Source organism: Aythya fuligula, chromosome 31, assembly GCF_009819795.1.
Source record: "Aythya fuligula isolate bAytFul2 chromosome 31, bAytFul2.pri, whole genome shotgun sequence".
Lineage (NCBI taxonomy): Eukaryota > Metazoa > Chordata > Aves > Anseriformes > Anatidae > Aythya > Aythya fuligula.
Window position 1 is genome coordinate 609,488 of NC_045589.1, and position 70,761 is coordinate 680,248.

Consider the following 70,761-nt stretch of genomic DNA (forward strand, 5'->3'; position numbering starts at 1 on the left):
TTAGGGATCTGGGGCTGGTTCACAAGTTCCCTGTTAGTTGCTAGTGGCCATGAAGCTGATGAATATTTCTAATTCCTAGACACTCGGGCTCCACAGAACATGATGGCACTGATGGCAGATGAGATTCCTTTCCTTTCCTTTCCTTTCCTTTCCTTTCCTTTCCTTTCCTTTCCTTTCCTTTCCTTTCCTTTCCTTTCCTTTCCTTTCCTTTCCTTTCCTTTCCTTTCCTTTCCTTTCCTTTCCTTTCCTTTCCTTTCCTTTCCTTTCCTTTCCTTTCCTTTCCTTTCCTTTCCTTTCCTTTCCTTTCCTTTCCTTTCCTTTCCTTTCCTTTCCTTTCCTTTCCTTTCCTTTCCTTTCCTTTCCTTTCCTTTCCTTTCCTTCTTTCTTTCTTTTTTTTTCTCTCTCTCTCTCTCTCTTTTTTTTTTTTTTTTTTTTTTTTTCTTGCCAGGAGCTTCCAGGAGACCCTGGTGATCTGCAGGGGCAATATGAGCCTGGAAGACAACCGCAGAGCATGAGCCTGTCCAAGGTGGACTGACCAACTGACTAGAGCTCAAGCGCTCAATCTGGTGTGAGCAGACAGAAAAGAGCTCTGCAGCCACATGGCATGTAAAGGAGGCTGACAAGTGACTTGTTGCAGCCCTGGGGCAATGGCAGTGACCCCCTGAGCTGGGTCTACCAGCCGGTACAGCATGGCCTGCAGAGTGCCCCCATGCCTTGGGCACCACAGCCCCCTCACTCTGCAGAGCAGCACCGCCAGCTGGGGCTGAGGTACGAGCTGGGGCTGGGAGGGCGCTTCCCCTGGGTGTCTTCTAGGACAGCTTCAGGCACATGGCTTCTGGACATGAGCGTGATCTTCACTGTGCACAAGGAGCTGAGAGACTGCCAACAGGCACAGGGCTGGAACTTTGCCTGCAAGGTCCCTCCTGCCCAAGTACCACACAGGAGTAGCATGGAACTGGCTCCTGTGCGTCAGAGAGGCTGGAAGTCCAGCAGCAGTGCCATGGGCTGGAAGGATCACAACCAGCTCACTTCAGCTTGGGCAGATTCTTGCCCAAGAAGGGGGTATTTTGTAGCTATGGTATTAAAAGGGCACGTGCCACAGAAGCTCTAAGTTCAGTAGGAAGCAAATGGCTGTTAAACAGCCTCAGAGTTGACTTCTTTCTGAAGCAGCTGACAGGTCATCCCTTGACTCCTGGCTGGGATCTGTGCCTTTAGGTTCACCTCTGGTGGTCTCCATGACAGGCCAGAAGATGCAGCTGCTTTGCACATAGTTTGTGAGATCCTCTCTTCCTAAGTCCCTGGCAGGCCCCATAGAGGAAGAGGTCTCGAAGAGGTTTTGTCACATCAGAGGTTTCAGCTTTTGCCTAATTCATCCTTCTGTGCTGCTTTCAGTTTTTGATACAGAGGGGGCCACTGCCTCCGAGATGTCTGGGGGAACACAAAGCCTTCATGAGGGCAAGGAAAAAGTTACCCTGGGTCCATAGGAACCATTCTGGAACCAAAACATGTAGGCAGGAAGCGCACTTTTGTGGTGTTGCAGAGCTGCTGGGCACATTGCACGGGGTGCTCTGACAGCCTTTGTGTCCTTCTCCATGCTGCCTTAGGAGCTGCTTCTTTCTCAGGAACAGAGTAGCCAACAGAGGTGAGACAGATACTCTGAGTTCATGAAAGCCATCAGAAAGCTGCCACTAAGAAGATGACTGATATGGGGAAGGCAGGAGGAGCCTGGCCAGGAGAGATGTGAGATTTGGGGGAGGAAAGAAGAGCTTGGATAGCAGAAGGTAATGATTTTGGAGAAGTAAGAATATTCAGGTAATGTTGATCCCACCATAAAGCTGACTTAAAGCAGTCATGTAAGGCCCTTACCCTTTTTTAACCTGTTCCATTAATACCTAAATCTAAATGCCACCCTACACGCTGACAGGAATCCACTGCTCTAATTTTGACCACAATATCCCTTGAAGCCAAAATTAGTCCATAACCCCTTTCCATTACCTTTCCTCTCTTGCTCACCCTGATTCCTTCCCTTAACACAAAGCATGTTCCACACTAGCACTGTGTTGAACTTCAAGTTGGTGATGGCAAAGTTGAGAGCCTCTGAGTAAGGATTAAGGAATGAACAAATAAAGGGAGATTGTTGTGGGAGTCCAGTTGGAGGAATGTGACTGTGGAAGTGACTGTGAGGTCAGTTCTGTCTCTGCAGTTGATAGGAGAGCAGCAGGAACATGTCACGGAAAGGGACTGTGAGGTCACTTCTGTCTGAAGTATCTGAAAGGTCACACTTCTACCTGGGATCTGTACTTTTCAGCTGACATCTGCCAGTGGTCCTGGTAGGCCAGCAGAAGGCACATGTTTGGAATGCTGACTGTGGGATCCCCTCTGCCCACATACCCAGGAGGACCCAGACAGGAAGAAGGCCCACATATGGGCTGTCCCTTCTACTTGAGTCCATGACTGGACAGCAGCAGGCACAAGTCTTGGTTGTGTCTACAGAAAAAGCTGTAAGGTCAGCAGATGGACCATGGCTTAGAAGATGCTGGTGAGGTGACTGCTGTCTGGTTAGTTGACAGGCCACAAGAAGGCCGTTGGGTTGGGATGCCTACTTTAGGAGTGTTTTCCACCCTGATGGAGCTTTCTTTGGTAGTAGAAAAGAGCAGGAGAGTAAAACCTGCCAGAAAATGCACCTTAGAAGGTTAGCACTGGCCATGAAGAAGACAAAATGTCCCTCAAAGAGTTGTGCTGTGGTGCTAGAGGTCACCCAAAGAGTATCTTTGATCAGATCATGGCTTTGTGTTTGAAGGAACAGCTGGTGAGGGTTGATGAGACATTGGTGAAACCAGAGAAATGCCAGGATGTGAGCAAGGTGGTGAACAGAGATGGGTGTCTGCAGCCTTCAGGGAAATAGGACAAAGTGTGGGGCAGCACAGGGAAGTCTGGAGGCAACAAGGAGGTGGGTGCTGGAAAGAAGAGAAGGCACCAGCAGCCCTGACTTTTTTGTCTCCTTCGATACAGCTTATGAGGAGATGAGATACAGTCATTGCAAGGGGTCTCATTGCTTTCTTGAGACCCTGTGCAGAGGCAGGGAGGTGTCATACCATTGTTCTTCTTGAGGCATCACACTGCCCACCATATCCCACAGACCCCAAGCAAGAGCCCAGAGCCAGACATGGGAGTGCAGGACATTCCCTTCCAGTAGCTGGAGTCAGGACCTGGCCCTTTTACTTCAGCACAATAAACCCAAACTTTTCTCAGCACAGTGCTTTGCCTATCTGTAATCATGGCCTCCAATTATCTGCCCTAACAAGTCCCTGAGGAGGACCTCTTGGTAACGGCCCTCAGTGGGGCCCATTAATACTCCAAGTCACTTCAACTTTTCCTTCTGATGTTACTTGCTCAAGCAATTGCATCATTCTCTTCTCATTACCTCAAGTTCACAGACAGCACCAAAATCCACCATGGAACTCATTACAATGCAGAAACACCTAAGGAACCGTGTCTTCCATAGTTTTATTCAAGTCTTCAAGACTTGGAGAACTAATTGGGGAGCTTTCATAGTGTAGTTAAGGAAGATGATTTCAGAAAGCACCTAATAAAAATCTTTTCTCATTTTAAAGGGTGAATTTTGTTGCATTTCAGTTTTGAGCATCTTTCTTCAATTGATATTAACCCAGGGCTTCTCCTGTGCAGACACCCACAGGAAGGAAAAGCAGACTCTTGAGGTCTGACAGTGCATGGACAACCTTGCTCCTCACCACCCCAACCCTGACACTTCTCTCATTGACCACCTGGTGCTTGCATCACTTTTCCTTAGACCACACTTCTGCACTGAAGTCTGCAGCTGGATGTTAGAACCCCTTTGCAACAGCTCCCACCTGCTTTCCTTAGAGATCTGGCTGCACACAGGCACACAAGGGTTTTTCCTTCTTTTAAAACAAACAACAAGAAAACATGCAGCAATTTTCCAAACAGCAAAGCAAGCTCCTCATCTTGTATGTCTCCAGTCAGGTTTATCTTCCCAAAAGGATGACTGTAAATTAAGTATTTTATACCGATTGATAGGAAATTATAGGTATTAAGATTAGTATTATTCCATATGATTTTAATTCAATGATAAATGATGAGGAGCTTGCTACAGAAACAATTAGGCAGACTGCTAATCCATGGGCAAGCTTGAACTCAATGAAGCTCAAAGCAGTATCTGGGTCAGTGAGAGCAGTCTGAATGATCAAAGAGTAAGGGGAGGGCAAAGCAGGAGAACCAGGGGAAGTGCATAGGTCCAGACAGGCATCTGGAAAGGGGACATTCAACAGGGTTTGTTTATTCAGGATGGGTGGAAGTACGTGGTAGATGAGGGAGTACACCATGATGGAGAAAGCGATGACAAAGCAAGTACAGGTGAACATAAGTACTCTCCTGTGATGAATAGAGATCCTGAAAATTCACCTGAAGAAGGATATAGGTCACTGGTGAAGGAAGTGTCTTTTTGTGCCATCACCAACGCGGATTACAAAAACACTTCCACATGTAATGGTAATACATCCCACCCCATGTATACCATCCTGTGGGGAAGCAGAGAGGGAGATGACAGCCAAGGGACACATTTCGGTTGGGAAGTTGCATCCCAGCAGAGACAAGGAGTCAAGGCAGTGGGGTGGGGGAGGCCAGGAGAGGCAGCCCAAGGAGTGGTGCTGCTTGTGAGGACACATTTGTGCCAGCAGCCTGAGTGGGCAGCAGCTGTCTGGAGGCGAGGGGAGGCCAGGAAGCGCATGTTAAGAGGTCTCCTGCCAGTAGAGACTAGGTCAGGGCCGAGGCCAAGAGGCGAGGCAGGCCCAGGGCAGGGGTTTGCAAGGGCCGTGATGAGCTCCTTGCCGGGCTGGGGTCAGCCACGGCTCAGGAAATGGAGGACCCTGAGTGGTGCTGCTGTGCAGAGCCAGGGGACTGTGGTTCCTGAGGACCCCCAGAGGATTCTGCCCTGCCTATTTTTCTCTGGGTGGTCAGCAGACCCAACTCCATGGGGACGGAAGAGCTGCCAACGCTCTCCAGGACAGGTAAGATCGCCCCAACCCACGCCCACCACTGTCCACAGTAAGCAGGAAGGTGACACGATCAGGCTAGCATGGGAGTGACCACTCCATCGGGACGATGGGACATGGACAGCCTTGATGAGTCGCTGGAGACCCTTGGGCACTCAGGTAAGCACTGCCCATGGTTACAGGGGGATGCTGCTCCGTTTGGTGCTTTTCCTCTTTCAGACAGAAACATCCCTAGCGATGAGACCGGACCATGGCACACTGCTGGCCTCTCTCTCTTTGAGAACTCAGCCAGAAAAGATGCCAACGCTTTACAAGAAATAAGATAGCCCCAAGCCATTCCCCACCACGGTGTCACCAGGCTAAGTTGGAATACGACACATTTAAGCTACAAGGAACATCTCCTGGACATCAGGAAGATACGAGATGGACAGCCTTGGTGTGCAGCTGGGAGAACCTCAGTGAATCGCTACAGACCCTTGGGCACAGAAGTAGGGGCAGCCTGTGCTCTCAGGGAGATGCTGCTCCATTTCGTGCTTTTCCTTTTGCAGACAGATTTACACAGCAATGGGACCAAATTACAGCACACTCCTGGCAACTCTCCCCTTGAGAAATCATCTGGAAGGAAGAGCTCCCAACGCAGTCCAGGATAGGTAAGATCCCCCCAACCTACATCCCCGATGGTCCACAGCAAGCAGGAAGTTGACAGAATGGGGGCAGGACGGCAGTGAATGCTGCATCAAGAAAACAGGACACAGACAGCCTTGGTGAGTCGCTAGATACTCTTGAGCAGAGAGGCAGGGGCTGCCCATGGTTGCAAGGAGGTGCTGCTCCTTTTCACAGAATCACAGAATTTCTACGTTGGAAGAGACCTCAAGATCATCGAGTCCAACCTCTGACCTAACGCTAACAGTCCCCACTAAACCATATCCCTAAGCTCTACATCTAAACGTCTTTTAAAGACTTCCAGGGATGGTGACTCCACCACTTCCCTGGGCAGCCTATTCCAGTGTCTAACAACCCTTTCAGTAAAGAAGTTCTTCCTAACATCTAACCTAAAACTCCCCTGGTGCAACTTTAGCCCATTCCCCCTTGTCCTGTCACCAGGCACATGGGAGAACAGGCCAACCCCCACCTCACTACAGCCTCCTTTAAGGTATCTGTAAAGAGTAATAAGGTCACCCCTGAGACTCCTTTTCTCCAGGCTGAACAAGCCCAGCTCCCTCAGCCACTCCTCGTAGGACTTGTTCTGCAGGCCCCTCACCAGCTTCGTCGCCCTTCTCTGGATGCGCTCAAGCACCTCGATGTCCTTCTTGTAGCGAGGGGCCCAAAACTGAACACAGTACTCGAGGTGCGGCCTCACCAGAGCTGAGTACAGGGGGACGATCACCTCCCTAGCCCTGCTGGTCACACTGTTTCTGATACAAGCCAGGATGCTGTTGGCCTTCTTTAATATCTTCCTTAATGATCAGGCATTGGAATGGGTTGCCTAGGGAAGTGGTGGTGTCACCGTCCCTGGGGGGGGTTTAAGGAGAGGTTGGACCTGGCACTTAGTGACATGATTTAGTGGGTGACATTGGTAGTATTGGCATCTTTGGACCAGATGACCTTGGAGGTCTATCCAAACTTAATTATTCTATGATTCTATTCTGCTCAGTTGCTGTACATGTATGAGCTTCAGGGAGTTAAAAAACTGCCACCTCTCCCAGAACTCTCATGAACTCCTTTACAGTATTTTTCTTTCTATGGTCTGTTTTTCTAAGACTTTTCCTGTGCAGATAGCCCTTAGATGCAGCATGGTCATGGCAGGCATTTCTTCTGCACTATGGGCCTGTGTCTTGGTTGTGGAGAAACTTTCCCAAGAGGTCCACCAACTCAAAGAGCATATACTTTCCTTGCTCTACATGTATGAACCAGTACCTCAGCTGTTAGGAGTAAGCATGCCTCTGCTCAAGAAAGGGGTATGGTGGGTCCACACAACATACCACTCTGTGGTTTTACCCATGTGACCATGAAGGAGACATGAGAAAATGGGCTGGGAAATCTACCTCAACCCTAGAGGCATGGGTATATAAGTTACAAGGAAAAACAATTGCAAAAGGGGGTGGAGGGGGGGGGGGGGGGGGGGAGACGGGAAATGGCTCTTCCAGGAAAATTGCTGCTCCAATTTCCATGAATACTCTGACCAGAAGTAGAGGTGCTCTGCCTCCAGTCGGGTGGAGGGACAACTGTGTTTATTGGACTGTGTGGGTTCAATGGTCTGACACATCAGACCAACAGAAGTTTAAGGCTCTTGTAGACACCAGCGCACAGTGTACTGTAATGCCATCCATCTATAAAGGGGCAGAACTCATTTTCATTTCTGGATTGACAGGGAAATCCTGACAGTTAACTGTATTGGAGGCTGAAGCAGAGTTACATTAAGATGATGACATTAAACAGCTGTTTACCTTGCCTGGTTTCTTGGAGAATCCTTCTGTTGTGGGGTTGCTGAGGGTCAAAGAGCAGCAGATGCTGATCATTACCCCAGTGGTGCACAGGGAGCAATATTGCACTAACTGAGACTCCCTGATTCACATTCATGAGCTGGTTTATTGACTGGAGAGACAAGAAGTGATCAGCAAGACTTGCTCACCCTTTAATAGTCCCATATGGCTAGTGTGAATTCTTGACAAAAAGTGGAGACTAACAGTGGACTATCATGGCCTGAATGAAATCATGCCAGTACTGAGTGCTGCAGTGCTGGACATGGTAGAACTCCAATATGAACTAGAATCAAAGCCAGACAAGAGTTATGCCATGACTGATATCACTAATGTGTTTTTGTCAATCCCTTTAGCAGCAGAGTGCAGTCCACAATGACACAGGACACGGGTGAATGCAGGCAGGCACACTCAGCATTCACACAAACACGAACAGCACCAGTAGCATTATCCTGATTGCCTCTTTGGCTGAGCAAGATGGAGGCCCATTAGTGGGAAATGTAAAGTGCTGGTGTGTGCAAATGCATGTGCATATGTATGTGTGCAAGGTAGATCCCTCCAGCAGTTGGGATCAGATACTCAGCTTGCCCAGGACAAGTTCCTGGCTCCCAGTCTGCCCAGATGAAGACAGTTGGACATATGAGCCCCCATAGGCGCAGCCCCACTGTAGCTGCTGGCACACACCACCCCAATCTAACACACACTCACAAGGGCACAGGCACACACACATTAAGTCCACACACTCCCATCTCTCCTGTTGCTGACTACAATGACACATGGGCCCTCTGATGCCCTGGTTCTAGTCCAGCTGCTGCACTTACCCCTATGTATGACCATCAGGTGACCTACAGCCCTTGGCAGCAATCCCATTACTCCAAATGGTGATGTGGAGAGCTGCTGCCAGTGATACATCTGGATGGGTTTCTGCCTGGACAGTGGGGTGATAGCCCTCCCAAGGCAGTCGTTGAAGGAGCTGGGACAAGATCTTGGTTCCACAGGAGCCAGTGACTTGGATTCCCACCTGCCATTGTGCTTTGTGCTCCTCTGGGTTCATGGAGATGGGCTTTTGTTGAGCTGAGGACTCTCCTGTGATGGGCCTGGAAGCAGTCAGAGTAGGGCATGAACTGAATTGTTCATCCTGACATCATTTCCTTGGGCCTTTATTTTGTTTGCAGATGTGCTTCTTATCACACAGACTAACATAATCCAGCAAGAACATAATCCTCTGGAGGCATCTGCATATGGAGGTCATATATGTATGATTGTGGTATTACATAAGATATGACAGCAGAGAACTCAAATTGCTTTTCAGAAATGCATCACGGTTAGGCGAAAAGCTGTGCTGTTGCACGGGCCATGGCTTCCTTCAGGGCCAGCATCACGGCCTTGTTTCTAAGACTGTAGATGAATGGGTTTAAGAATGGGTACAGGACAGTGTTCAGCAAAGCTACAATGCTGTTGGTCTCCAAAGAAACATGTCCTGACGAGGGTGCGTAGAGAGCAATGCAGCTGCCATAGGCAATGGCCAAGGTGGTGAGATGGGAAGAGCACGTAGCAAAAGCTTTTCTCCTCGCAGAGGCTGCTGGCATTTGTAGAATACAGAAGAAGATGCTTGTGTAAGATGCCAGAGTTAGACACAAGGAAGACAGCACAATAAACAATAAGAAAACCACATCTGTTTTCCAAAGCAGGGTGACATCAGAGCAGGACAGTTGGAATAAGGGGGTGTTGTCACAAAAAAAATGCTGGATGTTGTTCAAACCACAGAAAGTGAGCTTGGAGAGCAGCACCAGGCGGTAAATCAAGAATGTGAAGCCCATGACCCAAACAGCAGCAACCAGGTGGATACAGAGCTGATGCTTCATGATGGCAGCATACCGCAAAGGCTGGCAGATGGCAACGTAACGGTCAAAGGACATGACAACAAGGAGAACAAACTCTGCAGCACCCAGGGCAAAATAGAAGGAGGACTGGGCAAAGCAGCCACCTACTGAGATTGTTCTCCTGCCAGAGCTCAGAATCACCAACAGTTTGGTGCTTGTGCAGGATGTAAACCAGATTTCCAGGAATGCCAGATTGCCAATGAAATAGTACATGGGGGTTTGCAGGCGGTTATCCATACACACCAGGAAAATGATAGCTGCATTCCCCATCACTGTTGTCAGGTACATGAGTATAAGGACCAGGCAGAGAAATAACTGTAGCTTCTGATCAAGCCCTGAGAAGCCTTTAAGGATGAATTCAGTAACGACAGTTCCATTGCCTACTCTCATGCCCAATTTCCATTCATCCTGCTGGGGCAGGAACATGGCAAATATACAAGTCCAATAATTTCATGGCCTAGACAGAAGGCTATCTCCTTCCTTCTCTATTTTCTTCTTGACGGCTTCCTATACAATAGAGACTGACTTTTCTGTTTTACATATCAGGCAGAATCCTCTGAGAATTTCTTGTCTTCTTTCCAACTTTGTCCATCAGCCACAAATGATTCTCAAGAACACAAGACTAACAAGGTGTTGTTAGCGATTGCACCCTGTTCCTGGGAAAGTCCATGTTCACTCAGAACAATTGCAAACATCCATCATAACAATGTTTTAAAAGGAAATCTCATGTCCTGAACAAATACTTTCTATTACATAGGAGCTAAACCATCAGTTCAAATATGTACATTGAAAGTTATTCTCTCTCCTCTTCAGTACTTGCCTTTTTGGACTAGCAGCAGCTGAGGATCCCTTGATTTCAAGTTAAGAGAATTTCAAGTACCTCTTTTGCAATGTCCTGCTTTCTTCTACATCATCTTCCTTTGCTTCTTTAGGAATGAGGGAATACCAGTAGTAAGTGTAGTTTGCCTTTTTTAGTACTGTAAATTAAGGCCAAAATTCATTGTGGTCCCACCAGATCAGTGGAAATGGATCTGTCACACAATCTCATCTGACCTCATTCTGTGTGGAAATGCAGTTGTTTCTGCAGTTGCTCTCCTCTCTTACTATCAAACGTCCTCACCTAAATGCCTTATGTTTCCGAGAGGTGTAAAAATCTTGTCATCTTTAAAAGTTTAAGGACAGTCCTTGTTGTTTGAAGAATAAATGTCTAAAAAAAGCAAAGTGCCAAGTACTACTGTGTAGGTTTATATTTCACTTGTCTAAAAGTCACATCCTTCAGGTTGAGAAATTTAACTTACTCCCATCCTGTCAACTCTGAGAGAGAGAGAGAGAGTCTGAAAGAGATTCCTCACCTTTGTTTGTCATGACAGTTCTAGGCTGGGACGACCCAGCCATGAGCACTTTCTCTTGTCTCCACTGACTGTTGGGGGAGCCTCGGGAGAACAAGTTCTCAGAGGCACCAGGAGTGAAGTAGATTAAACTCATTACTCAAGTTTCTGATGATTTTAGTAAATTACTCCCTTCTGTAAATCAAACTACTCCTCTAACAGGAAAATAAGCAAAACTAAAACAAAAACAACAAGAGAAACTTGTTCAGCAAAGACAGACATTTTCTCCTTCACCTTTCCCTATGTGTTTAGACATAGAAAGGATCAGAGCAGATGACTGCAAAAAGAGAACAACTCCTCTAAATCCAAAGGTGGGGAAGGAGATGATGGATTCAAGGCAGTGAAGTAGTTTCTGTGTGGGCTGTATTGTCCCCTCAGGACTTGTCCCAGAGCAGAATGGGTGCACTTAGGCAGTAAAATGGGAAACTCAGAAGTGGGGAGTACAACCATGCTTGCATGGACATTTCAGTCTGGGGTTTGGGCTGGTCTTAGACTCCAAATGCCCTGCCTTGCTCTTTGCCTCTAGACTGGCAAAGAGGAATCTGTGCACTGGCTTCATCTGGAAAACTTGTTCAGATTAATCCATTGGCTGTAATTGTTTTAGCTGAAGATTGGCCTGGTCACCAACAGCAATATGTTGTGGTTTAGACCTGACAGGCAACTAAGCACTGAGGGGATCTGGTCAAGGACCATTTCCCCTGCAACGAGGGTAAATAATCATGGGAGGCAGTGATGGGAAACAAGTCTGGTCAGTCACATTAATCATAAGATCACAAAAACATAGAAAGATTTGGTTTCAAAGGCACCTTAAACATCACCTAGTTCCAACTGCCCTGCCGTAGCCAGGGGCACATTCCACCAGACCAGGTTGCTCAAACCCCATTAAGCCTGGCCTTGAACACTTCCAGGGATGGGGCACCCACAATTTCTCTGATCAATCTGTTACAGTGCCTCACCACCCTCAGAGAAATCAATTTCTTCTGAATATCCAGTCTAAAACTACCCTCTCTTAGTTTAAAAGCTACCTCTGTTCTGAATGGAAATGCAGAAAGGGAAGACACACTGGGCACAGTTGTTTGTGTTGCTTCTTCTGCTGCTAAGGACAAGAGTTATGCATCCCAGTCTGTCTCGGGAGCCTCACACTGAAATGTAGGTGCATGGGGTTCGCATCCAATCCTGATATATGACCTCCTCATCCTTGTGGAGATGGTCAAAGAAGAGGAGCAGTCATTTGTAAGCACCCAGCAAAGAAGTGCACAGCATCTGTCCCAGTCCTTGTCTTTTATACTTCCTGCAGCTACGGAAATGGGGGACAGTCACCTTAGAGGCCTATATCGTGCTTTTCTGATCCATGCAGAATTTTCAGATAACCAAGGGCATCAGAAATGGCCCCAGAAACTAATGTCTGGGATATCCCATCTATTTTTATTCACAAGCTCTCATCTGCATGGTATCTCTCCTCCAGCTGGACCCCTCTCTTCACATCTAATTCCTTTTCCAAGGAGCCCCCAGTGGGCTGCAGCAGCTCAGTACTTTGGCAACTTGGTTGTCCATGTTGCACCTGGACTATTGCCCATGGTGGGGATTGGGAGAATTTCCTTTCCTCTTCTTGTCTCACACCTGGCTTTCTCATCTGGAAGAAATCTCAGCTGATGGCTTCAGAAGAATTTTGTCTCTCTGTGAAACTCCAGAGAAATATCCTCATCAATCAAAGTGTTCATGGAGCAAGGATCTGTGTGGGTTGTGTTTGTTGAAAGTTGAGAAGCAGACAGTCCTGGAATTGTGATCACTGGTGGGCTAAAGCAGCCCTGTGTTTCAGTTCTCCTCTGTGCTGAGGAAGGACGCTGCCATCTGACACTGAGCAAACCAGAACCTTGGTAAGGAAGCCTCTGAGACATGGGGTAGAGAAAGGAGTAAAAGTTTTATTTAATCACACCTGGAATTTGATTGAAGGCACTTGATTTGATTAAGGTACGCATTAAAGGTGATGTTTATATTTTTTGTGTGTTTTTGGGGTATTGTTTGATATGTTACAAGAAAGATGCATGATATTGTTCAATATACAAGAAAAACATGTTAATATATATATGCTAATATATATAGGGTCAACATGGTAATATATATATTATGTTTATTCCTTGATCTTATAGGACATTCTAAGGAAAGTAAGAGGGATTTGGGACAAGGGAACTACAAGATGCAACGACAGACTTCAGTGGAGAAGGCTGATGTCAGGAGAAGTAATGCAAGTCCTAGGAGATCAATGAGAGAAATGGTGCAAGATTGGGAGTTGATGGTCAAGATTGTCTGTACAGTGTCAAACTTCTACCTCTCCAGACCTCCTTAAGAGACTCTTAGGCCTTTCTGTGTCTTAATAAGCCCAAGGTATAGTTGCTGACAAGTTTATCAGCTTCAGCCCCTTAGAGCAGACTGATGAGATCTCTCAGAAAGCCAAAGTCAGAAGCCAAACCCCAAAGTCCTTCAAAGCACTGATTGGTCCCAATAAGGGCCATTTCTGAAAAAGCCCCATGGACACCTTAGAGCAGGCAAATGGAGGCCATCATTACAGGTAGGCCAAGGCCCTGTGCAGGTGGCTCTGAGCCTGAGAAAATGCTGGCTTTTTTTCATCAGGCAGAAAGGCCAAGGCCTCCTGCCAGCCCTGGGCAGAGAGGTCCTGTCCCTCACGTGTTGCTCCGGTCACTTCCTTGGGCAGTGGGTTGCGGGGTATGCAGTGCCAAGTAACACACATTGGTGTGACGCCTCCTGGCCTCCTTCAGGAGGTGCAAAGAGGAAATAAGGATCAAGTTGTATTGTTTTCTCACAGTACAGCATCTCCTCCAGTACCTTGGTGGCAGAGAAACCTGCCGTAGCCAAGGGGACAAGAACTTGGCTTTATTTCATAGAATCATAGAATATCCCGAGTTGGAAGGGACCCATAAGGATCATGAAGTCCCACTCCTGGCACTGCACAGGTCTAACCAACAGTTTAGACCATGTGAGTAAGTACACAGTACAATCTCTTCTTAAATTCAGACAGGCTTGGTGCAGTGACTACTTCACTGTGGAGCCTGTTCCAGTGTGCAACCACCCTCTCGGTGAAGAACCTCTTTCTGATGTCTAGCCTAAACTTCCCCTGCCTCAGCTTAACACCATTCCTGCGGATCCCATCACTGGTGTTTACAGATAATAGGTCACCTGCCTCTCCACTCCGCCTCGTGAGGAAGGTGTAGACAGCAATGAGGTACCCCCTCAGCCTCCTCCTCTCCAGGCTGAACAGGCCCAGTGACCTCAGCTGCTCCTCATATGTCTTCCCTCTAGGCCCTTCACCATCTTTGTCGCCCTCCTCTGGACACTCTCCAACAGTTTAATGTCCTTTTTGTACTGTGGTGCAAAAACTGCACACAGTACTTGAGGTGAGGCTGCACCAGCACAGAACAGTATGGAATTTGCAAGGTCTAGCCTTGCCTGTGCCCACTGTCCATCTCCACCACTGTCTTTCCTATGCTGTCCCACACCTGTCCCTGTTTCCCTTCAGGGAAACAGATTCTCTTTGAGTTCGTGGAACTCTTCAGAAAGTTTCTCCACAGCTGAGACGCAGGCCTGTAAGGAAGAGGAGAGACTTTCTTCATACTGCCGAAGTTGTTTAGCTACTTCGTCGGCTGTGGGTTCCTCATCATCTTTCCAGGCCATTATTGCCAATGAACTGGCATATGATGATAGTGCACTCTGTACAAACTTCCGCCACATGGGTCATGTACACCTGACTTCATCTGGATCTTTGGATGTTTGTCTGAGGTCTGAATCCTCATAAATCACTTCCCGTACGGCTAATTCCCTCAGGTACTGGATTCCCTTCTCCACAGTGGTCCACTTGCCTGGTAGACATAAAAGTTCTTCCTTGAAGGGATACCTTTCCCTCACAGCTGAGAGGAGACGCCTCCAGAGGCTGTGAGATTGTGCTCCATCTGCAATTGCTTTGTTAATGCCTGTGTCTCTAGCAAGGGATCCCAGTTGTCTGGCTTCCCTGCTGTCTAATTCCACACAATTGGCTCCAGTGTCCCAGCATCAGAGCAGCCAGGTGACAAGCTGCTCACCTATACAGCGACCAAAATCTTTTCGCACATCTTGTAGCTCACGCTTGTATAGGTTTTGGGTAGTTACTGTTGATTTTTCGGCATCCTCATCTTCCTCCTCCCTGAATGCAAACATTCATCTGGCTTTCCCATGTTGCTCCCATGTTGACATTTCCGTGGCTTCATTGATGTCTGTACCTGCTCCAATTGTGTCCTAAAAAACAAATCCATGGACTCATAACAGATTCCCTTCAGGTAACTTCTGACATAGCACATCCCTTCCACTACCTTATCTTCCCTCTCTTCCCCACCCCACCACCCAAAGCTTCCCTTTGAGGCAGGTTTTTTCTCAGATGCTTTTTCCCATGACCAAGGAAAGTTCCAACAACTCAGAAACCATCCTTCACACAGGCATCCACACCCATCAGCCTTCCTGGGGCCTGTCAGCTGACCAGACACAAGAAACCTCACCATGATCTTCCAGGCCATGTGGCCTTCCTCACGGTATTTCAGCTCCTCAGATAGACACAACTAAGCTGCATGCCTGCTGCACCCCAGTCATGTACTTAGGCACAAGACATTTGACAACCCACAGCCAAGGCAGTTTCTGCATGGGCCTTTCAGGTACTTGGGCAGAGGGCATCACACAAGCACCATGCCAGACAGGTGCCTTCTGCTGGCCTGTGAGAGACACTGGGAGATGTGAGCCTAAAAGCCCATTTGGAACCAGGAGATAAGGGTTGACCTGGTAGCTACTTCAGAAATATGGGACCTCCAAGTGCCTTGCCCAGCTGTGCTCCTGCTGCTAGCCTCTCAGCTCCAGAGGCAGAAGTGGTCTCACAGTACCCACCAAAACCGATTGCTTCCTGCTGCAGTCAGAGTTTCTAAGGCACAATCGACACTCTATAAGAACATCCAAACCCAGCACGCTCCTTGAGGCCCAGCACCTAAGAAATGAAAGCAAGGTCGCCGTCATCCTCCAAGTCCATGCACCTCCTGATGGGCTTTCAGCTTCTCTGATGTACAGCAGACACCTGTGTGCAAGCTCTGTTAGGTACTAGGGTAGGACTGACCTTGAAATAAATATTTACACTAGTTTCATGTCAGTGCCTCCTCTGTTACATATGACAGCCACAATGATACAAGTATACACCAGCCATGTTTCTGAAGGTGGCACATCATGTCCTCAGTCAGAAGTGCCCTGACACCCACCTGCAGAGCCATGGGCCTCCTGCTGCCTCCTGAGATCCTGAGGCACAGCTGACCTCAGCAGAAAATCCCCATCCATCTCCTCTTTGAGCCCTATGACCTGAGCAGATCCATGTCACCTCCTCCAAGACCAAGCAATCGCTGCAGGACCTCTCAAGCCCTTCTTAGCCTCATGGGGTGAAACCGCTTCAGTTTTGTGATAAGAGTGCAGGAATGAGGGATTTGAGGTTTTAGTTGCTCAGGTCAGGGTTTAGGAATTAGATCTTACCTTCTAGGTTAGGGGTTGAGCAGTGTCTTAGAGGAAAGCTTCGGTGTAGTGCTTTGGGTAGACAGTCAGTGTTTAGGGTATGAGCTAGATCTCTGGTTAGGGTTACATTATGTGCTTTGTTACAGGACAAGGGTTGGTGTTAAGGATGGCAATTTAATGCTAGCGATTAAGGGCTAGGGATGAGGGTAATCTATTGGTTAACACTAATGGTAGTGGGTGATGTGCTTGGGACTCTTTGATAAAGGTAGGATTTGAATTTGGGGATTAGAGCAGTGGATTCCTTCCATGGTGAAGAACAGTAATTAGGGTAACACTAGGCTTTAATGTTCCTGGTTAGAAATATTACCAAGGCATAACCTGAATATTTTCCCAATGAGTATAGCAGAACCATCAGCCTTACCTGAACAATAGTCACTTCTTCAAAATCTTTCCTTTCTGTTAGCCAAGCCAATTTTCTCTCCCCCAACTCTCCCACCTTTATTCTTCCAGATTTCCCCTGACCTCCCCAAATACGTCACCCTGTTGGAGGCAGCTTTTTGATGGCCTTTATGACCTCGGAGTCTCTGCCTCCCTGCTGTTGGCCAGACAGGTATGGGACAGAACTGACATCACAGCCAGCATCCACAGGGCTGCAAATAGCTGTTGTGCTCAGGAGGCTTCTTCCCAGCCCCTCTCCTCCCCCCCCCCCCCCCCCAAAGGAGCAGTGGGTGCAGGGGATGCCCTGAACAATCCCTCAAGTTTGTTCATGATCTGGTAGGCCTGCCTACCAGCTCATGCTTCAGAAGGTCTTCCCCACATCGAAAGTCATGCTGCCTTTAGTTCCTGCAGGGAATCCTGAAGGGAATGGCTATCTCTGTGTGGAAAAGTGAATGAAGAAATGGCTATCTCTGTGTGGAAAAGTGAATGAAGAACTGAATATATATTTTAGGGAAATGTTGAGAACTCTTCAGAGAAGGAGTTAGTGTGAAAGTTATAATGACTACCATTGCTTTAGTCAGCTGGTTTCCTAGGGGACCACAGCTCTAAGGAGAAGTGACCTTGAGACTCTGTCTGTCCCATTGCACATGATGGAACCCTTCGGAAAGAGCTGATGGCACTTGGGCTCACTCAGATTCATCTCACCACGCGCACACCATGGGCAGTCTCAGATGGACAAGGCAAACATGGACTCCTGATGTAGTCATTTAGTGTCAATAGCTGGAGGAACAATAAACTCTGTGAGGTGGGAGGAGAGCCCAGTGCTGGGAGTGGTGGTTGTGAGGGGCAGCTCTGGGACCATTGTCCTGGGGCAGGATCTCCCAGGGTGTCCAGAGAAGAAGGGCCCAGACAAGCCCCTGCTCTGCTACTCCTCCCTGACTCCTGTAGGAGGCCAACCCAGCCCAGCCCCTCCCTAGCTCTCCACACCTCCCTGTGCATCAAATGGAGGAGTGGAGGTCAGTGACAGTGTCTCTGCTGTTGCCATCTGCAGGAGATTCCCCTCCCACAGGCATCCTGCAGACCCCCAGCCCAGCCCCACTCCCCAGCACAGCACCACACTGCTGGCCCTGGGGCTCCTCAGGCAGCACCACTGCACACACACAGTGCCAGCTCTGCTCCCGAGACACCCCATGTCCCACACAGCCTTGCCCCAGCCCAGCACGTCTGGGCTGGCCTGAGCAGCCATTCCTGCAGTTCCTGCCCATGCTGCCCACAGCCCCCCAGCTGGCGGTGCTGCTCTGCAGAGCGAGGGGACTGTGGTGTGCGGGGCCATGGGGGCACTCTGCAGGGCCATGCTGGTCAGGCTGGGAAGGCAGAGCCAGCTGGTGGGAGGCACTGCCACTGACTGTCTGCCACACAAGTAGTTCTTTGACCATGGAGGGTGCACACAGATAGCTGGCCTTCTTCAGAGTCAGAGACTCATAGAAGAGAAATAAACAAAGCAAGGAGACTCCTTTGAGTCCGTCCCTTTGCAATATCCATGAGAGCAGGTCTGGGAGAAGTGCTGATCCTTCAGGCACTGCCCTCAGCAGATCCCCTTTTATGCTGGAGATGCTGGTACGGAGTCAGCTGTGTTAGAGAAGTGCCCCTGGCCTGTCCTACCTGTGGACACAGGACTGCTCCACAGCAGCACAGTGAGCAAGTGACAAGAGCAATGAGTCCTCACAGCAACACGAGATCTCTGAAGGAGAATGTTGAAGGTTAAAGAGAGTATCTCAGGAAAGACCAAACCCTGGAACAACCTGACAGTACTGCTGTGCCAGAACTCTTTTTCCTTTCATCTCTGCACACAGTCAAGTGCCAGTGCAGCTTTCACACGGGTCTCCAAGAAAGGATCCCAGGCAAGCAAGACACTTCAGAATCTATTCTTTTATTTAAAGACTCAGAGATCCTGGATCCTCATTTAACCAGAGGCTGAAATCATAGGAGAAAGGTAGATAATGAAATGGAAGGGGATGAACAATCAAATTTCTTCATATTGTATTGTGCTAAATTATGAGTGAGATACAGAAGAAGACAGGCAGTCTATTGCTTGTCTTAGCAAAAAAATACTCAGTCATCAGTTTCCACACTGCATCCTTCAGCTCCTGGTTCCTCATGCTGTAGATGAAGGGGTTCACTGCTGAAGGCACCACTGAGTACAGAACTGCCAGAGAAAGATTCAGGGATGAGGAATACATACTGAGTGGTTTCAGGTAGGAAAATATAGCAGTGCTGATGAACAGGGAAACCACAACCAAGTGAGGGAGGCATGTAGAAAAGGCTTTGTGTCGGCCCTGCTGTGAAGGGATACTCAGCACTGCTCTGAAGATCTGCACATAAGACAGCACAATGGAAATGAAACAAACAAATAATAAACAAGCACTAACCACAATAAGTTTAGCCTCTTTGATGTAAGCATCTGAACAGGAGAGCTTGAGGATCTGGGGAATTTCACAGAAGAACTGGTCCAGGGCATTTCCCTGGCAGAGGGGCAGTGAAAATGTATTGGCAGTGTGCAGCAGAGAATAAAGAAAAGCACTGCCCCAGGTAGCTGCTGTCATGTTGACACAAGTTCTGCTGTCCATTATTGTCCCGTAGTGCAGGGGTTTGCAGATGGCAACGTAGCGGTCATAGGCCATGAAGGTGAGAAGAAAAAACTCTCCTGTGACAAAAGCAACGAACATAAAGACCTGAATAGCACAGCCTGCATAGGTGATGGTTGTTGTGTCCCACACAGAATTGGCCATGGCTTTGGGAACAGTGGTGGAGATGGATCCCAGGTCGAGGAGGGCGAGGTTGAGAAGGAAGAAGTACATGGGGGTGTGGAGGCGGTGGTCGCAGGCTACGGTAGTGAGGATGAGGCCGTTGCCCAGGAGGGCAGCCAGGTAGATGCCCAGGAAGAGCCCGAAGTGCAGGAGCTGCAGCTCACGTGTGTCTGCAAATGGCAGGAGGAGGAACTCTGCGGGGAAGGTGCTGTTCGACATTTAATGCCTCAGGATTTGCAGACCTGCTCTAGGAGAATAAAAAAGTGACAAGTTAAAAGTAGACATCTCTAAGCAAAACCCAGTCCTACTCTCACAGAAATTACTTTTCCCTGAGCTGAATGAGGAATGTGTCAGCTCCTTCTCCAACTCTCCCAACTGGATGACAGTGTGCCTGACAGTTTAAAATGAAGCTTGGGCAACTTGTTCCCAAGAAGACACCCTCAGGGCAGGGCCCAGCAGTCCATGTCAGAACACAACCTTACACCCACCTGCACCCCTGACAAAGAGAGTAGGAGAGCCACTAACAGGTTTAGAAATAAGAAAGAATACTAAAATTCCCCAAACAGTTGACAGAGAAAAAGGCTGATGGGCATGCAGGGAAGCCTTCAGCTTACAAAGCTTGCATGCCACCTATGGAAGTGACACTGCACAGCAGGTACTCTTAGCCTCCTCTTTGTGTATCACCTTGCAGGACACATGTTCCTCTCCTGTTCTGGAGGTCCAGCTGAGGAGGAGGTGGCTCATGCCCTAAGGCCCCTGAGGGCAGAGGCTGTGCTGGGTGGCAGAGGAGAGCAGGGGGTTGCTGCAGAGAAGGTGCCTGCACTGCAGGACTGGCAGAGAGTGTCTGAATCCCCCCCTCCCTTGGTGTTTCAGGCAGCAGCTCCCTCTCCATCCCTGCCCAGGTCTCTGCTGCCTGGAGCTGTCTCTGCTGGCAGCTGCTTCCCTGTCCCCACATTTCCTCCCTGCCATTGCTCACAGACCTCATCCCACCTGCTGAGTTCTCAACTCTGTCTTGTAGACACCACCTGTTCCTGTGTAATTTTCAGGAATATCTCCATGTGTTCAGTGGCTAAGGAGTAGCACGTACCTATCAAGAGCTAAGAAGAACTGGGCTCTCAGGGTCTTCATCAAAACGTAGAAATAAATTCCCATCTCCCACTGCCACCCAGGAAAGCAAGAGGAGAGAAGTCGAAATGCAAACACCTTCCCTTCAAGAATTCCTTGCTCTGATCTTCCTCCTGAAGAGTCTCCTACAAAATACCCTAGGAGTGCTCTGGAGCCTGACTCATAGAGCAGCATCTGGACAGGAGGAGAGTCCTGCTGAGTTATGGAGTTCCTCATAAACCTACAGATCTCTTTCAGTGTAATGATCTTGGAGCTTGTTTTACTAATACAAACCTGAGATCTTCATTATCATTCCCCTGACTTCCTTTCAGGGAAGAAAAGTTAAAGCACAGACTCCAGAGAGTGTCTTCCCTTCAGGTAGTCCCTGCCTTGGTTTTCACTGTCAAGAATATCCCTAAGGGCACTGCAGGGATCCTGCTCTGCACCACAGCCCTGGGCACCCCTGACTTCACCCTGTCTGCACAGCGTGCAGCCGGCCCCATATGAATGAACCCTCATGTCCTGTACTTCTGACAGTTTTTACAGGTGAGCCCGGCTCTGGATCTTGTTCTTCTCCTCTTATTCAAAGAAGCTCTGAGAGTCCTCCTGAAAGATTCCATAGGCTGTGGGTTTTTCCAGCAAATCTGGAGATGGCACCAGGAAAAACAGCTGTGTTGTCCTGCAGCCAGACACTTACCCTGTTCAGGGCTGTGAACATTTCTCCCGCACTGAGCTCTCAGCATCTCCCCTCCACAGTGCCTTCAGCAGCATAGCTCCAGCCCTAGGCTTTGCTGCCTCTTTACTTCTTGTCTCCCTTGAGATGTCCCTGGGGCTCCAGGGCTGACACCTCCTGCAAGGCAACAGTCACCTCTGCAGAACATACTTTGAAGTCAACTGAAATAATGAAGTCAACTGAAATAATGAAGTCAACTGAAATAATTACCAAATGTCCTTTGAAACAGCAGAGAGAGGCTGAGTACAGAACTATGGTTAGTCCTAACAGAGTTTTATTGTCACTGAGAGGTGCAAACAGTCCCTCTGGAAAACTCTGTTTATGGCCAATAACAAATAGGACACACAGGCAGGGATGGGAAGGTGCTAGCTACCCTTGTGCGGGGCAATGATCCATGTGAAGCATCTCATCCCCAGCTGGACGCTCTTGATCCATGTGGTGATCCTTGTGTGATGAAGCTCCCCTCACACGCCCCACCAACCCATGGGAGCTTGTTCGGTTGGTTCAGTTCAGTGTGGCCTCTATGTGAGTGAGCAGCTGGAGTGCATGGAGCCCTGCTTGGGGATGAGTGAGGATCTGACAGTGAGCTGATTGGTCAGGAGAAAGGGAGGGTAGGGACAGGGGACATTATAGTGGGAGTCTGCTGCAGGCTACCTGATCAGCAAGACCAGCAGATGAGGCCCTCTGTAAACACATAGAAGCAGCCTCACATTCAAAAGCCCTGGTCCTCAGGGGGGACCAACCACCCTGGTATCTGCTGGAGGGACAGCACAGCAGGGCACAGTCAATCCAGGAAGGTCATGTGATGCATTAATGATACCTTCCTTCTTCCACTGATAGCAGAGAGAAGTGCTATGCTGGACCTCGTTCTCAGCAACAAGGAGGGGCTGGTGGGGAATGTGAAGCTCAAGGGCAGCCTGGGCTGCAGTGGCTGTCAAATGGTGCAGTTTAGGATGCTAAGTGCAGCAAGGAGGGAGCACAGCAGGCTCACTACCCTGGACTTCAGGAAAGAAGACTTGGCCTCGTCGGGCATCTCCTTTGCAGAGTCCCATGGGACAAAGCCCTTCAGGAAAGAGGGACCAAAGAGGATAAAGCTGCTTGGTCTTCATGGATCACCTCTTCCAAGCTGTGGTGGTTTTACTTGGGTGGGCAGCTGAGCTGAACACAACCACTCTATCACTCAGCCTTCCTCAAAGGGAAAGGGGGAGAAAATACGATGCAAAGGGCTCAAAGGTTGAGAGAAGGACAGGAAGACTGCTCAAAAGCTATTGTGATGGGCAAAACAGACTCAGAGTAGGGAGATAGACTATAAAATTTATTGCCTATTACTAGCAAGCTAAAGAGGTGAGAAACAAAGTAAAGAAAGCCCAGAACACTTTCCATCATCTATCATCTTCCACCTCCTCCTCCCGAGCAGCACAGGGGAACAGGGGAAGGGGGTCTGTGGTCAGTCTATAGCACTTTGTTTCTGATCTTCTTGGTCACTCTCTTCCCCTGCTCCAACGTGGGGTCCCTCCCATGGGATCACATCTTTCCCAAACTGATCCTGTGTGGGCTTCCTACAGGCAGCAACTCTTCAAGAACTGCTCCAGATATGGGTCCGTACCACGGGGTCCATCCCTCAGGAGCACACTGCTCCAACCTGGGTCTGCCACGGGCAGCAGCTCCTGCCAGGTCACCTGCTCCTGAGTAGGCTCCTCTCCATTGGCTACAGCTCTGGGCCAGAATCTACTCTGGTGGGGTTCCTCCACAGGCTGCAGCCTTCTTCAGTGCAGGTCCACCTGCTCCACCATGGTCTCCTTCATGGCCATTTCTCTAAGGAGGGAGTTGGTGCAAGGGATCTACGAGGTGCAACTGCAGACTTCTGTGGAGAAGTCTGATGTCAGGAGAAGTGATGCAAATCCTGGTGGGACAATGACAGAAATAGTGGGGTTGGAAGGTGAGGAGCAAAGTTGTCCATAAAGGGTCAGACTTCTCCTACCTGTCCAGACCTCCTTAAGAGACACTCAGGGCTTGCTGTGTCTTAATAAACCCCGAAGTATAGCTTCTGCAAAGTCCAACAACTTCAGCTCCTGAAAGGAGACTGATGAGTTAATTAGAGGTCATGATTACAGGCTGGCCAAGGCACTTTGGAGGTGGCTCTGAGGCTGAGAGAATGCTGGCTTTGGTTCATCGAGCATAAAGACCAAACCCTGATGCCAGCTCTGGGCAGAGAGGTCCTGTCCCTCATGTGAGGCTCCAGGCTCTTCCTCAGACAGTGGGACGTGGAGTATGCAGTGCCAAGTGAAAGACAATGGTGTGATACCTCCTAGCCTTTGTCAGGAGGTGCAAAGAGGTGACGAGCCCCCATTGCTAATAGGACAACATGTCTCCTCCTAGGCCTTGGTGGCAGAGAAACCTGCAATAGGCAAGGGGACAAGACCTTGGTTTTCCTGGTTAAGTCTACTCTTGCCAGTGTCCTTGTCCATCTCCACCTTTGGCTGTCCTATGCTGTTCCACACCCATCCCAGTTTCCATGCAGGCTGAAAACATGCATCTTGTTTTCCTACTCTGCTCTCAGCTTAGCATTTCTTTGCCTTCACTGATGATTCATGTACCCTCTCTAGCTGTGCCCTGAAACACAAAGCTATGGACGGACAACAGATTCCCTCCAGGTGACCTCTGACACTTAAGCATTAGCCTTTCAGCAATATATCTTCCCTCTCATGCCCTGTCTCCATCATCCAAGCCTCAATTTCTAGCAAGTTTTCTCTCACCATGATCAGGGTAAGTTTTCTGTGACAAAGGGAAGTTCCAACATCTCAGAAACCATCCTTCACACAGGCATCCCAACCTATCAGCTTTCCTGTGGCCAGTCAACTGACCAGACAAAAGGAACCTCTCCATGATCTTCCAAGCAATATAGCCTTCCTGCAGGCCTTTCAGCTCCTCAGATAGACACAACCAAGCCACATACCTGCTCCCAGTCCCTTGCCCAGCCATGTTCCTGCTGATGGCCTATCAGCTCCAGAGGCAAAAGTGACCTCAGAGTCACCTCCACAGCCAGACACTTTGCTTTCATTATTAAAGTCCAGAAATGAGGGATTTGAGGATTAGGTGTTCAGGTGAAGGTCTAGGGATTACACCTTGCCTTCCAGGTTAGGGATTGGTCAGAGACTTAGGGGGAGGCTTTGGTGTTCTGCTTTGTCAACCCATTCAGTGTTTAGGTTATAGGCTGGATTTTTGGTTATGGTTTTATTTCTGCCTGGGTGAGGGCTAGGGTTAAGGCAATTTAATGCTAGGAATTAAGGGCTGTGGATTATGGTGAGCAATGGGGTAAAAAACGGTAAGTGGTAATGTCTAAGTGGTTATGGTCTTTGTCTTCAGGGTAAGGTTCGAGGTTGGTGATTACTACAGAGGATTCATTTCAGGATGAGAGATAGTGCTTAAGGCTAGGCCTAGGGTTTACAGTTACTTGTTAGAAATATTGTCAGGATCTAACATGAACTTATTCCCACTAAGTGTTGCAGCAGCAGTAGCCTTACCTGAACCCCTCTCTCTTCTTCAGAATCTTTCCTTTCTCTTAGCCAAGTCCCTGTTACCTCCCCCAAATCTCTCACCTTTATTCTCCCAGCATTTCCCTGGCCTCCCCAAAGGACTCACCCTATTGGGGGCAGCTTTCTGAAGGCCTTTATGACCTCAGAGGCACTGCCTCCCTGCTGTTGGCCAGCCAGGTGTTGGGACAGAAGTGACCTCACAGCCAGCATCCACAGGGCTACAAGGAGCTGTTGTGCTCAGGAGGCCTCTTTCCAGCACACCCAGGAGCAGTGGGTGCAGGGGATGTCCTGCACAATCCCTCGGGTACTCTGCCTGCCAACCAGCTTATGCTTCAGAAGGCCTCCCACACATCCAGACTTATGTTTCCACATGCAGTCTTTAGATGACAGGGGCCCAGCCCAGCCCCTGCTCTGGTGGTCCTCCCTGACACTTGCAGGAGGCCAACCCAGCTCAGCCTCCCCAGCTCTCCACACCTCCCTGTCCTCTCCCCAGTCCAGTAAATTCTTTTCTAAAAAGTTAGTAATAGTTTTTAATAATTTTTTAATAATATTTCTTCTCTAAAAAGTTAGAATACAATAACTTGTATTCTCCTAACTCCCTCTCTCATTTCAGTTTGTTTCAAAGTTGATTCCCCTGGAGGCCCAGGGACTTGTCAAGAGCTCCCTGTGCTGATGAGCTGGGATCCTGGGCTCCTGGGCCCAAGGGGAGCTCCTGGCAAGCGGGCAGCACTGCAGAGAGACAGCTCTGCCCAGGAGCAGCTCCTCTGCACAGTGCAGCAGGGCTGGGGGCACTGCCTGCAGGGGACAAGGGCTCCTGAGAGAAGGGAAGGAGATGTTAAAGGCAGTGTGGAGGGGGGATGCTGAGAGCTGACTGCAGAAGAAATCTTCACAGTCCTGAACAGGGTAAGTCTGTGGCTGCAGGGCAACGCAACTGCTGTTCCTGTTGCCATCTCCAGATTTGCTGGCAAATCCTGCAGCCTATGGGATCTTTCATGAGGACTCTCAGAGCTTCTTTGGATAAGAGGAGAAGAACAAGGTCCAGAGCAGGGTTTACCTGTGAAAACTGTCAGAAGGAGAGGACTTGAGAGTTTATTCTTTCAGGGCTGGCTGTTGGGTGTGCAGGCAGAGGTGCCAAGGGCTGTGGTGCAGAGCAGGGTCCCTGCTGTGCCCCAGGGGCTGTGTGCTGGGACAGGGCCTCTGCTGCCTGGGAGGCTCAGCACTCAGCCTGCCTGGGGAGCTGCCCAGAGAGATGCAGGTAGAAGCTGCAGGTGGAAGGAGCCTCCTGGCAGGACAGGGTAGGGCAGGGTCCTGCTGGTGTCCAGATGCTTCTGCCTTGGACAGGCTTCTCAAAGCTCCACAGCACCCCCACTACATCTTTGGGGATATTCTTGACAGTGAAAACCAAGGCAGGGACTACCTGAAGGGAAGACTCTCTGGAGTCTGTGCTTTAAATTTCCTTCCCTGAAGGGCAGTCAGGGGGATCATAATGAAGTTGTCAGGTTTGTATTAGTAAAACAAGCTCCAAGATCATTACACTGAAAGAGATCTGTAGGTTTATGAGGAACTCCATAACTCAGCAGGACTCTCCTCCTGTCCAGATGCTGCTCTATGAGTCAGGCTCCAGAGCACTCCTAGGGTATTTTGTAGGAGACTCTTCAGGAGGAAGATCAGAGCAAGGAATTCTTGAAGGGAAGGTGTTTGCATTTCGACTTCTCTCCTCTTGCTTTCCTGGGTGGCAGTGGGAGATGGGAATTTATTTCTACGTTTTGATGAAGACCCTGAGAGCCCAGTTCTTCTTAGCTCTTGATAGGTACGTGCTACTCCTTAGCCACTGAACACATGGAGATATTCCTGAAAGTTATACAGGGACAGGCGGTGTCTGCAAGACAGAGTTGAGCACACAGCGGGTTGAATGGGGTCTGTGAGCAATGGCAGGGAGGAGATGTGGGGACAGGGAAGCAGCTGCCAGCAGAGACAGCTCCAGGCATCAGAGACCTTGGCAGGGATGGAGAGGGAGCTGCTGCCTGAAACACCAAGGGAGGGGGGGATTCAGACACTCCCTGCCAGGCCTGCAGTGCAGGCACCTTCTCTGCAGCAACCCCCTGCTCTCCTCTGCCACCCAGCACAGCCTCTGCCCTCAGGGGCTTTAGGGCATGAGCCACCTCCTCCTCAGATGGACCTCCCAGAGAGGAGAGGAGCCGGTGTCCTGCAGTGTGATGCACAAGAATGAGACTAAGAGTACCTGCTGTGCAGTGTCACTTCCAAAGGTGGCATGCAAGCTTTTTAAACTGAAGGCTTCCCTGCATACCCATCTGCCTTTCTGACTGTCTGCAGGTCGGAGCATTGTGATATTCTTTCTTATTTCTCCACCTGTGTGTGGGTCTCCTACTCTCTTGTCTGGGGTGCAGGTGTGTGTAAGCTTCTGTTCTGACATGAAATGCTGGGCCCTGCCCTGAGGGCATCTTTTTGGGAACAAGGTGCCCAAGCTTCATTTTAAACCGTCAGACACGCCTGTCATCCACTTGGGAGGGTTGGAGATAAGCTGACTCATTCCTCATTCAGATCAGGGAAGGGTAATTTCTGTGGGAGGTGTGAATCTTGCTCAGAAAAGTCTCTCTAACTTGTCTCTGCTTTTTTCCTCCATGGATAGCCAGTCCTGTCCTGAGGCTGCAAATGTCCAACAGCACCTTCCCCATTGAGTTCCTCCTCCTGCCATTTGCAGACACACACGAGCTGCAGCTCCTGCAGTTCGCGCTCTTCTTGGGCATCTACCTGGCTGCCCTCCTGGGCAACAGCCTCATCCTCACTGCTGTAACCTGCGACCACCGCCTCCACACCCCCATGTACTTTTTCCTCCTCAACCTCTCTCTCATTGACCTGGGCACTATTACCACCACTGTTCCCAAAGCCATGGCCAATTCCCTCTGGGATACCACAACCATTTCCTATGCAAGTTGTGCTACCCAGGTCTTTTTCTCTATTCTCTTTGTCGCAGCAGAGTTTTATCTTCTCACCATCATGGCCTATGACCGCTATGTTGCCATCTGCAAACCCCTGCACTATGGTACAATAATGTCCAACAGAACTTGTGTCAACATGATAGCAGTTCTCTGGGGCAGTACTTTTCTCTATGCTGTGCTGCACACTGCCAGTACATTTTCCCTTCCCCTTTGCCAAGGCAATGCCCTAGACCAGTTCTTCTGTGAACTTCCCCAGATCCTCAAACTCTCCTGCTCAGATGCGTACCTCAGAGAAGCTGGGCTTCTTGTGGTTAGTGCTTGTTTATTATCTGGGTGTTTTGTTTTCCTTGTGCTGTCTTATATGCAGATCTTCAAGGCTGTGCTGAGGATCCCCTTGCAGCAGGGCAGGCACAAAGCCTTTTCCACATGCCTCCCTCACCTGGCTGTGGTCTCCCTGTTCATCAGCACTGGCATATTTGCCTACCTGAAGCCCCCCTCCATCTCTTCTCCATTCCTCAACCTTTTGCTGGCCGTTCTGTACTCCGTGGTGCCCCCAGCTCTGAACCCCCTCATCTACAGCATGCAAAACAAGGAGCTCAAGTGTGCAGTTAGGAGACAGATTTGGGGAATGTTTTCCAGTACTTATAAAGATCCCTTCACTGTCCAATAATGAATACAAGTAAATCTCCTTCCAAGCTTGTGTTGTCTTTGTACTCATTATTATTATTATTAATTACTTTTTTTTTTTTTTTTTTTTTTGGGGGGGGGGGTGGTTCATTATTACTGCTTCTGTTCCTTGCATTTGTACATAAATATTTGGATTCCCCCTACTGCTGTGAACGAACAAACTTGTTCTGTCCCATTAGTAGGCTGTATAGATGTGCACCTAACACTGTGAGTCAGTGAAGACTCTCTCATGACATCTCAGTAATAAAACGGAATTACCCCATGCAATGCCTGAAGGCTGGGACTTCCTTCTCCCAAAAAATGTGTCAAGAATAGGCCCAAAAAATTGCTCCCCACAAGGATCTGTTCCTGCTTCAGTTCAGGAGGGAATAGCTCATTTTTGCATTGTAACCTGTCAGAGACCAAGGACTAGATTTAACACTCACCCATGGGTGTCTGCTGACAGCAGAGTCAGCAAATGGTCACTGCATTACATAGCCAGGGCCATTCCCACATGTGATTCATAGGTGATGTCCTTCAGGAGGGGAATCTGGAGCTGCATGCAGAGCCCAGGGTACCTCCAGGGACACTGGAGCCTGGTGTGGGCAGTGACTGCAGCCCCTCTGAAAGTGAGAGATCTCCCACTGTGAGCTCAGCCACAGTGAAAGAACTAAACCCAGGTATTTCAGGGACCCTGTGACTCCGCAATCTCAGGGAAGAGAGTGGGCATCCAGCAGGCAGAGGGAAGGGAAGCTGTGGAGTGATTCATTTCTCCCTTCGTGAAGTACCTCTGTCTGATACAGAACCACAGCCTGGTTGTTCTGCGCAGCAGTAGCAGCAGCTTGGGGACCACATGTGGGGAGTGTGAGGACGGCCATTCCCCACTACCCAAGGGGAGCTAATCTTTGAAATTTGACCAGCTCCATCTTCCTGCTGGCATCAGCGTCTGTAATGGTGGAACAGCTACTGTGGATCAGCACTGGGTCATGGGCTCAGACATTTCAATACCCAGCTGCAGAAAGCACTGACTAACCTGATCTACCGTAAAGCTATAACTGCTCAGAGAAGATTATGGTAGTGAACACCTCCAGAGGTCCCTTCTGACTCAGGGAAGAAAGAGCTAGACTGTGGAGTTAGAGTGCATGACCATGCTGTGTTTTGAGGCCTCGCCGCTGTTTGTAATCCCTGCTCCTCAAGGTTACACAGTGAGTGGTGTCATTCTCAAAATGAGTCTCTGCCCTTGGGAACCTGGAGTACAGCTGGTGCAATGATACTACAGAAAAGTTCTCAGAGACATTGCAAGACATTCCAGAATGACTGAATCACAAATTGGTTGGAGCTGGAAAAAGTCTTTCCCCATATTACTTGTTCCCTTTAAGTACTGGAAGGCAAGAAGGTTCCCCCCAGAGTCTGCTCTTCTCTAGGCTCAACAAACCCAACTGGCTCAGCCTGCCTTCACAGGAGAGGTATTCCACTCCACTGATTATTGCTGTGGCTCTGCTATGGTCCCACTCTCTAAGTCCTATGTCCAAAATCTTATGTGTCTCTTGTGCTGGGGCCCCGGAGCTGGTTGCAGAACTCCAGGTGGGGTCTCAAAAGAGCAGAGTAGAGAGGGAGAATCACCTCCCTCAACCTGCTGGTCACTCTGCTTTAGATGCAGCCCAGGATACTGTAGTCTTTTGGGGTTGCAAGTGGACATTCCTGACTCATGTTGAGCTTCTCTTCAACCAGCACCCTCAGGTCCTTCTCATCAGGGCTACTCCTCAACAGGACAGTGGCTTTCTCAAAGCCATGGTGCACACTGCCAGTACATTGTCCATTCCCCTTTGCCAAGGCAATGCCCTGGACCAGTTCTTCTGTGAAATTCCCCAGATCCTCAAGCTCTCCTGCTCAGATGTCTGCCTCAAGGAAGTTGGGCTTGTTCTGATTAGTCTCTCTTTAGCTTCAGGGTGTTTTATTTTTATTCTTTTCTCCTACGTGAAGATCATCAGATCAGTGCTGAGGATACCATCCAAGCAAGGACAGCACAAAGCTTTTTCCACTTGCTTCCCTCACCTGGCTGTGGTCTCCGTCTTTTCCAGAACTGCCATATTTGCCCACCTGAACCCCCCTTTCATCTCCTCCCCATCCCTGAACCTGGTGGTGACAGTGCTGTACTCAGTGGTGCCTCCAGCAGTGAACCCTGTCATCTACAGCATGAGGAACCAGGAGCTCAAGGATGCACTGAAGAAGCTGAGTCAATCAGTAGTCCTTCAGCAGCAATAAGCTGCACATGTCTCTTCACAAGGGATTTCCAATTTGTCTCAAGAAACTGATGGTCTTTTTGCTTTTTTCCGTGATAATCTTATTTGTCTGCCTTCACTCCACTTCTGCAGAGTGGCCTAAACCCACTCTTTTTGACCCAGAGACCCTTGTACCTGTGTCTAGTGTTATGGTACAGCTCTCTTCCCCTGTCACATCTCTTTAATAAAAGGGTATTTCCTCAGTGCTGGTGCCTGGACGTTGGGTTCTTCTTCCAATGTTGTGGTCAGGAACAGGATGAAGAAATTGTTTTATTATCAAGTGGAGGTCATTGCTCTATGAAATTGCTGTCAATGGCTCTATGTCCAGGTGGAGGCTGGTGAGGAGTAGTGTCCCTCAGGGCCTGTCTTGGGACCAGCACTGTTTCATATTATTATCAGTGACGTAGACAAGAGAGTGGGATCAAGTGCACCCTCAGCAACTTTGCCAATGACACCAAGCTGAGTGGAGCTGTTGATACAACAAAAGGAAGGGATGATATCTGTTTGGACCTGAGCAAGTTTGAGAAGTGGGCCCATATGAATCTAAAGAGGTTCAACAAGTCCAAGTGCAAGGCGCTGCACCTGGGCCAGGACAATCCCAGACATGAGGACAGACTGGGAGAAGAACTCCTTGAGAGCAGCCCTGTTGAGAAGGACTTGTGGGTTCTGGTGGACAAAATGATTGACATTAGCCAGCAGTGCATACTTGCAGCCCAGAAGCCAACTGCACCCCAGGCTCCATCAACAGAGGAGTGTCCAGCAGGATGAGGGAGGCGATTGTGCCCCTCTGCTCTGCCCTTGTGAGGCCTCATTTGGAGTGCGGTGTCCCCAAGACGAGAAGGATGTTAGTCGGTTAGCCTGTGTCGAGAGGAGGTCCACATAGCTGATCAGAGGGCTGGAGCACATCTCCTGTGAAGAAAGGCTGAGAGAGCTGGGGCTGTTCAGCCTGGAGAAGAGAAGGCTCTGGGGTGACCTCACTACAGCTTTCCAATGTTTAAAGGGGCTTATAAAAAAAGATGGAGAACAACTTTTTCCTCAGGCCATTATTGACAGGACAAGAGGAAATGGCTTTAAACCAGGCCCTGCAGAGCATCACCACCAGCTCTGGGGACCTCAGGGACCACAGGAAGGGGACAGGAGTGACAGATCCTGTCCTGCCTGAGGAAAACTCAGATGTTGTCTGAGTTGTGTGGCCATGCTGGGTGAGGACTCACAGCAGGGGATTTGTGGTGCGGAGCCAGAGCTCGTGGACAGGAGTTACACGCAAGTGCAGGAGGCAGGTGGTCACTCTGGGCCATTGGTGGAATGATTGGCATGGGAAGGTGGCCCGTGACATTTGTCATCCCCAGCCTTAGCGATGGCTGTTCCTAGTACTGGCTGCTCACTCCGATTTATGGCTGGGGTTTGCTGCCAGGCCACCTCCATCCTCACCTTCAGCTCCCTGCCTTTGTGGGGGAATGGCCAACCCTGTTCAATGTCTTCCCTGGACCAGAAACCTTCAGACTCCAGAGCAGGGATGTCTGTGAAATCCCCCGTGGGACATGGTCAGGGCAAGGCAGGCATCAGGCACAGGGGGAAGGGGAGAGCTATAGAGAAAGGGAAGCAAGGGCTGCAGTGGGGATCGTGCTTGGGGACCATTGCCCACCCTGACCTCACCCTTCCCTGTGCTGTGCCTGAACAGTGGGGCCCTGGGACCATGTGTGGGACAAAAGGACAGGCCAGAGCAGGGATAGAGCCCAAGTTAGGGAGAAGTGTCTATCTGTCAGAGGGTATGAAGGCCCCTCAGAGTGACCTGGACAGGATGAATCAAAGGGCAGAGGCCAATGGGATGAGGTTCAACTTGGCTAAGTGCATCCTCATGCAATGCTACAGGCTTGTGGCAGAGCGTCTGGAAAGCTGTGCAGAGGAAAAAGATCTGGGGGTGTTTGTTGATGCTCACTTGACCATGAGCCAGCAGTCTGCCCAGGTGGCCAAGAAGACCAATGGTATCCTGTCTTGTGTCAGGAATAGTGCAGCCAGCAGGACCAGGGAGGTGATCATCCCCCTGTACTCTGCTCTGCTGAGGCTGCACCTTGAGTACTGTGTTCAGTTTTGGGCCCCTCACTACAAGAAGGACATTGAGGCCCTGCAACATATCCAGAGAAGGGCTACAAAGCTGGTGAAGGGTCTGGAACACAATTCTAATGAGGAGCAGCTGAGGGAACTGGGGTTGTTTAGTCTGCAGAAGAGGAGGCTCAGGGGAGACCTTATTGCTCTCTCTAGCTACCAAAAGGAAGTTGTGGGGAGCTGGGGGTCAGCCTCTTCTTGCAGATAACTACTGATAGGATTAGAGGGAATGGCCTCAGGTTGCTCCAGGGAGGTTTAGTTTGGAAATTAGAAGACATTTCTTCTCAGAAAGAATAGTCAGGCATTGGAATGGGTTGCCTAGGGAAGCAGTAGTGTCGCCGTCCTTGGGGGTTTTTAAGGAGAGCTAGGACCTGGTGCTTAGGGACATGATTTAGTGGGTGACATTGGGAGTAGGGGCATGGTTGGACCAGATGACCTTGGAGGTCTCTCCTCCAATGATTCTATGATTCTATTTTGCCCAGTTGCTGTATGAGCTTCAGGGAGTTAGAAACTTGCCCCATCTCCCAGAACTCTCATGAACTCCTTTACAGTATTTATCTTTCTATGGTCTGTTTTTCTAGAACTTTTCTTGTGCAGATAGCCCTAATGAAAAGTAGATCCCCTTAGATGCAGCATGGTCATGGCAGGCACTTCTTCTGCACTATGGGCCTGTGTCTTGGTTGTGGAGAAACTTTCCCAAGAGGTCCACCAACTCAAAGAGCATATACCTTCCCTCTACGTGTATGAACCAGTACCTCAACTATTAGGAGTAAACATGCCTCTGCTCAAGAAAGGGGATATGGTGGGTCCACACAACATACCACTCTGTAGTTTTACCCACAATTGCTGCTCCAATTTCCATGAATACTCTGACAAGGACTAGAGGTGCTCTGCCTCCAATCGGGTGGAGGGACAACTGAGGTTATTGGACAGTGTGGGTTCGATGGCCTGAAACATCAGATCCACAGAAGTATGAGGCTCAAGTGGAAACCAGTGCAAGGTGTACTGCAATGTCATCCAGCTACAAATGGGCAGAACTCATTTTTATCTCTGGAGTGACAGGCGAATCCTGACAGTTAACTGTTTTGGAGGCTGAAGTGCAGCCTCCTTAAGACAGTGAGATTAAACAGCTCTTTGCCTTGCCCGGTCTCTTGGAGGACCCTTCTGTTGTGGGGTTGCTGAGGGTCAAAGAGCAGCAGATGCTGATCACTACCCCAGTGGTGCACAGGGAGCAATATTGCACTAACTGAGACTCCCTGATTCACATTCATGAGCTGATTTATTGACTGGAGAGACAAGAAGTGATCAGTAAGACTTGCTCACCCTTTAATGGTCCCATATTGTCAGTGTGAATAGTTGACGAAAAGTGGAGAGTAACAATGGACTATCATGGCCTGAATGAAATCATGCCACTACTGAGTGCTGCAGCGTTAGATGTGGTAGAACTCCAATATGAACTAGAATCAAAGCCAGACAAGAGTTATGCCACGACTGATATTACTAATGTGTTTTTGTCAATCCCTTTAGCAGCAGAGTGCAGTCCACAATGACATAGGACACAGGTGAATGCAGGCAGGCACACTCAGCATTCACACAGCCACAAACATCAGCAGCATTATCCTGATTGCCGCTCTGGCTGAGCAAGATGGAGGTCCATTATTGGGAAATGCAAAGTGCTTGTGTGCACAAATGCATGTTCATGTGCATGTGTGCAAGGCAGATCCCTCCAGCAGCTGGGATCAGATACTCAGCCTACCCAGGACAAGTTCCTGGCTCCCAGTCTGCCCAGCTGAAGACACTTGGACATATGAGCCCCCGTGGGTGCAGCCCCACTGTAGCTGCTGGCACACACCACCCCAATCTCATACAAACTCACAAAGAAACAGGCACACACACATTAAGTCCACACACTCCCATCTCTCCTGTTGCTGACTACAATGACACATGGGCCCTCTGATGCCCTGGTTCTAGTCCAGCTGCTGTACTTACCCCTATGTACAACCATCAGATGACCTACAGCCCTTGGCAGCAATCCCATTACTCCAAATGGTGATGTGGAGAGCTGCTGCCAGTGATGCATCTGGATGGGTTTCTGCCTGGACAGTGGGGTGACAACTCTCCCAAGGCAGTCCTGGAAGGAGCTGGGTCAAGATCTTGGTTCCACAGGAGCCAGTAACTTGGATTCCCACCTGCCATTGTGCTTTGTGCTCCTCTGGGCTCATCGAGATGGGCTTTTGTTGAGCTGAGGACTCTCCTGTGATGGGCCTGGAAGCAGTCAGAGCAGGGCATGAACTGAATTGTTCATCCTGACATCATTTCCTTAGGCCTTTATTTTGTTTGCAGATGTTCTTCTTATCACACAGCCTAACATAATCCAGCAAGAACATAATCCTCTGGAGGCATCTGCATGTGGAGGTCATATATGTATGATTGTGGTATTACATAAGATATGACAGCAGAGAACTCAAATTGTTCTTCAGAAATGCATCACGGTTAGGCGAAAAGCTGTGCTGTTGCACGGACCATGGCTTCCTTCAGGGCCAGCATCACGGCCTTGTTTCTAAGACTGTAGATGAATGGGTTTAAGAATGGGTACAGGACAGTGTTCAGCAAAGCTACAATGCTGTTGGTCTCCAAAGAAACATGTCCTGACGAGGGTGCGTAGAGAGCAATGCAGCTTCCATAGACAATGGCCAAGGTGGTGAGATGGGAAGAGCACATAGCAAAAGCTTTTCTCCTTGCAGAGGCTGCTGGCATTTGTAGGATACAGAAGAAGATACTTGTGTAAGATGCCAGAGTTAGACACAAGGAAGACAGCACAATAAACAATAAGAAAACCGCGTCTGTTTTCCAAAGCAGGGTGACATCAGAGCAGGACAGTTGGAATAAGGGGGTGTTGTCACAAAAAAAATGCTGGATCTTGTTCGAACTACAGAAAGTGAGCTTGGAGAGCAACACCAGGCGGTAAATCAAGAATGTGAGGCCCATGACCCAAACAGAAGCAACCAGCTGGATGCAGAGCTGATGCTTCATGATGGCAGCATAGCGCAAAGGCTGACAGAGGGCAACGTAACGGTCAAAGGACATGACAACAAGGAGAACAAACTCCACAGCACCCAGGGCAAAATAGAAGGAGGACTGGGCAAAGCATCTGCCTACTGAGATTGTTCTCCTGCCAGAGCTCAGAATCACCAAGAGTTTGGTGCTTGTGGAGGATGTAAACCAGATTTCCAGGAACGCCAGATTGCCAATGAAATAGTACATGGGGGTTTGCAGGCGGTTATCCACACACAACAGGAAAATGATGGCTGCATTCCCCATCACCGTTGTCAGGTACATGAGTAGAAGGACCAGGCAGAGAAATAGCCGTAGCTTTTGATCAAGACCTGAGAAGCCCATAAGGATTAATTCAGTAACGACAGTTCCATTGCCTGTTCCCATACCCAATTTCCATTCATCCTGTTGACGTAGGAACATGGCAAAAACAAGTCCAATAATTTCATGGTCTGGAAAGAAGGCTATATCCTTCCTTCTCTCTTGCCTTGCTTGCAGACTTCCTATACAACACACACACAGATTCTTTTGCACATTCCTCACACCCTGACTATTCTGTTTCACATATCATGCAGAATTCTCTGAGAATTTCTTGTCTTCTTTCCACCTTTGTCCATCAGCTACAAATGATTCTCGCTACAAAAACACAGGGCTAAGAACGGATTGTTACTCTGTTATACTCTATTCCTGTGAAATTCCACTCAGAAGAATTGCAAGCATCCATCATACCAGTGTTTCCAAAGGGAATTTCATGTCCTGCATAAATGCTTTCTATTATGTATAAGCTAAATCATCAGTTCAAACATGTACATTGGAATTTATTATCTCTCCTCTTCAGTATCCACCCTTTTTGGACTAGCAACCACTGGGGATCCCTTGCTTGATTTCAAATTAAGCAAATTTCAAGTACCTCTTTTGTAATGTCCTGTTTTCTTCTACATTATCTTCCTTTGTTTCTTTAGGAAAGATGGAATACAAGTAGCAAGTGTAGCTTTCTTTTTTCAGTACTCTAAATTAAAGTCAAAATTCATTATGGTCCCACCAGGTCAGTGGAAACAGATCTGTCACAGAGACGCATCTGACCTCATTCTGTGTGGAAATGCAGTTGTTTCCAAACATTTGCTCTTCTCTCATACAATCAAAAGGCCTCACCTAACTGCCTTACTTTTGTGAGAGGTGGAAAAAAATTTGTCATCTTTGAAAGCTTAAGGACAGTCCTTGATGTAGAAAGAGGAAGCGCCTAGAAAAAACAAAGTGCCAAGTATTACCATACAGGTGTATATTTCAGTTGTCTAAAAGTTATATCATTCAGGTTGAGCAATTTAACTTACTCCTATCCTGTCAATGCTGAGAGAGAGAAGAGCATCTGAAAGAGATTCCTCACCTTTATTTGTCATGACAGTTCTAGGCTGGGACGACCCAGACACAAGCACTTTCTCTTGTCTCCATTGACTGTTGGGGGAGCCTCGGGAGAACAAGTTCTCACAGGCACCAGGAGTGAAGTAGGTGAAACTCATTACTGAAGTCTCAGGTGTCTGATGATTTTGGTAAATTATTCTCTTCTGTAAATCAAACTACTCTTCTAACAGAAAATAAATAAATAAATAAATAAATAAATAAATAAATAAATAAATAAATAAAGAGAGAGAGAGAGAGAGAGAAACTTGTTTAATAAAACAGACCTTTTCTCCTTCACCTTTCCCTGTGTGTTTAGAAATAGAAAGGATCAGAGCAGATGACTACAAAAAGAGAACACCTCAAAATGCAAGGGTGGAGGAGGAGGAGATGATGGATTTGAGGCAGAAAAGTAGTTTCTCAGTGGGCTGTATTGTCCCCTCAGGACCTGTCCCAGGGCAGAATGGGTGCACTTAGGAAAATGGGAAGCTCAGAAGTGGGGAGTACAACCATGTTTGCATGGACATTTCAGCCTGGGGTTTGGGCTGCTCTTAGACCCCAAACAACCTGCCTTGCTCTTTGCCTCTAGACTGGCAAAGGGGAATCTGTGCACTGGCTTCATCTGGAAAACTTATTCAGATTAATCCATTGGCTGTAATTGTTTTAGCTGAAGATTGGCCCAGTCACCAACAGCAATATGTTGTGGTTTAGAACTGACAGGCAGCTAAGCACTGAGGGGATCTGGTCAAGGACCTTTTCCCCTACAACGAGGGTAAAAAAGCATGGGAGGCAGTGATGGGAAACAAGTCTGGTCAGTCACATTAATCATAAGATCACAAAAACATAGAAAGATTTGGTTTCAAAGCTACCTAAAACAACGTCTAGTTCCAACTGCCCTGCCATAGGCAGGGGTACCTTGCACCAGACCAGGTTGATCAAACCCCATTAAACCTGGTCTTGATGACTTCCAGGAATGGGGCACACACAGATTCTCTGGTCAACCAGTTATAGTACCTCACTGCCCTCAGAGAAATCAATTTCTTCTGAATATCCAGTCTAAAACTACCCTCTTTTAGTTTAAAAGCTACCTCTGTCTTGAATGGAAATGCAGGACAGGAAGACCCACTGGGCACAGTTGTTTGTGCTGCTGCTGCTAAAGACAAGAGATATGTATCCCAGTCTGTCTCAGGAGTCTCACACTAGTGCACAGGCTTCACGTCCAAGCCTGGTACATGAACTCCTCATTCTGGTGGAGATGGTCAAGGAAGAGGAACACTCTTTTGTAAGCACCCAGGAAAGAAGTGCACAGCATCTGTCCCAGTCCATGTATTTTCTACCTCCTGCAGCTACTGAAATGGGGGACAGTCACCTTTAAGGCCTATGTCATGCTTTTCTGATCCATGCAGAATTTTCAGATAACCAAAGGTATCAGAAATGATCCCAGAAACCAATGTTTGGGTTATCCCATCTATTTTTATTTGCAGGCTCTCATCTGCATGGTACCTCTCCTCCAGCTGGACCCCTTCCTTCACATCTAATTCCTTTGCCCCCAGTGGGCTGCATCATCTCAGTACGTTGGCAACTTGGTTGTCCATGCTGCGCCTGGGCTATTGCTCATGGTGGGGGTTAAGAGAATTTCCTTTCCTCTTCTAGTCTCACACCTGGCTTTCTCATCTGGAAGAAATCTTATCTGATGAGCTACAGACTTCAGAGAAATGTTGTCTCTGTGAAACTCCAAAGAAATATCCTCATCAATTAAAGTGTTCATCAAGCAAGGATCTGTGTGGATTGTGTTTGCTGAAAGTTGAGAAGCAGACAGTCCTGGAATTGTGATCTCTGGTGGGCTAAAGAAGCCCTGTGTTTCAGTTCTCCTCTGTGCTGAGGAAGGATGCTGCCAGCTGACACTGAGCAAACCAGAACCTTTGTAAGGAAGTTTCTGAGACATGGGGTAAAGAAAGGAGTAAAAGTTTTATTTATTCACCCCTGAGTTTTGATTGAAGGCACTTGATTTGATTAAGGTACTCATTAAAGGTGCTGTTTATATTTATTTTTTTTGTGTGTGAGAGGTTATTGTTTGATATGTTACAAGAAAGATGCATGATATTGTTCAATATACAAGAAAAACTTGGTAATATATGGTAATATATACATGGTAATGTTATATATGGAGTGGTAATTCGTGTCGAGAAAATGGTTGATATTAAAAAAGAAGGGCGAGATTTAGGAATGTGGCCATGGGGGTTGGAAAACCCCGTGATTGAGATAACATTAGACTCTTAACGACGAGGCCATCAGGAATATAAAAGAGTTTAGAGGGAACAAAGGAGGGTGATTCAGGAGACTCCATGCAGTCTCCTGTTTCTTGTTCCCCAGCTGGTTTCTTGTTCTCCAGCCATTAAGTCATGGATGTTTCTGGGTGTTTGCTGTTGCTACATTCAAAGTTGTTTGACCAATGAAAAGTTGTTTTGAAAAGAACTGCTGTGGAGAGAAGGGTATAAGAGGGGAGCCTGCCCTCAACATAAAAAAGAAGGCAGCACGATGAAGTTACATCAATAAAGAAGCAGGAAAAAGAAGTGAAGAGGAACAGGCTGGCAGAACGGAGACCAGGACGGGAACAGGCACATGAAGGTAGGTTCGGCCAGACTCAGCAAACTGCTCAGAGAAGCTCATACAGAAAGTCGCTGGAAATAGGCACACTGGAGCTGGAGAGAAGCTCGAGCTGAGAGAAGTGGACCTGTGCACACAACTGCCTCTCGCTGGTAAGCAGTTGCGCATTATGGGGAATCATACGTCCTTAGGAACAAAGACTGTCCTGGTAACCTTACAGCTCATTCTCCTTATTAACAATTGGACAGTTTGTGAGCCTGAAATATGGGACCAAACTGAGGTCAAGGTGTGGGACTCTGCAACTAAAAATGGCAAGGTTGCAGTGGGATTGCTCGGCACCTGGCGAGCAATCTCTGAGGCCTTGAAGAGCCCTGTGGAGCCACAATCACAAACGTGTGGCTTGCCACATAGTGAGGGAGCTGCAGGCTCCTTTACTGATCCAACTGCTATGCCATGGGCCCCTCTGCTGCTGCAGCCATCGAAGGCTTTTGCAGTTATGCCCCCTGTTGACCTGGACGTGCCTTTTGACACAGGCCTCACTGGCCTTGAAAAGGAGATGGATATGTTTTTCTTCACTCTGGGAAGAACGGGATACATAAGGCCTGAAGACCAAGTTGCTTGACAACTTAAAGCAAGACATATTGTTCAAAAGGAATGGTAAATGGAGACTGTTATGTTATGGAACTTAAAGGATTGTTTGTTACCTTTCCTGATTGTACATATGTATAGGCATACTCGGGTTAGTATGTAAAGCAATGTTCTGAATACATGTATTTAGAATGTTTGATGTTCGTGTGTGTGTGTTGGTGGAGCGTAGACTCCCCGCACACCCAGTGTTGTTTACTTGCCTTTTGTACCTCTTATAGCTTTTATACCTTTTAGAAATATTTGTTTTATAAATATTACAAAATTCAGATTGAATTGAGACCTCATTTATAACAGTAATATATATATAGTAATACGTATATATCTAATATACATAGGCTAAACATAGTAATATATGTATCATGTATAGTCCTTTATGTTATAGGATGTTCTAAGTAAAGTAGGAGGGATTTGGGACAAGGGAACTACAAGGTGCAACTGCAGATTTGAGTGGAGAAGTCTGAGGTCAGGAGAAGTGATGCAAGTCCTAGGGGATCAATGAGAGAAATGGTGCGATCTGGGGAAGTGAGGAGCAAGGTTGTCTCTACAGGGTCAAACTTCTCCTACCTGTCCAGACCTCCTTAAGAGACCTCTAGGCCTTTCTGTGTCTTAATAAGCCCCAAAGTGTAGTTGCTGCTAAGTCTATCAACTTCAGCTCCTGAGAGCAGACTGATGAAATGTCTCAGAAAGTCAAAGTCAGGAGCCAAACCCCAGAGTTCTTCGAAGCATTGATTGGTTGCAATGAGGGCCATTTCTGAAAAAGCCCCATGGACACCTTAGAGCACTGTGGTGGCAATTGGAGGCCATGATCAGAGGTAGGCCATGGCCCTGTGCAGGTGGCTCTGAGGCTGAGAAAATGCTGGCTTTGTTTCATCAAGCAGAAAGGCCAAGCCCTGCTGCCAGCTCTGGGCAGAAAGGTCCTGTCCCTCACATGTTGCTCCAGGCACTTCCTCAGGAAGTGGGATGTGGGGTATGCAGTGCCAAATGACACAAATTGGTGTGACACCTTCAGGAGGTGCAAAGAGGAGATGTGGATCCAGTTGTATTTTCTTGTCACAGTACAGCATACCCCACATCCCACTGCCTCAGCAAGAGCCCAGAGCCCCACATGAGGGACAGGACCTCTCTGCCCAGGCCTGGCAGCAGGACTTGGCCTTTCTGCTTGATGAAACAAAGCCAGCATTTTCTCAGTCTCAGAGCCACCTGCACAGGGCCTTGGCCTACCTGTAATCATGGCCTCCAATTACCTGCCCTAAGGAGTCCATAGGGCTTTGTCAGAAATGGCGTTTTGCAAGACCAGTCAGTGCTTTGAAGATCTTTGGGTTTGGCTTCTGACTTTGGTTTTATGAGAGATTTCATCAGTCTGCTCTCAGGAAATGAAGTTCATGGACCTGCCACCAACTACCCCTTGGGACTTACTAGAACAGAGTTTCTTTGAAGGAGGTCTGGGTAGATACAAGTCGGACCCTGTAGAGACAACCTTGCTCCTCACCTCCCCAGCTTGCACCATTTCTCTCATTGATCCCCTAGGACTCGCATCACTTCTGACATCAGACTTCTCCACTCAAATCTGCAGTTGCACCTTGTAGTTCCTTTGTCCCAACTCCCTCCTGCTTTCCTTAGAGAACAGGCTGCACACAGGTAGAGAAGAATGATTCTTAATTGCGAGCAAACTAAAATAAAGTATGAGAAAGTTTAACAGTCAATGAAACTCACTCCCTAATTTATGCTCACCTCTGACAAGAGGTAATCTTATTAGCTTTTTTTTTTTTTTTTTTTTTTTTTTAAGCATGTAGATATTAAAGATCATGTAAGAAAATAGATCAAGTGTTGCCTAAAGATAGCATTAGAATACATAAAGAAAATGGAAGTTTTGATCTCTCTGAGGCTTAAAGCAGCAGCTAGATCATAGCATGATGGAGTCATTGAATCATCGAATGAAAGAATGATAACGTATTGAATTGATTTGGGCTGGAACAAGACTCTAAATCATCCAGTCCAACCCCTCTGCCATGATAAGGAAAAGGTTGCTGAAAGTCCTTTTTAACCTGACTTTCAACATTTCCAATGATGGGACATTCACAACTTCTCTGGGAAACCTTTTTAAGACTCTCACCACTCTCATCCTATGATCTTTCTTTCTTATATCCAATCTAAATCTACACTCTTTCAGTTCAAACATATAACCCTTTGTCCTGTCTACACAGACAATTATAAAAAGAATAATAATATTAAAGTTTTTTAAAAAAAAGTCTTCCTTCCAAGTTCCCTTGATTTACTGGAAGGGAGCAATAACGTGTCTGGAGCCTTCTCTTCTCCTGGTTGAACAACCGCAATACTCTCAGTCTTTCTTTGTAGAAGAGCTATTTCACCTCTTTGATCATTTTCATGGCCTTCATCTTTAGCCACTCTAACAGGTCTAGATGTTTGTTGCACTGGGGCCCCAGAACTACATGGTGCAATCAGGTCTCAGCAGAGCCCAGTCAAAGAAGGGAATCACCAGCCTCAGCCTGCTGGGCTTTCTTCATGCAGTCTAGGATATGATTGACTTTCTGGGCTGCAAATGCACCCTGACACATCGTATCCAGTTCTTCAAACACCAATACTCTGATGTCTTCCTTGGCAGGGTTGCTCTCAATCCATTCATCACCCAACCTATATTGATATATGGAATTTCCCTGAACCAGTTGCAGCACCTTGCACTGCTCCTTCTTGAACTTCAGGAGGTTGACAAGGGCACACATCTCAAGTCTGACCAGGTTATTCTGGATGACATTTCCTCACACTTAAAAAGGATGCCCCAGATGTTCTCAGACTCCCAGAATTAATCCATCAGAGCATGTAGATACCTGTATATGTCTTTGACCATGTTTGGTACCTCCAATGTCACCAGGGGTCTGCATCTGAACAGCTCCCTCCTGCCCCCCACCTCCATTCAGTGTTCTGGGAGCTATGAAAAGTAACTGACATGCAGCTACCTGGTTTGTGCACACCTGAGCCAGGGCAAGTGGAATCCCAACTCCTGTGGGCTTGTGTGAGGCATGGGAGAGAGCTGAGCCCCCTTCTAACCTCTGGACTGCAAACAAAAGAGGAGATGCCTTGGTTGACTGAAGCCCTTCCCTCAGCAGGAGGGAGACCTCTCCCTGACCTTGCATGATTGTCCTGCCTAAAACCAGGGCAGAGAAAGGTTTCTCTTGGACCTCATCCATTTTCTGAAAAGAGGAAGAATAGTTCTGGAAATGAGTTTCCTTCCCCAGTGGTGGGAAGGAACATAAATGATTACTTTAGTGTGTTTCAAAGTAGATTCCCCTGGAGGTCCAGAGACACCTCAAGGGACACAAGAGTAGGGAGAGACAGCAAGGCCTTGGGCTGGAGCTGTGCTGCAGCTGAGCTGGACTGGGCTCCTCTGCACAGTGCAGCATGGCTGGGGGCACTGCCTGCAGGGGACAAGGCAGCTGAGAGAAGGGAGGGAGATGCTAAAGGCAGTGTGGAGGGGGATGCTGAGAGCTTACTGCAGGAGATATCTTCAGAGCTCTAACATGGTAAGTGTCTGTTTGAAGACAAGGCAGATGCAAATATCCTAGAGGTCTCGTCTACAGCTGCCACTTCCATGGCTGATAGCCATCGGGGATGTGTGGCTCTAAACCGGAGGAATATAATTTTCCTGGTGTATATACTAGCTTCTCCAGTGCAGAGGACAGGGATGTTTCCTGGGTCAAAGATTACCTGACAAATCTGTCTGAGAGACAGGAGATGAGTGTTCCTTCTTCTGGGGCCGTCTGAAGCTGTGCAGCATCAGTGTATGCAGAGGTGCAGGCAGGGGTGGCCAGGGCTGTGGTGCAGAGCAGGGTCCCTGCTGTGCCCCAGGGGCTGTGTGATGGGGCAGGACCTCTGCTGCCTGCCAGACTCAGCACTCAGCCTGCCTGGGGAGCTGCCCGGGGCACTGTAGGGAGAAGCTGTGGGTGAAAGGAGCCTCCTGGAAGGACAGGGCAGGGAAGGATCCTGCTGGTGCCCAGAGCCTACTGCCTTGGTCAGGCAGCTCACAGCTCCCCAGCAACCCCAGGGCATCTCTGGGGTAGGATCTTACCCTACAATACCTGAAGGGAAGACACTCTCTGGTGTATCTGCTTTCACTTTCCCAATATGAAGAGCAGTCAGGGGAATGATAATCACACAGAATCACAGAATTTTCTAGGTTGGAAGAGACCTCAACATCATCGAGTCCAACCTCTGACCTAACGCTAACAGTCCCCACTAAACCATTTCCCTAAGCTCTACATCTAAACGTCTTTTGAAGACTTCCAGGGATGATGGTGTATAACATTTTCTACACCATTATCTAAAGCTCCTAATGCTTCTAAATTATCTAAAGCTCCTAAAGCACTACTGTGGAAGAGATTATTTAGGTCCATGCACTTCATAAAACAGGAGGGTCCTTCTGCTGCCCAGAGGCTCCTGCATGGGTCAGGATGCTCACAGCTGCACATCACACCCTGGGGGTTTTAGAGGGGACTCTTCATTAGGAAGGTCAGAGCAAAGGATATTTCAAGGGAAGCACTCAGGCACCTCCCTGCCAGGCCTGTGGTGCAGGCACCTTCTCTGCAGCAACCCCCTGTTCTCCTCTGACACCCAGCACAGCCTCTGCCCTCAGGGGCTTTAGGGCATGAGCCACCTCCTCCTCAGATGGGCCTCCAGAAAAGGAGAGGAGCCTGTGTCCTGCAAGGTGATACATGATGAGGAGGCTAAGAGTACCTGTCCTGCAATGTCACTTTCATAGGAGGCATGCAAGCTTGGTAAGGTGAAGGCTTCCCTGCATGCCCATCTGCCTTTCTCTGTGTCAACTGTTTGGAACATAGTGGCATTCTTTCTTATTTCTCCACCTGTGTGTGGTTCTCCTGCTGTCTTTGTCTGGGGTGCAGGTGGGTGCAAGCTTCTCTTCTGACATGGAATGCTGGGCCCTGCCCTGAGGGTGTCTTCTTGGGAACAAGGTGCCCATGCTTCATTTTAAAATGTCAGTCACACTGTTATCCAGTTGGGAGGGTTGGAGAATGAGTTGACTCATTCCTCATTCAGCTCAGGGAGCAATGATTTCTGTGAGAAAAGAAATGGGTTTTGCTTGGATAAGTCTTTCTAACTTGTTACTCTCTTTTCATCCATTGACAGCCAACCATGCCCAGAGGCAGCAAATGTCCAACAGCAGCTTCCCCACAGAGTTCCTCCTCCTGCCATTCGCAGACACGCGCGAGCTGCAGCTCCTGCACTTCGGCCTCTTCCTGGGCATCTACCTGGCTGCCCTCCTGGGCAACGGCCTCATCCTCACAGCCATAGCCTGCGACCACCACCTCCACATCCCCATGTACTTCTTCCTCCTCAACCTCGCCCTCATTGACATGGGCTCCATCTCTACCACTGTTCCCAAAGCATTGGCCAATTCCCTGTTGGACACCAGGGCCATTTCCTATGCAGATTGTGGTACCCAGGTCTTTTTCTTTGTTGTCTTTGTCACAGCAGAGTTTTGCCTTCTCACTGTCATGGCCTATGACCGCTATGTTGCCATCTGCAAATCCCTGCACTATGGGACAATAATGACCAGCAGAGCTTGGGTCAACATGGCAGCAGCTGCCTGGGGCAGTGGTGCTCTCAATGCTTTGGTGCACACTGCCAATACCTTTTCCCTCCCCCTCTGCCAAGGCAATGTCCTGGACCAGTTCTTCTGTGAACTTCCCCAGATCCTCAAGCTTTCCTGCTCAGAAACCTACCTTAGACAGTTTGGGCTTCTTGTGGTTAGTGCTGTTTTAGCATTTGGGTGTTTTGTTTTCCTTGTGATGTCCTATGTACAAATATTCAGGGCCGTGCTGAGGATTCCTTCTGAGCAGGGCAGGCACAAAGCCTTTTCCACGTGTCTCCCTCACCTGGCCGTGGTCTCCCTGTTTCTTAGTACTGTCATGTTTTCCTACTTGAAGCCCTCCTCCTTCTCTTCCCCATCCTTGAATCTCTTGCTGGCAGTTCTGTACTCGGTGGTACCTCCAGCAGTGAACCCCCTCATCTACAGCATGAGGAACAAGGAGCTCAAAGATGCAATTAGGAAACTGATTTGGGGGATGTTTTTCAGTACTCATAAAGTTCTCTTCACTGTCCAGTAATGAATCCCAGTATATCCCATTCTAGGTTTGTGTTTTTGCTGTTCTCATTATATCTTTGTGAGATATGTTCATTTGATTCGTGTCCGTATGGAACAATGCCAGGGCCGCATGGTATGATGAATGTGACTTTCTGTCTTACATACCCTTGTATAACCACAAGTCTAAGAAAAACAGAGTGGTTAATGTATATAATTCTTGTATCTTGCAAAGGAATGTTTTAGCATTTCATGTCAATAGAGAGCTTGAAGGGAAATGTATTTGTAGGCTTTTCCTTGAAGTCTCTGATATCTGGGGGGGTTCAGAATAACTGCTAACTATTATGACTATTGCATGGGACACTAAGCAAGTCTCTGATATCTGGCCCGGAGATTAAGGAGATGGGGAGAGCTGAAGAACAACTAGAAGACAAAGCTTGCAGGGGACATTGCACAAGTCTCTGACATACAGCCAAGTTGGACAAAGGAGAAGGACAAGAGGGAGGAAGACTATGAGCCTTCAGCATGAGAGACCCCCAGAGACCCCCAGAGGGACCACCGGAGACTGATACGCATGCTCCAGTAGGAGGGTTTGGATTCCGGAAACTAATTATAGTAACCCTGTTGGTTTTTTTAGAAGTAGTAATGAACATGTATTATCCTAGGAGCATAAAAATCAGCTGCTTGATGTAACTGGTGTGCGTCTTGGTGGAGCAGAGACTCCAGGCGCACCCAGTGCTGTTTGCTTATCTCTATTCCTTTAATAAATTGTAAACTTTGATTATAGTCCTATTTTGAAGACTGAGCCATTTATTACAAATGGGGGCTCGTCCGGGATGGCTTTGGTTCCTGAATTCTGATTTGGTCTAGGAAAGGCGCCCCACTATTTGGTGGCTCCTGTTTGAGTTGGGTCAGGACTAATGCCATCTTGAACCTGAATAAAGGTAAGCAAAGATTTTGATTTTTTTTATGAGCTCCCTTTCTGGCTGCAGCACTGTATTTTTCCCGTAATTCTGTGGCCAGCAGGACTAGGGAAATGATTATCCCCCTGTACTCAGCTCTGGTGAGGCTGCACCTCAAGTACTGTTACAGTTTTATGGCCCCTCACTACTGGAGGGATATCGAGGTGCTGGAGCGTTTCCAGAGAAGAGCAACAAAGCTGTTGAGGGGTCTGGAGAACAAGTCTTACGAGGAGCGGCTGAGGGAGCTGAGGTTGTTCAGCCTGGAGAAAAGGAGGCTCAGGAGTGACCTTATCGCTCTCTACAGGTACCTTAACAGAGGCTGTAGCGAGGTGGGGGTTGCTCTATTGTCCCACGTGCCTGGTGACAGGACGACGGGGGAAGGACTAATGTTGCACCACATGAGGTTTAGGTTGGATATTAGGAAGAACTTCTTTACAACTTCTTTACAGCAACTGTCGAGAGTGGAGAGGCATCAGTGAAATCATGGGAATAGCAGAGTGAGAGCAAAGTGGGGAGGAGAAGTAGCTGTCTGCAACCATCAGAGAAGTGTGGGATAGCACAGGAAAGCCTGCAGAGGAGAAGGCAGATGGCTCTGACAAGAATGAAAGGCTTCAGCAGCACTGACATCTTTGTCCCTGCAGCCATGGCTTATGAGGAAACAAATTATACTCATGGCATTGGGACCATGTATTCTCCATTCAACTGTGTGCAAATGCTGGGAGGTGTCATACCATTGTCCTTCACATGATATTATGGGAATCACCCCCTACCCCACAGCCCCAAGGAAGAGCCCTGAGTGAGATATGGGGGTACAGGATCTCTCCTCCAGGCTAGGGTAAGGCCTTGGCCTTTCTGCTTTGCCTGACCAAAACAAAACGAGACTTTTCTCAGCACAGTGCTTTGCCAATTTGTATTGGCAAATACAGATACATCCAGTTATCTGCCCTAACAAGTCCCTGAGGAGAATCTCTTGGTAACAGCCCTCAGTGGGGCCCATTAATACTCCAAGTCACTTCAACCTTTCCTTCTGACTTTACTTTCTCAAGCAATTTCATCATTCTCCTCTCAGTACCTAACATTCACAGACAGAGCACCAAAATCCATCATGGAATTCATCAAAAGGCAGAAACACCTGAGGAACCATATGTCTTCCATAGTTTTATTCAAGTCTTCAAGACTTGGACAGGTAATTGGAGAGCTTTCATGGTGCAGTTAAGGAGGAAGATTTCAAAAAGCACCTAATAAATATCTCTTCTCATTTTAAAGGATGAATTTTATTGCATTTCAGTTTTGAGCATCTTTCTTCAATTGATATTAATCCAGGGCTTCTCCTATGCAGACACCCACAGGAAGGAAAATCAGACTCTTGAGGTCTGACAGTGCATGGGCAACCTTGCTCCTCACCACCCCAACCCTGACACTTCTCTCATTGGCCACCTGGCGCTTGCATCACTTTTCCTTGCACCGCATTTCTGCACTGAAGTCTGCAGCTGGATGTTACAGCCCCCTTGCACCAGCTCCCACCTGCTTTCCTAAGAGACCTGGCTGCACACAAGCACACAAGGGTTTTTCTTTATTTTACAATGAACAACAAGAAAACATGCAGCAATTTTCCAAACAGCAAAGCAAGCTCCTCATCTTGTATGTCTCCAGTCAGGTTTACCTCACAAAAGCATGACTGTAAATTAAGTATTTTCTATTGACTGATAAGAAATTATAGGTATTAAGATTGGTAATATTCCATATGATCTTAATTCAATGATAAATGATGAGGAGCTTGCTACAGAAACCATTAGGCAGACTGCTAATCGATGGGCAAGCTTGAACTCAATGAAGCTCAAAGCAGCAACTGGGTCAGTGACAGTGGTCTGAATGATCAAAGAGTAAGGGGGGCAAAACAGGAGAACCGTGGGAAGTGCATAGGTCCAGACAGGCAGCTAGAAAGGGGACATTCAATACGGATAGTTTATTCAAGAGGGGTGAAAGTGCCTGGAAGATGAGGGAGTACACCATGATGGACAAAGAAATGAAATGCAAGTGCTCATGACCATCAGTATTTCTTCTCCTGTGATGAATAGAGATCCTGAGAATTCACCTGAAGAAGGATGTAGGTCACTGGTGAAGGAAGTGTCTTTTTGTGCCATCACCAATGCAGATTACAAAATACTTCCACACGCCATGGTAATATGTCCCACCCAATTCTTGTCATCCTGTGGGGCAGGGCAGAGGGAGCTGACAGCCAAGGGACACATTTGGGTGACAAGGAGGGGACCCAGCAGAGACAAGGAGTCAAGGCAGTGGGGTGGGGGAGGCCAGGAGAAGCAGCCCAAGGGGTGGTGCTGCTTGTGAGGACACGTTTGTGCCAGCAGCCTGAGTGGGCAGCAGCTGTGTGGAGGCGAGGCGAGGCCAGGGAGCACATGCCAAGAGCCCTCCTGCCAGCAGAGACAAGGCCGGGGCTGAGGCCAAGGGGAGAGGCAGGCCCAGGGCAGGGGGCTGCAAGGGCCATGCTGAGTTCCCTGACCCTGCAGCAGCCGCACTGGCCCTCAGCAGATGTGCTGGCCAGCATGCATGGGGAGGTCCTGGCATGCATCAGAGAGCAGCAAGGAAGGTGCTGGAGAGGGCTGGGTTGAGGCAGGTGGCACAGCCCCATGCAGGGGTTGGCCTGGGGTCCCCTCTGCTGCAGCCACCACATGGAGCATGGCAGGAGGAGGGCATGCAGGGCTTGTGGCCACAGTGCAGAGCCTGGCCCTAGACACTCCATGACTGCCTTTCAGGTCCTGGCAGGCCATGGTGAGGGGACGAATGCCCTGGGCCCTCTTCCTGATCTGCCCAGGCCAGCAAGAGCCCAGAGTGGCCTCCTCTCCCCTGCCCCTGCAGCTCTGGGCTCCCTTCATGCAGCCCTGGCTCTGCAGCACCAAGCCCTGCTGGGAGACCTCCCTCACATGCTGCCACCGTTCCCTGATGCTGCTGTTGCCCTCTGCCGAGCACTGCCCAGCCCAGCCCAGCCCCTGCCCACCTCTCCCCACTTCGATGCCCTCTCCCCAGTCCAGCCCATCCCAGCCCAACAGCCCAGGCTGGGCTGGCCCCAGTGCAGTTCCCACCACAGGCTGCTGCAGGGCTCTGGGCATGGCCACCACAGCTGCAGCCTCTCGCAAGGCACCACAGCTGCTGGGACAAAGGTACCTCTGGGCCTCCCCAGCAATCCCAGGGCTGGGGGCAGCCATGGCTTGGGAAATGGAGGTCGGTGAACCTGTAGGAGTCCTGGTCTCTTGCCTGGGAGATCCCCAGCACAGAGTGCCTGTGTCCCGCAGGGCCAGCCCCAGTCCCAGGGCCAGCACAAGGCACAGGGCAGCTCCAGATTCCCCTGCAGGATAACATTTGCCATCAGTCCCAGCACCTTTCGGAGAATCCCAGGCCAGTAAAAGGACAGCTACTATTTGCTTGCACCACAGCTGCTGGGACAAATGCAACTCTGGGCTTCCTCAGCAGCCCCCACGCTGGGGCCAGCCATGGCTCAGGAAATGGACGTACATTAGGCTGCATTCTTCTTCACCAATGTTATAAGTTGCCCCCTTAATTAATTTTCAGAGAGCATTGTATTAATCCTATAAAGGAATCTATTGAGTAAGCATCGAGCAAGCAAAACAGCACTTGGCGGCCAGGGAGTCTCTGCTCCGGCAACGGCGCACCTTACCCCCGCCAGGGTCCCTTTTTATATCTTGGTAATTCCAGAATTATGCAGCTCATCCTGGTATGTTCTGCAACCGCGCGCACTGTTGCTAGGGGGTCGTCTCTGTCCCTCTGTTGGTCGTGAAGATGAAGGCCATAGTCTTCCTCGGCGTTGTGGTTCAACAACTTCTTTTTTTTTTTTTTTTTATTTGGTCATGTTGGCCCAGCATGAGACAGGAAGGCAGGATGTTGATACACTTGTTTAGCAACTTATCAGGAAATGGATACATGAGCTTTGCAACAGTGTCTTTGAACAAAAGAGGCAACTGAGATGCAGAAAGAGAGAAGGAAAGGGGGTTCTCTTCTTTTGTTACATTAAGCAAAAGAATTTTCATAGTGTCTAGCCAAGCATTATACAGCTTCTTACTTCAGCAGGGAGCTTTCGCAACTCCCGCTCCTCAAACAGAACTCCTTGTTTTTTATAATACAAAAGACAATGAACAAACATTTATGGTTTGTTCATAAACCCCCTTCCTCTCTGCTCTAGCGACTCACTGATGCTGTCTGTGACCCGTCATCCTCATGGAGCGGTCACTGCCTTCATAGCCTATGCGTGTCACCATCCTGCTTGCTGTTACAGCCTGCAGAGCGTTGGTTGGGGAGATCTTAACTGTCCTAGAGAGCGCTGGAAGTTCCTTCCAGCTGACTTCTCAAGGGCAGAGTGCTCTGGAGTCAATCCTGTGTGTGTCTGGCTGAAAGAGAAGAAGCACAAAACAAAGCAGCACCTCCCTGTGACCATGGGCAGCCCCTGCCTCTCTGCTCAAGAGTATCTCTCGACTCACCGATGCTGTCTGTGTCCCGTCTTCCTGATGCAGCATTCACTGCCGTCCTGCCCCCATTCTGTCAGCTTACTGCTTCCTGTGGACCATCAGGGGTGTAGCTTGGGGCGATCTTACCTGTCAGGTAGAGCGTTGGGAGCTCTTCCTTCCTGTTGAGTTCTCAAGGGGAGAGTGGACAGGAGTGTGCTGTGGTTTGGTCCCATAGCTGTGTGAATCTGGCTGCAAAAGGAGAAGCACCAAACAGTGTGCCATCCCCCTGAGACCACAGGCTGCGCTACTTCTGTGCCCGATGGTCTCCAGCGACTCACTGAGGCTGTCATTGTTCCGTCATCCTGACCCAGCGGTCACTCATGTCCTGACCCGACCGTGTTTCCATCCTGCTTGCAGTTAGAGCCTGGCGGGTGTGTGCTGGGGCAATCTTACCTGTCCTGGAGAGCATTGGGAGCTCTTCCTTACACCTGACTTCTCAAGGGGAGAGCAGCCAGGACTATACCGTTGTCTGGTTCCATGCTCTGCATTTCTGGCTGAAAGAGAAGCACCACAAGACAGAGCAGCATCCCTCTGTGAACATGGGCAGCACCTGCCTCTGTGCCCGAGGGTCTCCAGCAACTCACTGAGGCTGTCATTGTTCTGTCATCCTGATGCAGTGACCACTCCCATCCTACCCCGATCATGTCACCGTCCTCCTTGCTGTTAGAACCTGGTGGGAATGGGTTGAGGAAATCTTCCCTGTCCTAGAGAGCATTGGCAGCTCTTCCTCAAAGATGACTTCTCAAGGGGAGAGTGGTCAAGATTGTACTGTGGTCTGGTCCAATCGCCATGTGATTCTGGCTGAAAGAGAAGAAGGACCAAACGGAGCAGCATCCCTCTGTCAACACGGGCAGCCCCTGTCTCTGTGCCTGAGGGTCTCCAGTTACTCACTGAGGCTGTCCATGTCCTGTCATCCTCATGCAGCAGTCACTGCCCTCCTGACCCGAGCATGTCATCGTCCTGCTTTCTGTTAGAGGCTGGTGGGTGTGGGTTGGGGCGATCTTACCCGTCCCGGAGGGCCTTGGTAGCTCTTCTGTCCAGCTGAGTGCTCGAGGGCAGAAAGTCCAGGATTGTTCCGTTTCTGGCTGAAAGAGGAAAAGCACCAAACGGAGCAGCAACACCCAGCCTTCTGGGCATTGGTTGGGGAGATCTTAACTGTCCTAGAGAGTGCTGGAAGTTCCTTTCAGCTGACTTCTCAAGGCCAGAGAGGCCAGGATTGTGCCGTGGTCAATCCTGTGTGTGTTTGTCTGAAAGAGAAGAAGCACAAAACAAAGCAGCACCTCCCTGTGACCATGGGCAGCCCCTGCCTCTCTGCTCAAGAGTATCTAGCGACTCACCGAGGCTGTCTGTGTCCCGTCATCCTAATGCAGCGATCACTCCCTTCCTGCCCCTATTCTGTCAGCTTCCTGCTTGCGGTGGACCACTGGGGATGTGGGTTGAGGCGATCTTACCTGTCCCGGAGAGCATTGGCAGCTCTTCCTTCCAGCAGACTTCTCAAGGGGAGATAGGCCAGGATTGTGCTGTGGTCTGGTCCAATTGCTGATTGACTCTGGCTGGAAGAAAAGAAGCACCAAACAGAGCGACGTCCCTTTGTCTACACGGGCAGCCCTTGCCTCTGTACCCGAGGGTCTCCAGCGACTCACCGAGGCTTTCCGTGTTCCATTGTCTCCATGGTCACTGCCGTCCTAGCCTGATCGTGTCACCTTCCTGATTTCTGTGGACAGCGGTGGATGAGGTTTGGGGCGATGTTACTTGTCCTGGAGAGTGCTGGAAGTTCCTTCCAGATGTCTTCTCAAAAGGAGTCGCCACGATTGTGCCGTCGTCTGCTTCCCATAGCTGTGTGTGTCTGGCTTTAATAAGAGAAAGAACAAACGAAGCAGCATTCCCGTGTGACCAGGGGCTGACCCTGCCTCTGTGCCTAACAACCTCGAGCGTCTCACCACGTCAATCCGTCTCCCGGCATCCTGATGGAGCGGTCACTCCCGTCCTGGCCCAAGCGTGTCACTGTCCTGCTTGCTATGACACCGTTGTTGGGTGTGGTTTGGGGCTAAATTACCTGTCCTGGAGATTGTTGACACCTTTTCCAGCTGACTTCTCAATGCGAGACAGTCCAGGAGTGTGCCATGGCTTCATTCTAGCACTGTCAGTGTCTCCAGCTGTAATAGAGGAGGCGACAAACCGAGCAGCCACCCCCTCTCAGCACTGGAAGCCATTCCTTCCTCCTTGCACGAGGCTCTCCCAGCCTCACACCAAGGCTGTCCATCTCCCATCTTCCTGATGTCCAGGAGATGTTTCTTTGTTGTAGCTTAAATGTGCCATATTCCCACTTAGCATGGTGATGCCATGGTGGGGAATGGCTTGGGGCTGTCTTATCTGTCCTGTAGAGTGTTGGCATCTTTTCTGGCTGAGTTCTCAAAGCAAGAGAGGCCAGCAGTGTGCCATGATCCGGTCTCATTGGTAGGGATGTTTCTGTCTGAAAGAGGAAAAGCACCAAACGGAGCAGCATCCCCCTCTAACCATGGGCATCCCCTGCCTCTGTGCCCGAGGGTCTCCAACAACTCACCGAGGCCGTCCCTGTCCCCTCATCCTCATGCAGCGGTCACTCCCTTCCTGACCAAATCGTGTCACCATCCTGCTTGAAGAGAGAGGAAAAAGAAGCTGACTCCCTCTGGTTGAGGTTGTGTCTGGAGCGGACACTTGAGCGGGAGGAGCAGGCAGCCGAGCAGCCTCCCCATCAGCACGGGCAGCCGGTACAGGCCTGCCCAACCGCCCAACCGCCCTTGGGGCCAGCATTCCGCAGCCATGGCCGTCCCCAACGCTTTGTGTTGTGCCAGCCTGGGCTTTGCTCTGCCCTTGCCCCTCAGGGTGCAGCAGCCTGTGGGTTGCCATGTTCTTCAGCTTTCTCTCTGGAAAAAGGCATGTGTGGCTAGAAGCATGCCTGCTGTTGTAATCCAGTTACATTTAACTGGAGTTAAAGCCACTTGGAGGCCGGTCACTAGTGGAGTCCCCCAGGGCTCAGGACTACGGCCAGTCCTCTTTAATATCTTTATCGATGATCTGGACGAGGGCATCAAGTGCACCCTCAGTAAGTGTGCAGATGACACCAAGTTAGGTGCGTGTGTCGATCTGCTCGAGGGTAGGGAGGCTCTGCAGGAGGATCTGGATAGGCTGCAACAATGGGCTGAGGCCAACTGGATGAAGCCCAACAAGGACAAGTGCCGGGTCCTGCACCTGGGGCACAACAACCCCAAGCAGAGCTACAGGCTGGGAGATGAGTGGTTGAAGAGCTGCCAGGCGGAGAAGGACCTGGGAGTATTGGTTGATAGTCGGCTGAATATGAGCCAGCAGTGTGCTCAGGTGGCCAAGAAGGCCAACGGCATCCTGGCTGGTATCAGGAACAGTGTGGCCAGCAGGGCTAGAGAAGTGATTGTCCCCCTGTACTCGGCTCTCGAGATTCTTTTCTGAAGGGGAAGCCACAGTATCTCTTGTCAAGTGTTCAGAAATTGTACTGATACAGAATGGATCATTTCCATATCAACTCTTAGAACTACGAAAAATCCTGCAAATAAGCAATTGACATGATTATGCTTTTAGTGCTGCACAAGCTAACAGTAGTCAAGTAATCTTTGGCACTGATGCCATGGTATTTTGCAAGTTAAAGTACTAAGTTAGGTAAATGCATATTTTTAAACACAGTTTTCTTGGTGTGATCATGTTTTCACTCTCTATTACTTATCTTTTACATCTATGTTCTTAATCTATTTCTACAATCGTTTTGTGTAATTTTGTTTAGTTTCTTCTCCTACATGTATTCACTTGCATTCTGAATTACCTTTTTCCTCTCTTATGCTGTCATACACTTTTTTCTCTTGGACTTTTGATTGCTCTGCTGATCTAGACATAGTTCTTTCTATATTTCAATTTGTTCTTATTTCAGCCCACAAATAATTAGATTCCATTTAGTTGTGAGCAAGATATCTCTCACTGCAGAAAGAAAGGAGTTCTCCAAGTAGCAAACAGATTACACAAGAGCTAGCAAGGTCCACCCTACCTATCAGTCACTCCTGAACTAACTAGTGATGCACTGCTTCCCATGCTCGCTATCCCATGATACAGCAAAATAGAACCACTTCCACGCATCAAAGGCTCATCTCCTACAAACAGGGATCAGTGTTATTTATGGTTCATGTGTTCATTCATGTGTCAAACACGAACATCTAGATTCCAAGATCTGTGTCCACGCTGATGGGTTCACACGGCACTCTCAGTCTTACCATCTGTTCCATAAATCTTTAGAGCTCTTTGAAGTATGAGGCCTTCACCCTCAGACTTCGAAGTATATTCCAATCTGGATAAACACATATTGCCTAAATCAATCTCCCTGCACTGTGTAGTTTTACTCTAATATAATATGGTGGATTTTTTTTATTATTATTTTTCTTAATGAAAGGCTTAGAAGCAGGTGTTTTACTGACAGGAAGAATGAAAAGACGTCCCAGGTTTTCATTCCCTCTACAGCAGGTCAATCTTCATCAGCTGGCAGAATCATAAGAGCTCATGCAGCTCACAGAACTGCAGTGAAATATGTCTCCGGTTAGCTAGACAAGAGAAGGTTGGTGTGCAGATGTAGACATGGGTTATAGGTAAATATATCAAAAGAAGTGGGAAGCAATAGCTGTACAATAAGGCAACAGAAGAGGAACAGCTGACAATAGGACATAGTGAAAGTGAGAAAGGAGGAAAGGAAGAGCGAAGCTATAAATCTGAGTTACGGAAGAATCACTTTTTCTTCAGGCTTTATTCAACTAAGAAACACATAGTTTTGAACTGCTCTTTTCACAGATTAGGAAAAGTGGTAAATCTACAATTTAATCAGCCATTTGGATAGTTAAGGTGCTGCCCTGTGTTTAGGCAGAAGCAGCTGGAGTGAAGATTAGACTGGTTCACAACAGGACAGGGTGGAGTTATTTCAGCCCTCTGAGCCCAGATTTTTACTTTCCCTGGGCAGCTGCAAGATAGCTAGAGAGCAGCTCTGCCATTTACAGATAGATAAGTGATTGTTTTCCATTTCCAAAATTCGATTTATTTTTGATTAATAAGCATCCAAACTCTTCTGTATCACCCTATCTCTGTCAGAAAAGGAGAACAATGAAGAAAATAAAAGGGGGGGAACGACGACACGTGGTATAAGCAACCCAGACAAGTAAATCAATATTCCAATTCTCAACCAGACAAAAGTTCAAAATACTGAAAGGGTGTCAGAAAGCTTCCAGGAATTTTAGCCCACACTGAAGGTATTGGCACCCAGAGAGGACTGACAGCATGAGTGTCTGCTTGACAAAGAAAGAACTAATCATGTGGGTCTACCATTTAAGTAACTTTCAAAGGGCAATCTGAATAAAGGAGGCAAAGGATTGATCTTATAGGCTAACTACTGGTATGCTGGGTCAAAATCCTCTGTGAAGAGAAGTTTGAGGTCTCTTCCCTAAAGAGAAGGCTTAACGACCCTTCAAAATCGAAAGACATTGACTTTACAGAAACACTTTCAGACTGAGATGAGAAAAGTAATTTAAAGAGTCTTAATTTTCTTGTATTACTCAGAAGCCAGAGTTCACATAGACAAAAAAGATAAGGACTTTAACGCTTAGAGAAAGGGGCACTGAATTTGTAAATTAAGTCAATGTGGAAACCCTTTCTTTCTACACATTCAAAAAAAAAAAAAAAAAGTGATCATAAAGGACAAAGAACAGGATGAATGTGTTTTACAAATGCTAGAAACATACATGTATGAAACAAGATTGCTGTATTAGAAACATGTGTTGAGGGAAAATTATGATTACATTGGAATGACAGAGACTTGTTTAAATCAAGCTATCAACTGGGAGATAAAATTACCAAGGGATAAAGTTTGCGGATGGGTGAGGTAAAACAAAAGTAATGAGGGAGGGAGTAATTTGCATACAGGGAGAATACTGAATAAACAAAAATAAATGACACTAGGATTTTGGCTGACACAACAGGGACTATTGGAAGTAAACAGAAGAATGAGATATGGAAAAAGTTTGTCCTTGGACCTTGCAAGAGGCTTTCAGGAGAGGATGCGAAAGCATATCAGGAAACGTTTTTACAGATGAAGGAAGTCTGTATCGAATCCAGCATAATGATCCAGTGGAGGAGTTCAATTACCTAGACATTTCCTAGGAAAATGTTAGTGGGAAAAACTATCAAGCAAGCATTAATATAAGAGTAATACAGGATTGCTTCCTTATGGAATATGCTCAAAAGCCACTCAGGCCACAGGAAAAGGGTAATGTGGATATAGTGACTAGAAATAAACTAGACACGATGAATACAGTGAAAGCTGGGAGGAGTATTACAATAAATATATAGTGCAGTGCATGTGGTTGCAATGCCATTAAGACTGGGGGGGTAAGTTGCACTTGCATGTTAAATAAAATCAGACCCTTACTGAACATTAAATAAATTAAAGATAGCCCAAAAGAATCAAGCTTCACCAAAGGAAACACAGTGAAAAATCTGAGATATCTTTAAGAACATATTTTCAAAATACAAGTAATTCATCAGGGATGAAGCCAGAAAAAAAAACTGCAATTGTATCAGGGAAGTGTACTGCTTTATCTAGTCCCATTCACTGAACAAGAGGAAAAGAATCATCTTGTGGCCAGTAACACGTTTGAAACAGCATTTCCCATAAATTCCCCATGACCTGTGAGCCCATCTGTTTTGCTACTTGTGCTGGAAGAAAAATGTGAGTATATGAGAAGGGACTGCAGATGAAAAGTAGAGACTAGGTGTGAAGAGAGAAATGATACATGTTTAAATAGTTTCTCTGACATGTCCCTGTTTGCAGTGAATGAGGTTCACAAATGACCTTGCTGCCACGCGCAAAGCCTAATAGTGAACCTCCACAGCACTTTACAGGCAGACACTCACACCAATGTGAGGAACCTAGATTCAAGACCATATTTTGGCTAACAGAGATTGGACTCAGGAAGCTATTTCTTAATATATAAATAAATAAAATAAAATAAAATAAAATTTAAAAGTTCATTTTATAAAAAGTAATTGCATTTATTATTCAGAAATTTACTTCCTTGTATGGCTCAGTTTTAGCTGCTCTCCAGTTTTCTACAATTGACAGTTGACAATTTGTACAATTGGCCATTGCATGGACTTTTAATAATAACAACAACAAAGTATCTGTGAGTTTTATTGATCTAAACATCAGTTTCCATACAGTTTTATCCCTGCATCTACCTTTGGATCTGTAGATTTTGCATGCCCAACTTTTAAGTCAAAGTTTGATATAAAATTTTGGTTCTCTAAGTAGCTTCTCAAGGTCTCAAGCTCATCACCAAGCTGATGATTAAAGAGAAAAAGCAGTATGTAATCCTTTCCCTGAAAGGAACAGTATTTTAGGGGAAAAATAGCAAGGAGTAGATACATGCATAAACATCACAGGTCACAGTATGGCCACCTGGATTGCTACGTCACCTGAAGTGTGGGTATGTGTACTCTGCCTTGCTTTTCTCCTTACACAGAGTGGTGGTTTTACTCGGGTGGGCAGCCGAGCTCCACCACAACCGCTCTCTCACTCCCCCTCCTCAAAGAGGAACAGGGAGACAATAAAATCAAAAGGGCTCAAGGGTTGAGATAAGGACAGGGAGAATGCGCAGTAATTATTGTGACTGGCAAAGCAGACTCAGCATAGGGAGACAGTAAGATTGATTGCCTATTCCTAAGCAGCTAGAAAAGCGAGAAACAAAGGAAAGAAACCAAAAGCACCTATCCCCTCCATCCACCCTCTTCCACCTCCTCCCCCCAAGTAGCGCAGGGGAGTGGGGGAATGGGGGTTATGGTCAGTCTATAGCGCTTCTCCACCGCTCCTTCTCAATCCCTCTTGTCCCCTGTGCTGTGGGGTCCCTCCCACAGGATGCAGGCCTTGCTGAACTGACCTGGCGTGGGCTTCCCACAGGCAGCAGCTCTTCCAGAACTGCTCCCACATGGCTTCATACCATGGGCTCCATCCCTCAGGAGCAGACTGCTCCAGCACAGCTCCCCCACGGGCAGCAGCTCCATCCAGGTCACCTGCTCCTGCGTGGGCTCCTCCACAGGCTGCAGCGTGGAACCCTGCTCCACCGTGGTACTCCATGGGCTGCAGGGGGACAGCCTGCTTCACCATGGGCCTCACCACAGGCCGCAGGGGACTTCTGCTCCATGCCTGGAGCACCTCTCCCCCTCCTTCTGCACTGACCTCACTCCTTTCACTCTCCCAGTTGCTGTGTGGCGCAGTGTTTATTTTTTTTTATTATTTTTTTTTTCCCCCTGTCTTATTTCTGGTCTCACAGAAGCACAAAACAACATCACTTACTGGCTCAGGTCTGGCCAGCAGTGGGGCCCTTGCCAAACATGGGGCAGCTTCTAGATCCTTCTCACAGAAGCCACGCCTGTGGCCCCCTAACACCAAAACCTTGCCACGTAAACCCATGACACGGCAAGAGGCTCAGACTTTAAATTCCTGGAACTACTCAAGAAATGCGAGTATCAGTAGCTTTCTCACACCAAGACAATTAGAACAAACGTTGAGGTTTGAAAGCCTGTTGCTCTAAGGATTGAAGCCTATTTTTAAAATTTTCTATGTTGTTTGGCATTCATAGAGCAGTGTTCAATGGTAGGCCTCACAGCTGGTTTCCTCTGGATTTCCGATAATCCAACAAATTTCTCCTTCCGTTGATAGCAGTCTCACCCTAGTATACAGCACTCTTGTAGTAGCAAGTCCTGGTCCCTGCCAAATAATTATCAGTACAGGAAAGATCTGAGAAATGTTCTAAATGGATACTGTCAGTAGATGTTTGCAATGATTTTAAAAAATCTGAACAGAAACATTGAAGATCATACCCATGCAGAGAATGTGATTAGACCCTGTTTCAAGTATCTTAGCACTGAGACAAAACATCAAGGAAAAAACAAAAACAAACAAGCAAAAAAAACCTTTCAGATTTGTTTCTGAGAGTCTGAATAACACATTGTCTCTTCTCATTTTATTGCTTATTAGACAGTATTGCCATTCACACATTTTTCTCCAACAATGAGAAAGTCAAATGGCAAAAAGGTTGGAAAATAGTTCTGAAAAACACCAGTTTAATCAGGGATAGTTCGCCAGTCTTGAGCCTGAAAAATGCCACGTCTCCAAATCCAGTCTTTTTTTAAACTCTGTTCCTTATCCCCAAAGAATTATGAAATAGTGACAAAGGGAGTCCTAAAGGTCTGAACACCAGTGCATTTGAAAGCCTGAGACATGAGCACTACAGTCTGCCTGGGCAGACCTATTCTCCCATGTGGAGCCTATGGTTCAGTTAACAGGACTCCAACCATCTGCAAGAAAGTACACGAGAACATCAAGCCCTTAATTATTCTCCACTACCGCAGTATATTTATATTCTGAAATCAAACTTAGAACTTCATTTTCTGCTGACATTTAAGTGTGGAAATTAATCACTTGGGATTGTAATTCTACATATGATGCTAGGGGAAATTATAATAACATCCAAAGTACCACATCTTTAGTCTGCATTTTGCTCTAGACATGTTAGATAATGCTTAGTGAAGCATTTTACATCCTATTAAAGCTTTACAGCACACACTCTTCCTACTAAAAAATTCTTAGAGTGAGTACCTAAGTGCCGCTTAAAATCAGATACACTTCTAAAATAGAAAATATAATATATAATTTTCCTGTATGATAGAGTCCATGCAACTCTTTTGTATATTTGGTGCAGTATTCATAGCAAAAACTGCTGGTGGTAAAATATAGTAGGTGGAGATCAAGTAGCATGTGTGCATTGTAACATTATAGGTTCCAGAATTTTGATATATGACTCAAATAAATACAATAAACACAATATTTATTTAATATAATGCACCTGGATGCTATTTCCATTAATGAATGATAATGTGCTATAGAGCTTTCTAATAGTCTAAAATAAAAACATTATTCAAGACACATAGGCGGAAGCATTCTGGAAGTCCTTAGACACAGTGGAGTACCATTTGTCAATAAATAATCTTTTCATAAACATTAACAACGGTATTTCAAAACAAGTGAGTATTGATCACAAAATCTGAATCAACTTTTAAGCACATAATCAAATCTTGCTACTGCTAGTAGGGCAACGTAACTCACCCAGGTAAATATTCAGGCAACTATAAAAATAAAAACAGAGAAGGCAGGAAGAAAGCCATAGAGAAGTCATAAAGATTGGACAAGATTCCATGGCATTAAAAACATTACTTTTTGCCGTAATTTTAATTTTTATATAATAAAATTTAGGATGAGAAAAAAAAAAAAAAAATGTTTGAGTCACCTGACCCAAACAGTTCATTCCAGAAATATCTTCAGCAACTGTGATTTGATCAAATTTGAACTAACTAATGGAAGTGTTGAAAGCCCCATCCTTAACACTAGATAAACTTGCTGAGTAATTCCAAGTGCTTGATCCAAACACTAATTTTGTTGGAGAACAGTTCCAACCTTAGAACACTTTTTCTACCTCCGGTCTTGTAAAAAGATGCATTGAAACTTTCCAAACACTTCAGCTATAGGTATATATAGGTATACCAACCTAGTATGTTTCAGCCTAAATTACTGATATTTTAAGATACTAAAACAAGGTTCTTACAGTATGGTGATAACCATATATGTAATTGTGACCATATGTGTCTATTCTACTGGGAGAAATAAACTGTAAAAGTTTACCACTATCTTTGCCACAGCTGTAATAATAAATGGCAAAAATCATCATCTAAGCATCACAAAGTTCTCTTGATAAAGTGCTCTCACCATACTGATAGAATTTGCTGCTCATGTTTAAAATGAACATATTATGAAATGGTTCCAATTAGATCAAGTAGTTTCATGTCTTTTTTAGGCATCCCTTACAGCAAATACTGTCATTTCTTATGATAAAGCAGCCAGTGCTGCTTAACCAGCTCATTTTTAACCAAATCCAAAGATGTTATTTAAGTTTTATTTTATCCCCAGTCAAGTAGAACATTCTCCAACCCTGACTCTCAAGGTAGCTTTCAATTTGCATATTTGACGCAGGGCTTGAAGTGCAATTTAGCCAGAGGCAAAGAGCTGGCACAAGGCTATGTAGCACATAAGGCCTATATTGAAGTGATAAACTGTGATAGCCTCCTCGTGTTTTAGTTCATAGAAGTAATTCCACCTTTATCAAGGACGTGCCCCGGTATAGTGTATCCAAATCCTGAAAGTAGAATCTGCCCATACATAGAATCATAGAATCATAGAATCATAGAATATCCTGAGTTGGAAGGGACCCTTAAGGATCATCAAGTCCAACTCTTGACACCGCACAGGTCTACCCAAAAGTTCAGACCATGTGCCTAAGTGCACAGTCCAATCTCTTCTTAAATTCAGACAGGCTCGGTGCAGGGACCACTTCCCTGGGGAGCCTGTTCCAGTGTGCAACCACCCTCTCTGTGAAGAACCCCCTCCTGACGTCAAGCCTAAATTTCCCCTGCCTCAGCTTAACCCCGTTCCCGCGGGTCCTGTCACTAGTGTTAATGTAGAAAAGGTCTCCTGCCTCTCGACACCCCCTTACGAGGAAGTTGTAGACTGTGATGAGGTCTCCCCTCAGCCTCCTCTTCTCCAGGCTGAACAGGCCCAGTGACCTCAGCCGTTCCTCATACGTCTTCCCCTCCAGGCCTTTCACCATCTTCGTAGCCCTCCTCTGGACACTTTCCAACAGTTTCATGTCCTTTTTATACTGTGGTGCCCAGAACTGCACACAGTACTCGAGGTGAGGCCGCACCAGCGCAGAGTAGAGCGGGACAATCACCTCCCTTGACCTACTAGCGATGCCGTGCTTGATGCACCCCAGGACACGATTGGCCCTCCTGGCTGCCAGGGCACACTGCTGGCTCATATTCAACTTGCTGTCTATCATGACCCCCAGATCCCTCTCTTCTAGGCTGCTCTCCAGCGTCTCATCGCCCAGTCTGTACATGCAGCCAGGGTTTCCCCGTCCCAGGTGCAGGACCTGGCACTTGCTTTTATTGAACTTCATGCGGTTGGTGATCACCCAGCTCTCCAACCTGTCCAGATCCCTCTGTAAGGCCTTTACGCCCTCATTTGAGTCCACAACTCCTCCAAGTTTGGTGTCATCAGCAAACTTGCTCAAAATACCCTCTATTCCTACATCCAGATCGTTTATAAAAATATTGAAAAGTACCGGCCCTAAAATGGAGCCTTGAGGGACCCCACTGGTGACCGCCCGCCAGCCTGACGCAGCCCCATTTACCATAACCCTTTGGGCCCTGCCCGTTAGCCAATTGCTCACCCATCGTATGATGTTTTTATTTAGCTGTATGGTGGACATTTTGTCCAGTAGGATCCTATGGGAAACCGTGTCAAAAGCCTTGCTGAAGTCCAAAAAAATCACATCAGCTGGTTTCCCTTGGTCCACCATACGGGTGATCTTATCATAAAAGGAAATCAGGTTAGTTAGGCAGGACCTACCCTTCACAAACCCATGCTGGCTGGGACCAATGACTGCTTTGTCCCCCAGGTGCGCCTCAATAAGTCCGAGAACCAACTTCTCCATGATTAGATATTTAGATGTAGAGCTTAGTGATATGGTTTAGTGGAGGACTTGTCAGTGCTAGGTCAGAGGTTGGACTAGGTGATCTTGGAGGTCTCTCCCAGCCTAGATGATTCTGTGATTCTGTGACTCATGTCTCTCAACAGCCCCATGTGTATGAGGAACCGGTTCAGACATAAGCACCTCACACAGCCCTGGCATTGCTCTTTGTGCCTCCAGAAACAACCCCCAGTGTCCCTGTGAGATTTTTTCTCACCCCTTTACAGGTTCATTGCAGATGCCACTCTCTGCTATTTCACACTACCCTGCCTTTCTGGACTGGGCTGTCAAGCATTTGGATCAGCAAGATTTCTGGGGACTTGAAAATGAATTTAATTTAATTTAATTTAATTCTTTAATTCAATAACTCTTTCCCTTGGAGTGCTCTTCAAAGACAGAATAAGGGGAGGGAAAAAAAAAAAAAAAAAAAAAAAAAAAAAGCATTAGCAATGTTGGGAAATGTATTTTGGTAAGTGTGTGCATAAAACTATTCATCAAGAAAGCACGATTTTTTTATTGCATTTGTCCATGGTGCTGTCAATAGAAAACTGGGAAAATGAATAATGAACATTCATAGAAAAAAAGCTGGTGGTGCTGGCAAGCTCTTTCAGCTGTTACATCGAGTCCTTTTCTGTACAGGTTTCAACTGTTTCCTCAATCTACTTTCATGGCTGGTTTCAGTTTTCCAGTCAGAGGTGGCCACTACCTCCAGGATGTCCTGGGGTAGCCAAGGCACCCAGGTGGGACAAGTGACACAGGACCTAGGGGAGTCCTTCTGGAGCAAAAACTGGGGGGCAGGAACTGGGGCTGGGCCTCTCAGGGGCTGTGCAGGGGCAGCTTGGGTCCCCCATGGGGAGCAGCTCCTGCCAGGTCACCTGCTCCTGCGTGGGCTCCTCTTCAAGGACTACAGGTCTGGCCTGGAATCTGCTCTGGAGAGGGTCCTCCACAGGCCACAGCCTCCATCAGTGCAGGTCCACCTGCTCCACCGTGGTACTCCATGGGCTGCAGGGGGACAGCCTGCTTCACGATAGTCCTCACAACAGGCCACAGGGGACTTTTGCTCCAGGACATGGAGCACCTCTCCCCCTCCTTCTTCACTGAGCTTGGTGCCTGTAAGGCAGTTTCGCACTCCTCTCTCTCTCCCAGCTGCTGTTCTGCAATTTTTTTTTTTCCCTGTCTTAAATATGCTCTCACAGAGGCACAAACAATGTCACTTATCGGCCCAGACCTGGCCAGCAGCAAGGCCCTTATCTAACATGGGACAGCTTCTGGATTCTTCTCACAGAAGCCACCCCAATGCCCCCCACTACCAAAACCTTGCCACATAAATCCACCACATGCAGTCACATGGCATTCAAAGATGAATGTGAGGGACCATGGACCTTATCAGCTTGTGGGCCACAAGGAGGAGATGGGTGGGAATGCTCTGATGAGCTCAGCTCTGCCTCAGGATCTCCTGCCCCAGCAGGAGGAATGTGACTGTGGCAGTGACTGTGAGGTCACTTCTGTCTCTGCAGTTGATAGGGCAGCAGCAGCAACGTGTCACAGAAATGGACTGTGAGGTCACTTCTTTCTGAAGTAGTTGACAGGCCACACTTCTACCTAGGTTCTGTACTTTTCAGCTGACATCTGCCAGTGGTCCTGGTAGGCCAGCAGAAGGCACCTGGTTGGCATGCTGACTGTGGGATCCCCTCTGCCTACATACCCAGACAGAAAGAAGGCGCAGATATGGGTTGTCCTGTCCCTTCTGTTTGAGTCCACGAATGGACAGCAGGAGGCACAAGGCTTGGGTGTGTCTAAACAAGAAGCTGCAAGGCCAGCAGCAGGACCGTGGTTTGGAAGATGCTGGTGAGGTGACTTCTATCTGGTTGGCTGACAGGCCACAAGAAGGCCAATGGATTGGGATGCCTGCTTTAGGACTGGTTTCCACCCAGGTGGAACTTTCTTTGGTGGTAGGAAAGAGCAGGAGAGGAAAACTGCCAGAAATTGCACCTTGGAAGGTTGGCACTGGCCACAAAGAGGAAAAAATGTCTCTCAAAGTATACTGCTGTGGTGCCAGAGATCACCCAAAGAGTGTCCGTAATCAAACCCTGGCTTTGTTTTTCAAGGAACAGCTGGTGAAGGTTGATGAGACATTGGTGAAATGATGGAAATGCCAGGGTGAGAGCAATGTGAAGAACAGAGATGTGTGTCTGTAGGCTTCCAGGAAATAGGACAAAGTGTGGGACAGCATAGGAAAGCTTGCAGAGGAGAAGGTGGAGGTTGCTGGCAAGAATGGAAGGCCCCAAAAGCCCTGACGTTTTTGTCCCTTATCTAGAGCTTATGAGGTGATGAGATGTAGTCATTGCAGTGAGGCCTCCTTGCTTCTTTGCAACCCTTGCAGAGGCAGGGAGGTGTCATACCACTGTTCTTCTCATGGCATCACACTGTTTAGAACATCCCACAGACCCCAGGAAGAGCCTTGAGATGGATATGGGGGTGCAGGATCTCCCCTCCCAGTGGCTGGAGTCAGGCCTTGGCTCTTCTGCTTCACCAAAACCAACCAAGACTTTTCTCAGCACAGTGCTTTGCCTGTCTGCAATCAAGGTCTCCAATTATCTGCCCTAACAAGTCCCTGAGGAGAATCTCTTGGTAACAGCCCTCAGTGGGGCCCATTAATACTCCAAGACACTTCAACTTTTCCTTCTGACTTTACTTGCTCAAGTGGTTACATCACTCTTCTCTCAGTACCTGAGCTTCATAGACTCAGCACCATAATACACCATGGAACTCATTAAAATGAAGAAACTTCTAACATTTCTTCCATAATTTGCTTCAAGCCTTCACACCTTGTGCAGCTAATTGCAGAGCTTGCATGATGTAATTAAGGAAGAAGATTCCAAAAAGCACCTAATACAAATCTTTTATTGCTTTAAAGGCTGAATTTTGCTGCATTTCAGTTTTGAGCATCATTCTCCTATTGGTATTCATCCAGGGTGATTTCTTTAGAGACCTGCATTGGGAGGAAAAGCAGAGTCTGAAGGTCCGATACCTCCACTGCCAGCAGTGGTCTTTGTCCCTGTAGCTGCAGCCCAGCCCAGCACATGAAACCTTTTCTAAGACAAGTCAGGGATTCCTTGGGAAAATAAATAAATAAATGAAATGAAATGAAATGAAATGAAATGAAAAGAAATGAAAAAAAAAATAATAAATAAAATAAAATAAAATAAAATAAAATAAAATAAAATAAAATAAAATAAAATAAAATAAAATAAAATAAAATAAAATAAAATAAAATAAAATAAAATGAATAAAATTGAAATGACCATTGGAATCTGAGAAATTCAGCCTGAATCTTTGTAGATACCTGGACACCCATGGTCTCTCTTGGGTCTTCTGTGGAAAACTCAGGATGAAAACTAAAGAAAATATATCTTCAAGTGGCTGTAGCTGTACCCATGAGTTTGGCTGCTTTTGGGAAATTGTCCCCTTCCAGCCACAGAAAACTAAATTGAGTAATGTGAAAAGACCTGCCCAGTCAATAGAGTAGAGCAAAGTCATGCTTCCTTTGCTATAGATGCAGAAGGCAAAAGAACTGCATTGTGCCTCAATGGACGTGTAACCCAGGTCATGCAACTTTACCTTAGTACTGACAAGTCCATCCCTAAACCATGCTACTAAGTTCTACATCTACACATTGGCTCTCCAGCCGATGAACCAGTTCATGGATGGCAATCAGGGAGTCTCAGTTAGCGTGACGCTGCCTCAGGTGCACCACCATGGTAGCCATTGGCACCTGCTGTTCTTCAACCCTCAGCAAACCCTCAACAGAAGGATTCTGTGGAAGGTCAAGCAAGGTAGACAACTCTTTAATGTCCTCCGTCTCCAAGGCTGCTATGCCAAAGCCCCACCCGTGCTCTTTTGGAACTTTGAAGTACCCATTCCTGAAGAAGACTATGTCTTGGATGCACATAGCCTCCGGGCCAGTCCCAATGGGGAGCTTTTGCCATTCCTTCCCAGTTCGACTCACTTTAGCCTCCAAGACAGTTAACTCTTGGGACCCACCTGTCACTTCAGAAATACAGGTGGGTTCTACCTCTTTATAGCTTGATGGCATTAAGGTACACTGTGCACCGGTGTCCAGTAGAGCCTGATATATTTGTGGGTCTGATGTGCCAGGCCATTAAATATACACAGTCCAGTAAACCTGATTGTCCCTTTCCTCCCTGCCTTCCCCTGGCTGGAAGCAGGACCCCTCTAGTCCTGCTCATAGTATTCATTACTGTGTCTGGTACACGGCCCACCAGAAACACGTCCCACCATGGCACTGTCATACTACAGGGCAGGGGAGAGGGAGCTGACAGCCAAGGGATGCAGGAGATGGTGCCCAATTTGGTGCAGGAGATGGGGCCCAGCAGAGAATCACAGAATCACAGAATCACAGAATTTCTAGGTTGGAAGAGACCTCAAGATCATCGAGTCCAACCTCTGACCTAACGCAAACAGTCCCCACTAAACCATACCCCTAAGCTCTACACCTAAACGTCTTTTGAAGACTTCCAGGGATGGTGACTCCACCACTTCCCTGGGCAGCCTGTTCCAATGCCTAACAACCCTTTCAGTAAAGAAGCTCTTCCTAACATCTAACCTAAAACTCCCCTGGCGCAACTTTAGCCCATTCCCCCTCGTCCTGTCACCAGGCACGTGGGAGAACAGACCAACCCCCACCTCACTACAGCCTCCTTTAAGGTAACTGTTGTGGTGGTTTTAGTGGCTACAAGTACAGAGTACGGCACTGAATGGGCTGCTGCCGGGAAAGTTAACATTCCAGCCAGACCCAGTACACTGTAGAGAGCAATAAGGTCACCCCTGAGCCTCCTTTTCTCCAGGCTGAACAAGCCCAGCTCCCTCAGCCGCTCCTCATAGGACTTGTTCTCCAGACCCCTCACCAGCTTCGTCGCCCTTCTCTGGACCCGCTCGAGCACCTCGATGTCCTTTTGTAGCGAGGGGCCCAAAACTGAACACAGTACTCGAGTTGCGGCCTCACCAGAGCTGAGTACAGGGGGACGATCACCTCCCTAGCCCTGCTGGCCACACTGCTTCTTATGCAAGCCAGGATGCTGTTGGCCTTCTTGGCCACCTGAGCACACTGCTGGCTCATATTCAGCCGACTATCAACCATCACTCCCAGGTCCTTCTCTGTCAGGCAGCTCTCCAACCACTCATCTCCCAGCCTGTAGCTCTGCTTGGGGTTATTGCACCCCAGGTGCAGGACCCGGCACTTGGCCTTGTTGAACTTCATGCAGTTGACCTCAGCCCATCGGTGCAGCCTATCCAGATACTCCTGCAGAGCCTTCCTACCCTCAAGCAGATCGACACACGCGCATAGTTTGGTGTCATCTGCAAACTTAAAGAGGGTGTACTCTTTGTTATAGAAGGAGATCAGGTTCGTCAAGCAGGATCTGCCTTTCATAAACCCATGCTGCCTCGGCCTGATCGCCTGCTTGCCCTGCAAGTGCTGCGTGATGACTCTCAAGATAATCTGCTCCATGAGCTTCCCTGGCACTGAGGTCAAACTGACAGGCCTGTAGTTTCCCGGGTCTGCCCTCCGGCCCTTCTTGTAGACGGGCGTCACGTTTGCTAGCCGCCAGTCAACTGGGACCTCCCCCGATCGCCAGGACTGCTGATAAATGATGGATAGTGGCTTGGCCAGCTCCTCTGCCAGTTCCCTCAGTACCCTTGGGTGGATCCCATCCGGCCCCATGGACTTGTGCACATCCAAATGCTGTAGCAGGTCACCAACCAGTTCTTCGTGGATAGTGAAGAACACGAAGA

At 47.9% G+C, this 70,761-nt stretch overlaps 5 protein-coding genes across 5 annotated transcripts; 2 read left to right on the forward strand and 3 right to left on the reverse strand.

The window, feature by feature from the left end:
• Window positions 1-8,838: 8,838 nt before the first annotated feature.
• Window positions 8,839-9,786, reverse strand: LOC116500130 (olfactory receptor 49-like). The gene has a single exon (XM_032205044.1). It carries the CDS (start codon window positions 9,784-9,786, stop codon window positions 8,839-8,841), a length of 948 nt encoding a protein of 315 aa, XP_032060935.1.
• Window positions 9,787-18,799: 9,013 nt separating this feature from the next.
• Window positions 18,800-19,777, reverse strand: LOC116500131 (olfactory receptor 14C36-like). Its single transcript, XM_032205045.1, has one exon. The coding sequence runs from the start codon at window positions 19,775-19,777 to the stop codon at window positions 18,800-18,802; it is 978 nt and encodes a 325-aa protein (XP_032060936.1).
• Window positions 19,778-27,604: 7,827 nt separating this feature from the next.
• LOC116500132 (olfactory receptor 14C36-like) lies at window positions 27,605-28,561 on the forward strand. Its single transcript, XM_032205046.1, has one exon. It carries the CDS (start codon window positions 27,605-27,607, stop codon window positions 28,559-28,561), a length of 957 nt encoding a protein of 318 aa, XP_032060937.1.
• A 6,877-nt stretch (window positions 28,562-35,438) lies between these two features.
• On the reverse strand, window positions 35,439-36,386 carry LOC116500133 (olfactory receptor 49-like). The gene has a single exon (XM_032205047.1). It carries the CDS (start codon window positions 36,384-36,386, stop codon window positions 35,439-35,441), a length of 948 nt encoding a protein of 315 aa, XP_032060938.1.
• A 5,065-nt stretch (window positions 36,387-41,451) lies between these two features.
• LOC116500134 (olfactory receptor 14A16-like) lies at window positions 41,452-47,407 on the forward strand. Its single transcript, XM_032205048.1, has 3 exons — window positions 41,452-41,461; window positions 45,810-46,675; window positions 47,402-47,407. The coding sequence occupies exons 1-3, from the start codon at window positions 41,452-41,454 to the stop codon at window positions 47,405-47,407; spliced, it is 882 nt and encodes a 293-aa protein (XP_032060939.1).
• Window positions 47,408-70,761: the final 23,354 nt, after the last annotated feature.

Bases quoted from the DNA above. Each gene is read 5' to 3' on its own strand.
- LOC116500131 (XM_032205045.1), bottom strand. From the start codon at position 19,777: ATGTCGAACAGCACCTTCCCCGCAGAGTTCCTCCTCCTGCCATTTGCA.
- LOC116500130 (XM_032205044.1), bottom strand. From the start codon at position 9,786: ATGAGAGTAGGCAATGGAACTGTCGTTACTGAATTCATCCTTAAAGGC.
- LOC116500132 (XM_032205046.1), top strand. From the start codon at position 27,605: ATGTCCAACAGCACCTTCCCCATTGAGTTCCTCCTCCTGCCATTTGCA.
- LOC116500133 (XM_032205047.1), bottom strand. From the start codon at position 36,386: ATGGGAACAGGCAATGGAACTGTCGTTACTGAATTAATCCTTATGGGC.